The sequence below is a fragment of the Mytilus galloprovincialis genome, chromosome 8 (genome assembly GCF_965363235.1).
Source record: "Mytilus galloprovincialis chromosome 8, xbMytGall1.hap1.1, whole genome shotgun sequence".
Classification (NCBI taxonomy): domain Eukaryota; kingdom Metazoa; phylum Mollusca; class Bivalvia; order Mytilida; family Mytilidae; genus Mytilus; species Mytilus galloprovincialis.
In genome coordinates this window covers 90,184,594-90,256,682 of record NC_134845.1, presented here as the reverse complement: position 1 = coordinate 90,256,682, position 72,089 = coordinate 90,184,594, and the positions used below count along the sequence as shown (strand labels likewise).

At 31.3% G+C, this 72,089-nt stretch overlaps 1 protein-coding gene across 1 annotated transcript; it reads right to left on the bottom strand.

Moving 5' to 3' along the window:
* Positions 1-31,892: 31,892 nt before the first annotated feature.
* LOC143042817 (glutamate decarboxylase 1-like) lies at positions 31,893-63,098 on the bottom strand. Its single transcript, XM_076215282.1, has 13 exons — positions 62,927-63,098; positions 59,462-59,698; positions 59,067-59,157; positions 58,527-58,633; positions 57,987-58,102; positions 53,865-53,944; positions 52,777-52,948; positions 50,480-50,544; positions 42,099-42,177; positions 40,711-40,860; positions 38,432-38,536; positions 33,777-33,866; positions 31,893-32,761 (listed from the first exon to the last, which is right to left on the bottom strand). The coding sequence occupies exons 1-13, from the start codon at positions 63,096-63,098 to the stop codon at positions 32,588-32,590; spliced, it is 1,638 nt and encodes a 545-aa protein (XP_076071397.1). The 3' UTR covers positions 31,893-32,587.
* Positions 63,099-72,089: the final 8,991 nt, after the last annotated feature.

The window sequence follows — 72,089 nt, the reverse complement described above, 5'->3', positions numbered from 1 at the left end:
CTTTCTCGTTTTGTGGACTGCAATTGAGGAAATGGTTAGATGCATTTCCATAAACTGCAAAAGAATTATGATTTGATTTCAATCTTTATCAAGCATAATCTAATATGCAACAACCATATTACAGCAACAACTTTCATAATTTTGTCATTCGAATTAAAATTGGAATAAACAGTCCTTTTTTTTAACACATATACATTTAAAAAACCAAACCAAGACACTTTCTAAAATATGCAATTAAACAAACAGTAAACAATCAGTATTTATTGCTTATTAATCGGACAAACAGTCAGTATGATATGTGATAAAAATTTGAGATTAAACTAGAAATTGAATTAAAATAGTCATACTGCATACATTCTAAGGCATGGAGTGTGTAAATTCATGTGTATTCATGGTAACATTGTATTAGAATAAAGAAACAGTTGGAATTTTAGATAATTACGCATATAATCAGAAAAATGAGCCCTTGTATGTTATTTCATATTTCTAAATTAAGTACAAAATATGTGGGCAGATACATTTGTCATATACATTTCTGTTAGTGTGTTTTGTAGACATTTTGCATGCATGATTACCTGTAGCGTGTATTATCCAGTCGCCTTCAGAATTATAGCTGTTTAAAACGCCAATACTCTTAACCGGAAACGGGTTTGGATCTATCCATTCACCAATAACATCATCACCAATCGCGGTTCCCCGTCCATGTTTGACAATTCCTCTATCCCAGCTCACCCAGAAATCTCTGAACTCCGAACTATTTAGACAATGACGATCGATTACTGTATCCCAAGACTTTTTAAATGGTGTGGTTAATAAGTTATCTTTGCGGCGTATCAGCAGTGTTTTGGTATTAGCATGTGCACCAAAGTTTACATCGTAAAATGGCATTGCGCTATCCATAGAGGGAGAGCTGGATAAATAAACATTTGCATCTCTGCTAGCCTTCACTTTAAATTTCAAAGAAGTGATTTTTGAACCCTCGATGCCATATTTATCCAAATGCTCGGAATAATCTAATATATCTAGTGTTGAACGAGAATCAACTTTTCTTCCATTATCGGTGGTTGTCAGTGAAAAATCAACCATAAAACCTAAAAAAAATATGTTTTTTTTTTACTTTCACTTTTTTAGTTTAGTAGACATTGAAGAAAAGTTCACCGTAGACTCTCGGATCTGTCAATTTGTGTAAAACTATTCACCCTAAAGGACAAAAAATAGAATTCTCATGATATCTTATTAAAATTAAAGCATGTTGTTAATAGACAAAATAAACACATGTACAATAAACAAATACAAAATCGACCTAAGGAAAAAAGGAAAAAGAAGAAAAAAAAAAAAGAAAACTCCAAGGCTACACCATTTTAATTCGTTGTTGTACGAACCCGTTCGCACATACCTCTTCCTGCAAAACGTGTCTATTTCCCACACCGTTTCTTGTAAATATTAAACAGATATATTTACATTGGTTTCTTCCCCCCCTTAATAGAATAATATCAACTTTAAATACATTATCAGGTTAGGAATAAACCTCCAAATAAATATTCCCCCAGACAAGGGTTCGTTTTATTGTAAAAAAGAGACACGCTTAGGTTTTTTAACTTAAAGGGGGAATTCATCATAATTTTTTGGAACAATTTTTCTAAATAAGGGGTCCACTTATTTTCCATAATTAAAAAGATACATATAAGACAAGGACTATTATAAAATTCTTGGACACGTTTTGAACATATAATACCAGACATATGTAGAGTTCCTTGAGAAAATGTTTCTCCAGCAATTTAAATATGTGCCCTTTTATAGATGTTTTACAAAAAAATACTTTATATCAGATTGAGGGGTAAAACACCATTTTAGAGGCTGTTCCCAACCTGATTTGACTTGAAAGGAGAAATGTCTCTTTGGCACTCATACCACATCTAATATAAAAAAGAAGATGTGGTATGATTGCCAATGAGACAACTATCCACAAAAGACCAAAATGACACAGACATTAACAACTATAGGTCACCGTACGGCCTTCAACAATGAGCAAAGCCCATACCGCATAGTCAGCTATAAAAGGCCCCGATAAGACAATGTAAAACAATTCAAACGAGAAAACTAACGGCCTTATTTTTGTAAAAAAATGAACGAAAAACAATATGTAACATATAAACAAACGACAACCACTGAATTGCAGGCTCCTGACTTGGGACAGGTACATACATTAATAATGTGGCGGGGTTAAACATGTTAGCGTGATCCCAACCCTCCCCTAACCTGGGACAGTGGTATAACAGTACAACATAAGAACGCACTATAAAAATCAGTTGAAAAAGGCTTAACTCATCAGATAATAAACAACAAAAATGCAAGTGGACGTGGCCCGGTACTTAATGTTTATATAGTGCCAAACAGACAAATAACTAAAATGAATGCCACAAAAACTACAGAGACACAGACATAAATCTAAGACACAAAACAATGAATGTACAAGCATAAAAGAACAGGATGAACCCCAAATGTCTCGAGGTGAACACAGGTGTTCTGGGAAGATGAGCAGTTCCTTGCAAGAAAGTCGCCATTTATCGTGAAGGAGGAAAGACATCTATGACAATTCAATGGAGATCGTTTAAAGCAATTGAACTAATTATTCAATTATTTCTTGGTGAACAGCAAAACAAGAACACTTCACATCAAAGTGCATAAGGTAAATTAAGTTTTATACTAATTTATTTTGATAAATATTGTCAAAACCTATTATTTTATGTTACCAAAAAAGTTATAATTACTCGCCTTTACTTTACAAGCGTTGCCTCAAAATATTTGCAATTTTTTTTATTAGAATTTTCAAATCGCTCGCTCGCCCCAATTCTTTTTAATCGAACAATCCGTTTAACAAGAAATTTTATTGGTGTGGCCAAAATACTGAAAAGACAAATACAAATCATGCACATGGATATTTGTCAATATATATAACATAAACTATAGAAACGGATTTGTTTCATGTGGTTTCTTTTTGTGTATGTTAAGATCTTTGATACTTGATTTCACATTTGTTGTTCGATACTTATCCTGTTCAATTCCTTAGCATTTTGGTAATAAATCAATTTATAAAAAAACCTTTTCAAACGAAGAAGAAAATTAGACTGCAAAAATTAAACAGAAAGTATAAAAACCGAAAACAAACACACACGATCTTAGTAAATTTTCTGTATACTCTGAACAAATTATGCTTCTTCTAAATACATGTATGTACTACGGAAAATGTAAAGTCTTATTTATACTACTTACCAGAAGATGTTTTCAAGAAAGAAAACAGATACAACAAACTGATTTTGAAATACATATCCATAAAACTGTTTTACTAATATGACAGCTGAATAAAACGACTCCTACAAAATGTTCTTTTTTTTTAATCTAGTTCTTAGCATGATCTTAAAGTCATTTTGTTCTTAGGTAACTGCACAATTTCAAATATTGATTATTAGCTGAATGCGTCTATCTTCAATTCTATAATGGTATTAAATATGAGAATTACATATTTGAATTTTTAAAAAGGATGAAAATAATTATTGATGTATTTCAAAAGTTGAAATTTCGTTTCATTGGTTCTTTACACAAGTTAAGTTCATTTTCATTAAACGTGAATAATTATAGAAATACGAAATCAAATTGTTTATTCGAGGTCTGATTTTGATTGAGGGCTGTTTATACATCTAATATTAAAATTGACACTGTATTATCTTTTAATGATATGTTTTAGTACGTGAAAAAATTAACACAACTCAATATATTGATCCTTTAAAGTGATTTTCAAGTAAAAGTTAAAATATTTCTATCATATATTTAAGCAGTGTTGGTTCTTTAAATATTGGTTGAATTGATTTACAACGTACAAAACATACTTGGTGTCCTTTATGCAAATGTATTCCTCTCTATTGTTACTTCTATTTGTACTGTCTTTTTTAACTTTAGAAAAAAGGTTAGAAATCAGAATCTTGCTTGTGCAATGCCAAGAAACTAAAATTCGTGGTAAAATGTCAATGTGAAGGTAAGTATAGGGTTTGTGTGTCAAAATTAAGATCCAGAGCAGTTCTGCATTTATCTGATTTCTTTGAGCAGACACATCAATTTTCATTCTGAAATGAAAAAAAAAACCGCTTTAACATGGATTTCCTTACCTATCCTAACTATGCTACTCATCATATATGTTAAAATAAAAATACAGTACAATATCCCATTTTTGCTAGTGTTTTTCTATTCTTCCATGTCTCTAATACTACTGCTGACTGACATAGCTTTATCTGATACCATGCATTGTATGTAGACACATTGTAACCGTTTCAAAACGTATAAATTCACACCAAAACTATGTATAAAATACTTAATGTATGGAAAGCAACCACAATGAATATCACATATGAAACAGGATTCAAAAGAAGAAGTTTGGTGTTTATCAAAGAAAGAAGATGTTTGTTTTTTAATGAAGAAGTCGATTGTTTGTTCAATGTTAAAACATTTGTTTATCCAAGGAAAACAAATACTTGTTTGTCAAATGGTGAAGTTAATTGGTTATCCGTGGAAGAAGGTAAAGGTTTATCCTAGGCATTTTTACATTGTAAAATTAATCAAGTAAAGTTAAATTTCATGCATCAAATAATTGGAAAACAATTTCGCGAACTAAATTTCTTTTATTGAATAGTTTTGGTATATTTGCTAGAAGTCGTATAATGATAAAACCTAACTTCTCCGCTTTCTCTTTCAATCTATTTTTGCCGTCATACATTTTTTATGGAAAATTGTCATTGAACACAGATTAACATCTATCATGGTCACTAATTAATAAATGCAAAACTAATATTCTATCTTCAGGAATACGTTTGTTGATAAATTCTAATGTAATGCAGAATTTATAACTCAACAATGTCTGAGGTAATTCAACATATTCAATTGTTATTTTTTCGTGTTTTTTTATAAATTGTTTTACATCAGTTTTATCGATATTGTACAGTTGTATGTGTTTGTACATATGTTTTCAAGTCATATTTAAAATAATGATTTCCCATAAACATAAATCTTTATATGATGCACGTTGTTAACATATTTACTTAACAATGCTAAACATGAAATAGATTTATTTAGTGTATGAATACACTTTTTACAATTCATGGCGATTCATTTGCTCCGGTTTTTTTTATAAAACTAATGTTAAATGTAGGATATTTAATCGTTATGGTCTTACTTGGTTATACTATTCAAAGTGTGTTATTTTTCATCAACTTTTGTTTAATTGATAAAGGAACAAGAGTAGGTTTATTTCCAAGTTCAGTGTTCCTTGCTACATGCACTCGTATATCATAGATCAGGCAAACACCTAACACTCTTTATTAGGTTTGTGATATATACATCTTTTTGAGTAGTACCGCTTATATTTAATGCGTTTCCCTCGGTTTTGGTTTGTTACCCCGATTTTGTTTTTTGTCCATGGATTTATGAGTTTTGAACAGCAGTATACTACTGTTGCCTTTTATTTACACTCTTTATTAGGTTTGTGATATATACATCTTTTTGAGTAGCGGGAAACATATAGATTTCTTCTCTGCTATATCACCAAATTATCAGCAGGCATATTATGATGTCCGGTTGTGGCGGACAGAAAACAATGAAGGTGTATCGTTTCATTGAAAAAAAGCTGATGATATTGAAAGTTGATATCTAATCTCATTGCATATTCATACTTTTTTCATTTAAATTACTCTTTTTAAGTTTAAGACATGAGATTAAACAAAAGGATGTATATATACAATAGAAAATATAGAACAACGAGATATTGTACTTAATCAAATCTGAATTTACATAAGTTTAACATTTTTTCTAATCCGATCGTTTTATAACTGCTTGTGTTGTGCCATCCGTGAAAGTAATAATCTAATTAAATTACTTGTCAATAAGATAATTCATGCTTTGATTTGTGTATAACTACATAAGATATCAATTACTTTTAAGATGGCTGTCTTGTTTCTGTACGAGCCTTTATCTTTTACGTAAATGGATCGTTTAAATTGTTAAAAAATATTTTGTTCCTATATATATATAATGTATTTGTTTTAAGTTAACTCCTTTTATTCAAAAATACAAGTTCAGAAAGGAAAAACATGACTCAAGTAATCTTTTGTAAGAAGTCTAGGTATAGGTGCAATCATAGAATATTTTATCTTGAATTTCAGCCTTGTAAAAAAATAGTCGAAAGATAAAAAAAAAATAGCATTCAAACTCAGACCATCAACGCCATGTAAAAATGGAAAAACACAAAAACTCTAAGCAAAATTCAAAACTGAAAGTCTCTAATCAAGAGGCAAAATTAAAAGTTCAAACACACCAAACGAAAGGAAAACAACTGTCATATTCCTGACTTGGTACAGGCATTTTCCTATGTACACAAATATTGGACAAAACCTTGTTATAAAGCTAGCTAAACCTCTCACTTGTATAAAATCGAATCACATCAAAACTATGTATAAAATACTAAATGTATGAAAATTAACCACAATGATTATCCATATGAAACAGGATTCAAAAGAAGAAGTTTGGTGTTTATCAAAGAAAGAAGATGTTTGTTTAATGTTAAAAACGTTTGTTTATCCAAGGAAAACAAATACTTGTTTGTCAAATGATGAAGTTAATTGGTTATCCATGGAAGAAGGTAAAGGTTTATCCTAGACAATTTTACATTGTAAAATTAATCAAGTAAAGTTAAATTTAATCAAATGATTGTTCACATTGAAAAAAAAAAATTGCCAAATATTTTTGTTTTATTGAATAGTTTTGGTATTTTTGCTAGAAGTCATATAATGATAAAACCAAACTTCTCCGCTTTCTCTTTCAATCTATTTTTGCAGTCATACATTCTTTATGGAAAATTGTCATTGAACACAGATTAAAATCTTTCATGGTTACTAATTGATAAATGCAAAATTAATATTTTATCTTCAGGAATAAGTTCGTTGATAAATTATAATGTAATGCCGAATTTAAAATTCAACAATGTCTGAGGTAATTCAACATGTTCAATTGTTTGTTTTTTGTGTTTTTTTTATAAATTATTTTACATCAGTCTTATCGATATTGTAAAGTTGTATGTGTTTGTGCATATGTTTTTCAAATCATATTCAGAATAATGATTTTCCATAACCATAAATCTTTATATGATGCACGTTGTTAACATATTTACTTAACATGAAATAGATTTATTTAGTGTATGAATACACTTTTTACAATTCATGGCGGTTCATTTTCGCCTTTTTTTTTTATATAAAACTAATGTTAAATGTAGGTTATTTAATCGTAATGGTCTTACTTGGTTATACTATTCGAAGTATGTTATTGTTTATCAACTTTTGTTTAATTGATAAAGGCACAATAGTAGTTTTTTTTCCTAGTTCAGTGTCTCTTGCAACATGCACTCGTATATCACATACCAGGCAAACACTTACACGAGCATCACTGAAGAGACATGTATTGTCGAAATGCGCATCTGGTGCAAGAAAATTGGTACCGTTAATTTTACTTACACTCTTTATTAGGTTTGTGATATATACATCTTTTTGAGTAGCGGAAAACATATAGATTTCTTCTCTGCTATATTACCAAATTATCAGCAAGCATATTATGATGTCCGGTTGTGGCGGACAGAAAACAATGAAGGTGTATCGTTTCATTGAAACAAAAGCTTATGATATTGTAAGTTGATATCTAATCTCATTGCATATTCATACTTTTTTTTTATTTAAATTACTCTTTTTAAGTTTAAGACATGAGATTAAACAAAAGGATGTATATATACAATAGAAAATATAGAACAACGAGATATTGTACTTAATGAAATCTGAATTTACATAAGTTTAACATTTTTTTTACTAATCCGATCGTTTTATAACTGCTTGTGTTATACCATTCGTGAAAGTAATAATCTAATTAAATTATTTGTCAATAAGATAATTCATGCTTTGATTTGTGTACAACTATTTAAGATATCAATTACTTTTTAGAAGGCTGTCTTGTTTCGGTATCAGCCTTTATCTTTTACGTAAATGGATCATTTAAATTGTTAAAAATATTTTGTTCCTATATATCTATAATGCAGGGTTTCCGCTAAAATATAACTATTGTGGCGATAAAAACTCGTCATTTGCGAAAGAATTTGGCGAAAGAAAGATATATAACGAATTCTTTTTCTCCATCTTGCTTATTTACAGAATATAAATAATCAGCTGATTGCATTGTATAGCTATCGACAACAAAGGACTAATTGATAAAGGTGTTGATTGAATTGTTTGACAAAATGATATGATAAATGGCTTCCGCTAAATGTCACATACAGAATTTATTTACCACTTTGCGATGCACCTGTTTGAAGCAAACTTTTGACATCTCTCCTTTTAAAGATAGTTTAGAAAAACAAGCTGTTGTTGTGACGAAAATGTTCAAAAGCAAGAAAAATCTCCGATTTAAAACTTTAATTATCCTTTGACTTTAATATAGGTAATTGATTAGAGAGACTACTTTAAATACGTTTGAGTGACACACGTATTTCAAGCATAGTTTTATGTCTCAAATTTTTTATTTACGATGGTCAAGAAAGGAAAACTGTCGATGAAGAAATCTATCCAAAAGGTTGGGAACAACCCCTGGGATGAGAGTAACCCTTCAATGTAATTGACTACACATGAAATGAGGGATCAGTTGCATGTGATAAAAGCTTTTGTTTTGTTGTAAAAACCACTTCTTAATTAGTACAAAAGGTCACATCAGTATTTTTCTTTTAAAGAAACTTTCCCTACGAACTATACTGGTATTATATGATCAAAACATGTCCATTAATTTTGTTATGATTTAAGACTGATATCTTCTTTATTATTAAAAGTATAGTGGCCCCCTCATTTAGAACAATTGTTTAAAATACAATGATTTTTTTCCCTTTTAAGTTAAAAAAAGATCTGTTGTTTTAAAGTAAATGTTTAGTGTTTATTCTTTAAAATGTAGACTCTAAAATAAGTCTGAGAGAATAATCATAGACACAATGGGGCAAAATCATCTTATTTAAGGGAAAAAAAGGGGGGTATGTTACTTGGCGAAAAAAATAATGAAGTGGCGTAAAATATATTGTTTTGGCAAAAGAGGTGGCGAAAAAAATAATTGACCCAGGGAAAATCCTGATAATGTATTTGTTTTAAGTTAACTCCTTTTATACAAAAATACAAGTTCAGAAAGGACAAACATGACTCAAGTAATCTTTTGAAAGAATTCTAGGTAGAGGTACAATCATAGAATATTTTATCTTGAATTTCAGCCTTGTAAAAAAAGAGTCGAAAGATAAAAAAAAAATAGCATTCAAACTCAGACCATCAACGCCATGTAAAAATGAAAAATCACAAAAACTCTAAGCAAAATCAAAACTGATAGTCTCTAATCAAGAGGCAAAATCAAAAGCCCAAACACACTAAACAAAAGGATAACAACTGTCATATTCCTGACTTGGTATAGGCATTTTCCTTTGTACACAAATATTGGATTAAACCTGGTTATTAAGCTAACTAAACCTCTCACTTGTATCAAATTCTAATGCGAAATTATAGCATGTATTAAAAGTGTGTATTACCGTGTTCACATTAAAAGCCATGTACAGTAAACATGTTTACAAAAAGTTTAATGCACTGGTTTGACATTAAATTTGTTCACATCTAATTTAAATTAAATACAGTTATGGTATGATACATCTGTTTTTAAAAATAAATTTCACAATATCTTTTAAAAAAAATACGAAAGTAGATGTCCTGGGGGTAATCCCCGTATGTACCCAAATTAACCATAAATGTACAACGGAATGGCAGGTAAATATTATTGAATAACACTATTTTCTCTTAAATTAATGTGCTTAAATTATTTCATATTTATATATGATATTCTTTAATCAATTGAACGACACAAAATGATCTTTAATAGGCAGTTCAAGCTTGATATTGACATTTCAACTGTTTGCCGTCCCATATATTTCCGTAGTAAATGTCTTTGATTTGCGTATGTTTAGTTTGTCGTATCCGCAGTGTATTTGTAATGCTATATCTGATATGAAATGTTGAAATGAACTCTGTTCATCAACCAGAGAGTAGATAGGTTGATATTTGTTTGGTCTAAAACTTTATTTCCCGTCAAGTGATACTTTTAAAACCTTTACACTTGCTTTAGATACATTAAAAAACATAAAAGTAAAATTATTTGATTACGATTTAACCCAAAAAAGAAACACGTGGAGTCATATTTCAATACAACATATCATTTCATCGAGGTGTCATTTCTATAATTCCCAATAGGTCAACCACAAAACAATGAAATAACACATATACAAAGGAAACTACAATGTATTTTGAAATTGAAAGAAACAAGTCATAGTGGGTGAATCGTTTTTGTTTCATTTACATATCAACATTTGTTTCCCAAATTAAAATCTCATGTTTTCGTTTGGGTTAACAGACAGAATAAAATATGATTGAACTTTTCTTACATGTTGCGCAAGCTATATTCAGGCTCTTTACTAGCTCCGCTGTATTTTGATATTTTCAAAAGAAGTCTAAATGAATCAGATCGATCTTAACAATAAAGTACTATCAATATTATCGAACATCAACCGTATACTTAAAAATGGGGAAGTTTAAAATTCGTGAAATATTCAAACATTCGACCTTATGCATAGTTTTGTTCATTCGTTCAGTGTCCGACTTTTTCAAGTTCTCCAACAGTCTGCATTTGATATTAAATATATGCAAACCCATTTTCCTTTCATTATAACACGATAACGAATTTATATCTTATGAAGCTTTTCTTTGCTTAATTATAAAACGGGGTGTAAATTATTTTTAAAGAACTGAGTGGACATTTTTGTAAAAACCATACTGCTGCATATGGTACTCGTTTTAATATTTTGTCTGTAGGATATATTACTTTTAAGACATTTTAGCAATTTTGTTTTTATTTTAACTAATGTTTAAATGTTAGAGAATTTTACACTTTAGGGAAATAACTAGACTTGTATATATACCAGATATATGTTAATACTGAATCATATTGGCCTTAAGGTGGTACCCAACACTTTCACCAAAATTAATTTGGCTCGTTTAATTTTCATAAAATTTTGTCAAATTATTTACTTTGACCTTTAACAAAAACATAAAAATTTCAAAAATTTTGAGACAACCGTTTGGCAGAAAAATTACACTGGTTATATAGCAGTTTGACAAACACCAATTTTGATCATTGAGAAGCTTAATATTCCGTTTACAACACAACATTATTAAAACGTTTGGCTGACTTTACAGAGTCATCTCCCTGTAGTGTACCACCTTAAATAGAATTAAGGAGGTAGACCTTGGTTCAGGGAGATAACTCTTTAAATCAGTTATGCGTGTGTAAAAGTCCAGTTTCGTCAATGAATTTTAAGCATTTACCTGAAACAGATTGGAAATAATCTATGTATCCAAGAAGCTTAGAACATATTTATGAAAACGGCTGACACAAACGTACTGATGATTATACAAGTTATTTCCCTTAACCTAGGTCTACCTCCGTAAGTAAATTTTATTATTTGATTGATTGTATGTTGATTGGTTTATGCCAAATTAAAGTTTCATGAGTTTAAAACTATTAGATTGTTATTTTGCTGGGGACATTTACATGATTGGTACCTTTTGAGTGAGAACCAAACAATACTTGCTTTAAATTCAAAGCTTGCGTGCTAAATTTCATGATTGTCATTAAGAATATCTGTAGGAACTAATATGTAATTTGTCGATGAACTGACAGCCATACAATATATTGACATAGGATTACAGAACCACATCCCTTAAACAGCCAAAACATTTCACGCTTATATTCAACCAGTAAAACAGAATCAAAATAAAAAAAAGAAAACAATACTTATAACGCATCTTATATCTTTTGTAACCAGTTTGAAACATATGTAACTATATCTAACACATCTCTAATGAAAAGATAAAAAACTTGTATATATTTCTTCGGTCATACGATTAAAGTAAAATTTTGATTTTACTGGACAGTGATTACTAACGTTTGTATCTAGTCTGATTCACATTATAATTTATTATTTTGGCGTGATTATGCCTTATCGTTTAAACGGTACTTATCTTTTATATGTAGGTAAAATGTGATACAACTACTTAGAAAACTTTCTAGAAAATAATATTTTCAACGTTAAATCAGACATATGATGCAAGATTAAATATTTTTCATGACGTATAAAACACCTTACGTTGTCAAGATAGCATAAGAAAAAAACATCCTAACTATTGTTTTCCTCTATCAATCCTAACACCCCTCGGCTTTTTATACGGTAAAAAAACTCATGCTTTATCTATAAGATTTCATGTCTTTCAGTGACATATCTTAAGGTGTAATTTACGCACTAACTGTTTTAATACTATTTATTTTTACAGGAACATCAACACAAGATGCATCAATAGCACTATATCAACACATGAAATCAGCAAAGCAAGCATTTATGAAATCTGTAGAACTATTTTCAGATCCTGATTTTAATAGTGTTTTCCGTAGATTGCTTTGATAGTAACTGTATTGTCAACGGTCAAATAATTTAATTGAAACTTTTAATGATTATTGTATTTTGCATTATTGCTATATTTCCTATTTTGTGTTTTGTCTTTAGAACATGAATATTTAAAGAAATGATGTGCATGATGTGATAGTTAAATTAAAAAAAAAAAACACAAAAATCATGATTTTTTAATTGTAAAAACGTTGTGAGCTTTTAAATACCTTTATTTCAATTTTGTTCTTTATGTGATTTGCCACAATAGTGACCAATATATACTAAATTAAAACATTAAGTTATGATTAAATTGGTATGGGAGTATAAATTAGAAATGATAGAGTTTGTTTATACTTGTTATATATTGATATATATTCAAAAATATAATAAAAATGATAGATCACGGCGCATTTTCTTTAGCTGCTGTATCTAACAAAATGACACATTTTGTTTTGATTATTCAGAAAAACATCACTATGCGATAAGATGCTAAATTAAATGATATCATTCTAAAATAAAAAGAAAAAATAGGGTCATCGTACGTTTTTTTTCGAATAAAAATGCAATATTCCATATAGACTCCTTCCGAAAAAGCACTATACACTATATCAGAGTTACACCCCTTAAAATGTCAAATTAAAAATATAAAGCATCAAGCAAAAATCATTGAAACTTGTAAAAATATTAATATTTATATTTTTAAAATTTTAAAATTTGTTTTTTTTAAATGAAAATTCACATTAATAATCTGAATTTCTGCATAAATTTTTGCTAACTTAATGAAAAATCTGGACCTTAGGTTCACTTTTTTTTCAATCCAACATGGCAAAAGACACTCATACCAACTTAATGATAATATAGAATCACTAAAATCAATAGTGATTATATATACCTTTGATAACTATTTACACCACTGGGTCGATGCCACTGCTGGTGGACGTTTCGTCCCCGAGGGTATCACCAGCCCAGTAGTCAACACTTCGGTGTTGACATGAATATCAATAATGTGGTCATTTTAATAAATTTCCTGTTACAAAACTTTGAATTTTACGAAAAACTAAGGATTTTCTTATCCCAGGCATAGATTACCTTAGCCGTATTTTGCACAACTTTTTGGAATTTTGGATCCTCAATGCTCTTCAACTTTGTACTTGTTTGGCTTTATAAATATTTTGATATGAGCGTCACTGATGAGTCTTATGTAGACGAAACGCACGTCTGGCGTACTAAATTATAATCCTGGTACCTTTGATAACTATTTACACCACTGGGTCGATGCCACTGCTGGTGGACGTTTCGTTCCCAAGGGTATCACCAGCCCAGTAGTCAAAACTTCGGTGTTGACATGAATATCAATAATGTGGTCATTTTAATAAATTTCCTGTTACAAAACTTAGAATTTTACGAAAAACTAAGGATTTTCTTATCCCAGGCATAGATTACCTTAGCCGTATTTGGCACAACTTTTTGGAATTTTGGATCCTCAATGCTCTTCAACTTTGTACTTGTTTGGCTTTATAAATATTTTGATATGAGCGTCACTGATGAGTCTTATGTAGACGAAACGCGCGTCTGGCGTACTAAACTATAATCCTGGTACCTTTGATAACTATATATAGTCCCTGAAAATGACAAGCGAGTATATAAAATAACTGATATAAAAAGAAGATGTGGTAGGATTGCAAATAGACAACTCTCCACAAGAAACAAAATGACATAGAAATTAACAACTAAATGTCACCATACAGCCTTCGACAATGCACAAATCCCACACAGCATAGTCAGCAATAAAAGACCCCGAAATGAAAAATTGAAAAAACGATTCAAACGAGTGAACTGACGGTCTAATTTATGTACAATAAATGAATAAAAAACAAATTTGTAACACATTAACAAATGACAGCCACTCAATAACAGGCTCCTGACTTTGAAAATGCACATACATACAAAATGTGGCGGGGTTCAATATGCTAGTGGAACACCAACCCTACCCTAACCTTGTACAGTGGTGTAACAGTATAACATAAGAACGAACTATAATAGCCAGTTGAAAAAGGCTTAACTCATCAGAAGGAAGAAGGATACAACTACATCTAACAACACACAGAAGTGACGTGGTCGGGTACTTGTATATCCCAACAACAAAAAGACACTACATACAGATTTGTGAGTAGCCGCAGTTACTGAAACTAGCTATATATATAGTGCAAAGCCAATGACAACTAAAAAAATCATGCATCTAAGAATAAATAATCAATCAGTTCACATCCAAAATCCAAAATCCTATAGGTTTAGTGTAAAGACGACCTAAACAGTCAGAAAAAAACATGACCTTGTCATTTTTGTGCAATGTCTAGATACAGGTATCAACAAATGTACTGATAACAAAATTAATCTTAAAACCAATAAAAACAATATTTAAAGATTTAATTACAGTGTTGAATTAGTAATTTTTTAGAATGATTTGTTTTGAAAGGATCGATAAGGTTACCCGGATCATTTTACTATTATTTATTTACCAATTCCCTTATATAATTTCAGGGGTTATCAATATCAAAAAAGGTCAAATATAGACAAACTATTAAAAGTTCATATACACAGTTTGATCAACTATGTATACTAGGTAAATCTCAAGTGAGCAGTTTTTCAGTGATATTTTATTTAACTGTTGAACCACAATATTTCACTAGTTTAAAAAAGTGTAAATGCTGATATACAATATACGACAATTATATGGAAGCTTGATAATGGTTTTAAAAATTTGCCTCCAGGAATTAAATTTGATAAAAAAAATTGTCAAGAGATTCAAGAGAGTAAAATATATATACGTTTTATTGCTAAATATACCTATCAAGCCAAAAACAATAGACATATGATAGATGGAAACTTAATATAAATAGGCAACTACATACAACTGTTCCTTTTTAAAATATAACGTTGACGTCACCTTTAGTAATCACTTGTAGTTATACTTCCGGCAAGAAATAAAAATGATTTTCTATCCTTGATATTAGCTATTCATCATTTATTTGTTTCAATGTATATAGTGCTTATTTGATTGCCTGAGAAAAACGTTCAGCATCTTCCTTGTTTGAAAAATTCAAACCATATACCTGTCTTTGATCTTTCCATTGGTGGAATGTAGGGGTAGCCTGTTGGTAATAAAGAGTTCTTGGTATAGAACAGTTTAGCACTACCTACAATACAAATAGTTTTTCTTTAATAATTTTTAAATTATCCTAAACCTTTTCTATGCTTTACCTCAACCATCCTCTAAAATTTTCTACAATATTTTCAACTTGATTTGATTTATTTGATCTGAAATCAAAAAGTATTTTTAAACATATTCAAAAATGAAAGAAAGGCCATTTGTACCAAAGAGACATTCAAATTTGAAAATAAACTGAAAACACCATGGCAAAAAAGAAAAAAAAGACTAAAATACAAACAACAGTTTACAAAGCACAGAATAGAAAACTAAAGACGGAGCAACACGAACCCCATGATTTTTTATGCTTCTGAAGGTAGACAGATCCTGTTTCAATCGTGGCATCAGTTGCTTACTCATCATGTAAGTAAAACCAAGTGATCATCTTAATTCAGAAGGCTACATTCAGGGAAAAGAAGGAATGATTTATGGTTACGACGATTGGAACATATCCTTCGTCATTTTTGAAAAAGATATAACATAACAGTCAACCAACTTTTGATTGCGTCAGTCATTTTTATTAAAGAAATAAATTCCACCTTGAACTTTTGATTTAAAAGTTTTCTTGCGTGAAACAACCCTATTTCAAGGCAATATCGACGGGAAAAGCTAGCTCCGGACTATCGTATCAATTAGTAGATACATACTCTATAAGAAATAAGGCCAGATATTTTTTAATTATCTGTTGAACGAGATCCGCCGACTCCACCTTTCCATTTGCCGATTTCAGAATAAAAATAAAAGGAGTGCCTCGTGCTTTTATTTTTATTTTTCCCGCCCACCGTTACGAAATCCTCAGAAAAAATGAAATTTGTTGTTTACGATATAACGATTTTCAATAGTAATATTATTCTTTTACCAAGTCAATAAAACAGCAATATTTAGAATCAACACAAATGCGGACACTTTTATTTTGAACGGAAACCTTCTAAAATTTAACTAAAATGCAAAAATTGTGACGATTTTAGTAATTTAGCAGACTTAATAATGCCGGTTCCCGATATATGCATTTTTTTGTCAAAACAGCCCATATTTATGTAGCAGAAGCATTCTACTTCCCAATAAATAATTCAAAGTTTACATTTTAACAATTTTGTAAAACTGTTATATTTTGGGGCAAAAAGGGGTCTAACTGGACTAACTCTTTTGGTGTCTACTCTATATATATATATGTTGAATGCATCGATCCTTTCTAACTTTAAATGAAAGATACAACAGATACAGCTACAGTCTGTCGTATGTTTTTACTTACAGCTAGGCAATAATAATGAGGGTAGGTTGATAATAAAACTTTACAAAAGTGATGATTTTAGTATACCAGTTGTGAATTTTTTATTTATATGTTACAACATACCAGCAGCGCCGTAAGGCCAGACTTTTTTTTATCTGTTTAACCGTATAATAAACTTGCACTTGTAAAATGAGAACTACACTATAGAACCCAAGATCACATATTGATTCCTGAAAAAAATGGAGTGGCACATGTAAAACGAGTATTAATTAACCGTATAATGGTTGCTCCATAAGCGTTTCCAAGCTCACCTGAGTCCGTATCTGCTATTTGCGATGATACTCCAGAAGTTCGAACATGAAAATAATTCGCAATTTAAACATTAGAATATCAGATTTCGTGTCAAACTCATGATAAAGACTGGTAGCAAGAATCCAGTCAAAACAGTCATGTTGGTGTGATCAAGTCTGAACTGACAGAATTTACAGCTTTTAGTACCCTGTTCAGATATGTCGTGTTTAGTCCGTTCAACAATGTCAAGATAAACAAGACAGGAGACTCAAGCTCAAGGCATGTTTAGACGAATTCAGACCAAACATGAAAAGTGACGTTCAAAAAATATATTTTAGATAATTTAAAATCAAATTATTGGTAACCTTTTTATTTCTTTTGGTATTTTGTAAAGAGATTAGAGAATTACTGTATATATATATGTATAAACTTGTGTTTATTTGTTTTGTTGAGGAAATATATTACTCGCCAATAAGTGTTATGATTTTCTTTTCTTTTTTCTTTTCTGATATTAATTCGTATTGATGCGTATTCTGTAAAAAGAAGTAATTGCAAATTCTAAACATAACAGAACAAAAGCCTGAATACCTTATAGATATAATGCGTGTGAAACACGATTTTGGATTTAAATTATCAGGAACGATCAATGCAAAATACAAATATGTTTATGTCAGATAATTTATATCGTTTTTTTCGTTATTTTCTTTTTGATATATTTCATAGTTGGCATGCTCGGTGGCTGCTTCTCACCTTCTTCCTCTATCTCGGATTTGATATGTTTCAATTGTGTCAAAAGAGTAGTAGCATTAACAACTTTCTGGCTTTCGGTAAAGACAGTTTCACATTTCTTGATCTTTTCTAAATCATTTTGAAAATCAGTTCTTACTGATTGTAAGGCCTTCAGGTTATTTGTCTCCTGTTCTTTCAATGATGTTATGAGGGTTTATATTTTCATGTAAGGATTGATTGTATAAGAAAATAGGTAGCAATATTTGAATATTATGACTAAAAAATTTTGTTCGCATCAATTTAGGTTGCCAGCATGTCCCTTTTTTATTCAAAATATTGAATCATAAACCAAATTCAGTAGTTTTCATACCTCAGACTGACTCATATAATAAAATTATTTGTCCGCAACAACCAAAACTGACCATATAAGCATTTTATTATGTAAATCTATATAGCCTCATAGTAAATGAGTTATATTTTCATGTAAGGATTGATTGTATAATAAAATAGGTAGCAATATTTGAATATTATGACTAAAAAATTTTGTTCGCATCAATTTAGAGGGTTAGCATGTCCTTTTTTTATTCAAAATATTGAATCATAAACAAAATTCAGTAGTTTTCATACCTTTGACTGACTCATATAATAAAATTATTTGTCCGCAACAACAAAAACTGACCATATAAGCATTCTATTATGTAAATCTATCTAGCCGCATAGTAAATGAGTTATATTTTTATGTAAGGATTGATTGTATAAGAAAATAGGTAGCAATATTTGAATATTATGACTAACAAATTTTGTTCGCATCAATTTAGAGTGCCAGCATGTACTTTTTTATTCAAAATATTGAATCATAAAAAAATTCAGTAGTTTTCATACCTCAGACTGACACATATAATAAGATTATTTTTTCGCAACAACCAAAACTGACCATATAAGCATTCTATTATGTAAATCTATATAGCTGCATAGTACATGAGTTATATTTTCATGTAAGGATTGATTGTATAATGAAAAAGGTAGCAATATTTGAATATTATGACTAACAAATTTTGTTTGCATCAATTTAGAGTGCCAGCATGTACTTTTTTTATTCAAAATATTGAATATTGAAACAAATTTCAGTAGTTTTCTAACCTCAGACTGACTCGAATTTTAACCAAAACAGACCATATTAGCACTATATATAGCTGCATAGTAAATTAGTTGATTATATCCATGTAAAGATAGCAATATTTGAACATTTAAATTGACGAGATGACCGGTACAAATGTAAATACTTATATTACCCTTTATCGATATCCCTTTCAATACACTGTACAATTTACGTCTTTTTTTTATCATTTGTCAAAACAGAATCTTATCATATAAATCCAAGGCAAACAAGGTGAATTTCGATTAAAAATCATGTATTAAATATCCCGAGTTATAGTAGGAATTCGAAGAGACAATTATGAATGGGGAACGAAACAATATAAACCATGATGTTTATATCCCATCATATTAAAATATTCTCCCGATGTCTCGGATAACCTTTCTTTTCGTATCGATTTTTGCACATGTAACTTTTGGAAGAAAAATATAGAAAATCTGCCAATCAGTAAAGTTAATGGACTTAATGAAAGTGATTTTGTGTAATTTAATATTTCGAATTAAAAGAGTTTTTGAATTGTTCTGGTTTGAAACACATATACGTAAAATATTAAGACTAAAGGTCGTTTTTATAAAATAAATGTGCAAATGAACTTGAAGTTTATTTCTAAATTTGCCCAATCAGTTAACGCGAAAAGTAAACGTGCGTTTACTTTCAAGTGCACGTAAAAATGTACTTGTAAAATCTGTACTAAACGCCCGTTTACTTTTAAGTGCAAGTAAACATAAATTTGAAGAATTCTGAAGTAAACGCCCGTTTACTACTGACTAAACGGACACATAGTAAACGCCCGTTTACTAAGGTAGACATTAGAAATTTCCATTTCAGCCACGTTAACGTAATTATAGTAAACGTGCGTTTACTAGTAAACGGGAGATTTGAAGTTAACTAACGAAATATGTGCACGCGGCGTTAACTTGCGTTTACTTTATGTAATGCTTGGTCTGCACCCAACTGTAATTTGATTGGATGAAGTTGTTATTAGTTTACCTTCAAACTTGTTTATGTTTTTCATACATGAATATTTATTAATAAGAACGTGCATGAATGTATACGGTTACTAAATTGACCTGCAGACTGGACACTGGACGAGACAATACTATATCTTATCAATGAAAATTAAGGTATGAAAGGTAAAAATTGCTACTTCTTCTATTTTCACAAAATTTGACGGATACAAAGTTGAAAGATTATTTTTTAAAAGCCCATTGTGGAGATAAAAGAAACGCGTTTACAATTGAGACGTTTTGTTCCATTCAAAAGTATGCCGATATACATTTTACGCAAGGCTACGACAGGTGAAATTATTATTTATCCTAACAAAAAACAAAACATTTTTCAGTCTCATTCGAATATGTTAATAACAACTGATCCCAAACTTAAGTAGTAAGTAAAAAAAAGTCAAAATATGTCCAATCTGCCTATTTCTGGACATCAAAAGTCAATACTATCGTTTTTAAGTCAATTTCGTCTACCTCACACAATCCTGTTAGGCACTATAATTACAAATTAAAGGCTATTATTTCCTGTTTAAATGTTTGTATATGTCCTAAATTTGGCTTTGCCATTTACATTAAAAAGTGCGCATTCTCATTTATTGATGATAATATGAAAGTAATTTCCAAATTATGGTGTTTTAAATGATAAATTGACTCTGGGTTATATATAAATTCTAAATAATACATTTTTTTTGTCTATATTGATTAGAATATTATTGCACAATTATATATAAAAAAGATTAAAGTAATGTTTTGCCTTTTGCCCACCTAAATACATGAAATTACATTTTGAGTAATAGCCATTATTATTATTGTGTTTGATGATGTTTAAACACATGGACATATTCACTGCTCACTCTGTGAAGTCATTGTAAAAACTGTAATATTAATTATAACATAGTTGCATCCTTAAACTTATCATGGTGAAAAAGTTTCTGATACTTACTTAGAAACACCTACATTCCCATATTATTGTACATGTACATTGTGTTTGCTAGTTATTTTCTAAATCAGTAAAAGAAAACAAATGCATTTTTTGGAGTTTTGGCCTTTTATATAGTTAAAAAAAATATGACGATATCATTGACATTTAATATTTATGTTTGTTAACAAATCTTTGTAGCATATCACACCAATATTTTAGTAAAGTGTCATTTAATCTTTCTGGTATTAGACTGCTGTATCATTGTATTCATCGTAATTGTTAGATTACACTTAAGACACTCAGTTAAAGTCAAAATCCAATTTCACTAAAAGACGGACGAAGAAGCTTACGTCCAACTTTGATCGTAAACTTAGGAGTGCCTCTTACCAACACTTAGTGTCCTAGAAAAACGTACGGCCATTCTTACGATTACATGTATGTTAAGTATTTACAAAATGATTGCTGCGTAACAAGTAAAAATGAGAATGGAAATGGGTAATGTGTCAATGCGACAACAACCCGATCATAGATTAGAAATCAGCCGAAGGCCACAAATGGGTCTTCAATGTAGCAAAGACACTCCCGCATCCGAAGGCGTCCTTCAGCTGACCCCTAAATATTCTAATTGTTCTTATTGAGACACCACTTTGATACAGAAAGAATATGTAGAGACCGTACGAACCCACTAGATATGTAAATATACAGATGCCGAGATGATAAAACGCTATTGTTTTCGAGAGAGACCAGGTGTTGGAACGGATAGAATGTGTTTCCCGATTTGCTACGTATCAGGTACGGTTGGTACGTAACGCAACCGTTGGTTTAGTTTTGGAGATATCATTTAATGCGTGAGAGTATTGTTTTCGTCATGATGAAATTAAAGAAATCGAAATGCATTTCAACGATAAAAACCTTAATATTTTATTTATTTATATTTGCACAAGTTATGAAACACTTTGTGCGTGATTTTATATGGCAATATTTATTTTGTACACACGAGAATGAATCAAACAGTCCTCACTGGAACTGAGTTTCCTCGACCTTTAGATTCTAAATATAAATTTGCGTTTCTGTTTGTTTGATTTTGTTTTTCTTTTGAGTATATAAACAATATATTCTAATACTTTCAGATAATAGAATTTGGAACAGCTCGAAATTATTTATTATAACTTTCGTAGTCATATCTTACTGATGTCGTTATAACTAGTGAAGCAAACTTGTCTTCAATGTTGCTTTGACTTCTCATCAAACTAAATAGTTGTCAATGCGATCATAGCAGTTACATTATTGTATTTTACACAACACACATGGTAAAAATATCGATCTAGATTTTTACTTATATTTTGTTGATTTTTATGAATGAATATAAATTTTATAACACTGATGAAAAACATTTATTGAGTCTCGAAATATTTATCAGCACGATATAACTTCATCTTGTTCGTTTATTATTATGTAATTAAATATTGATATTACATTAATATTGGTAAATATTGTCGCAAGGAGATTAGTGTCAGGGGCGGATCCAGCCATTTTAAAAGGGGTTCCAACCACACGTCCCCATTCAAATGCCTTGATCGTAAAAAAAAGGGGGGTTCCAACCCCCGGACCCCTCCCTTGATTCGCCAATGAGTGTACTACACGAGCTTGTCAGTACTATGATATATATAAACTACGAGGGATAATGTGAACCAATATTCATCCATTAATCCTTTTGTCGTACAGCAATGCTTGAAAAACTGGACTCAAAATTAAAGATAATTTTCTTCGGATGGTAGGTGTTAAAAAATGAATAATTTTCCAAAAAACAAGGATGCCAAGTGAAAACGATATCAGTTATAGTTCTATGAATAATTGTTAAAAGGCAAGTATTTCTTTGCTTTCATATATCGAAATAAAAAAATGACTACAATGTATGTAAAGGCTTTAAACTAAGAACATAATTCATCTTTAAAATCTCTTTTTGTTGGTCATTTTTCTTTTCAATTTTTCTCTTATATTTTTGGCGTTCTCTTTAACACAGAACATATGCTGACAATGCCATCTATACCTATTTTAGTAGATCCTGTAATATTGATCAATTTGCCATTTATTGTTATTATCAATCTAGAGCAATAACTACTATAACAAGTCGACCAGAAGTCGACTGATGAATGATTTAGGATTGCTGATAATTTTTTCCTTTGAAGTAATTCTCGGTCTCTTAACGTTTTCAAGATAGCAAGCAAATTTAAGAAGAATTGTTAAAAATCGTCATTGATAAAGGACAATAACTATAATAGAAGTCGTTCTATTGTTTTGACACAAATATACAGATGTTAGTCCTCAACCTTTTGAACAGCTCCGTCGTTGTCAGATTGTCTTTAGCAGTCTTCAAGATAAAACTTGTATGTAGCTTAATATTTTCTATTTTCAGCCATGTAAGCTTGTCAGTTGGCAGGTGTAGTCATCCGACATTTTTCTAGATAACACAATGGTGTGTATGGCTAACTTTGCTTTAATCAAAGAAGTATATTTTTGCAAACATTGCAGGACTACGGGCACAAATATCAGCAAAAAACTCACTTGTCAGGCAAGATGAGCAGAAAAGATAAAACAGAGAAACTCAAAAACAAAATAAAACAAACTTAACTAAAACAGAATCTACAAAATAAATGGTAGAAACAGAACAAAGGAACAAAACTAACACGATGTATACTCATTTAAACAAAGACAGTTCATTAGGTCAACAGTTAGACTCTGTTTAGATCAATATATTCCTTAATTTTTATCAATATGATCGGGAATAAAGTATATAGACATCTATATTTATTTGTCTCTGGTGGATAGTTGTCTCTTTGGCGATCATACCGCATTGTCTTATTGTCATATAGTAACCAGTTAGATTTAGCCACTTTGAATAAGCTCTATGTAGTAATTATACATATATACAGTTTTAATTAACTGTGTTACCACAAAAGGATTTGGAAGTGCTTCATTCTGTTTCTTCAACTGTTTTCTGTAACATTTCTTCACTTGATAAACGACGGTTGCCATGCAGAAAACATTTTTTTAAAACTCTTTGATTGAGAGTAAAACAGTAATTTTGTTTTTCTAGAAATAATGTTGATCGATAAATATACAGGCGAAAAACTGTAAAAACACAATATTATAAGATATCTTCTAGTTTATAAAAAAAGGTACAACAAAAGTTATCGCGTGTCAAATCTCACCAGAAATCTGATTATCACCGAAACAACTAAAATTCAAAACAAAAACATACATAGAAAATAATTTGTCCATACATTTGTCCATTGTTCTCTCGAAATCTTTCCCCGACGATGCCCTTTCTAGGTACACTTCATACGTTTCACGTGCCAGCTCATTAGTGGTCTTCTTTTTTTTCGGTGGCACCGGTACCGGATCTTCTATGTCATCTCGCTCATCGGGTTGTTCATCAACATCATCTATTGGTAAAGCATTATATCTTCTATCCGGTTTGCTTCGGAGGCCGGCTCTTCTGCAGTACGTTTCTTTGCCCTAACAGGAGGTGAAATAATTTGTTCATCTCGCCCCTCCATTGCTTTATCTGGCTGAACAGGAGGTGGCATAATTTGTTCATTTTGTTCCTCCATTGGTTCAGCTGTCACTGCAACCTTTTCAAGGTGATATAACTCATTAACCAAATAAGATTAAGACCTATGGTCTTTTGATTTGAGGTCCTTGGTTTTCAAAGTCACAGATTTATTCGACGTTCTAAATTTTTACCCTTGCTTTTATCTCATATGTATACATGATAAAGCCACGAGACTTTTGGCAATAGGTATCAAACCATTTAACCTTGAAAAAAACGGAAGTGACCTTGTGTAAACAAGAAGTAGCTATTTTTTGTACTTTATGAATATAAAAGTTATAGAACCAGATATTTTTGGAATAAGTGTCAAGTAAATATTCAAATATTACCGGAAGTAACATTTTTCAAACCGGAAGTAACAAATGATCTCCCTTCTTTAATAACTATTGTATAGAAACCAGATATTTTTGGAAACAGCATACAATAAAGCTATCATTTGACGGTTGAAATGACATTTTTGAAAACCTAATTTTACTACTTTCATATTAAAATACATTGTTTTTGGTGGAAAGACCTTCAATTAGTCTCTGAACAGTTGGTTTTTAATTGTTTCTTGTTTTTATACAGTATTTCCTATTTTAATTGTTTAACATTACTAATTATGTGGTCCTCTTTAGCTTGCTGTTTGGTGTGAGCCCAGCATCCATGTTAAAAAAAGGTCTACTTTAACTTTTATCACATCGTCTAATTTCTATGATATCTTTTAAATTTGCTATAATGTTTTAGGTTAATAAATACCTTATTGATCCACTAAAAGTTTCGTGTTGCAATTGAATATTTGTTATAAGCAGGTAAAATCTTATTACTAATTTAATCATAGTTGTGCTTGTACATCACGATTGACATGACAGGTTTAGATACAATGAAAAACTATGAATTTATTGAAACATACGAAAATAATCTGTTAGTAAAATAGCATTGTCATGAGACATACATACCGTACGAAATATGATGAACGATAATCAAACAAACTCAGCAAAGAAAAGCAACGGGAAAGGAAAACAAAGGAGCTAAAGATAAATAAATGAAAGACAAGGCGATGTAAATATAAAAGACACCTACCTATACAGGTTTTGCAGATGCTATAATATATCATTAGTTTGTTAAAAGAAAAATTAAAGTAAAATATTGTATTCACACCATATTTCATCACATAAATAATGTTTAATAGAGTTTGACCAAGAAGATATACATATTTATATTTGTTCACTGAAAGAATCAATTTCTATCGTAACTTTTGGAAATCTAACTCTTCTAAACGTTCTTATGATGCAACATATCAAGACTTTTATTATGAAATTAAATTGTATATAGAAAGTATATAGCTAAACTAGTTTCGAATCCTCTGCATATTATTTACGTGGTTTTTTTTCTATGTAAAATCATATCATCTTCATTCTTGATCAAATCTTAAAAATTAAAAAAAAAGGAATTCAAAATTCAGTTCTAAACTGTGTCTATAATGAAATAAACTGAACATGTCAAAATGTACTATTGCATTGTTTATGGTATTTCTCTGTCTCTGTTCTTGTGTTTATCCGTACTGTAGTCTTGTCATGTAATGTTGTAATGTTAGTGTTATATTTAACATTCTCATAGAAGCGCGAGGTTTGGCTAACCACAACAACGGTCTTCGATCGGTTATTTTCTTCTATCTGTCTGAACGTGGAATTGATGCCTTTCTAAATAATGTATAAATGATTTTTTGTTAGGTTATTGCCCAGATGTATCATCTCATGATTCTGACTCCTTTCTTTAGTAAGTTTGTCTTGTGCAGTGTGTCGTCCCAACGTTTACACCAAACCAGGTTCAACCCACATTTTATTAAAAAAAAGTCATGTACCAAGTAAGGAAAATGGCTATTTTTTTTATAGTTATTTTACATTTTCTTTTTGTTTCTTGCATTGTCTTTTTTATTGTTGCACTTAAGTGTTTTTGTTGTTTTTGTGTTTCCCTTGGTTTTATATTGTAACCCCGATTAGTTTTCTCTCAATTGATTTACGACTTTCGAACAATGGTATACTACTGCTGCCTTTATTCATAAGCTTTTTTTGTTGCCTTGTCATTATTTGAATTTAGAGGTCAAGGTTGATTGACATAAAATTAAAAGTTTGTGCTGAATTTGATTGTTTACTGGGTACGGTACATTGTATTGGAAAATACTTTCGTAGAATGTATAATTATTAACTTACAAAAATTGTCCATGTATTGGCCAACTGTAAAATCCAACATGACTATGATAAAAATATTCTTGGAATAAATGTACATGTTTAAAAGGTATTATTTTGGAGGAATAAATTAGGAATGATATTATCTTAGTGGTACTGTATGTGGCATGGGTTGTAATCTTACTTTCTCTGAGATTGTACCTGTGCGGATACTCACAACTCCAATAGTTATTTACTAGGATTGTAAGGTTTCCTATCAAAGATCAGTAGCTTTCTCCGTGCACTCCGGCTTCCTCCACCAATAGTGATATAAACCAAAACTGGCACTTCACACCAACAATCAATTAATTAGTCTTTATTTGTAGAAGAGTTATCCTTTTTTTAAATGATTATTCGAAAATAATTTGAACGTTTTTCTTTTTCTTTTTTTTGTTGTTTTTTACGTTGTGTACGGGTTTTCAACTGGCTTCTGAACAGAAAGTGCAGAAGAGAATGGTTACATTAATGTTCAGTTTTATGTACAAACTGACAAAGTAATGTTCAAATTACACTGTATGTATGTGTCGTTGTTATCTTACGTATGATTTGTTTGAAGTTTAAGTATAAAAATAACACAAATACTAACATCAACATACAGTCTTCTACAATATATTGAATCGCATACTTTGTCAAGTTCTTAGATGGTAAATCTAAAATCGCAAAAAGACACTCACAGCACGCTCAAATCTCTCTCTCTCTCTCTCTCTCTCTCTCTCTCTCTCTCTCTCTCTCTCTCTCTCTCTCTCTCTCTCTCTCTCTCTCTTATACACGATATCTTCATATCACTTATGACAATGGAGAGTTATATATAAATATACAGACAAAACGCTAATGTTAACATCGGAACTGAAGGTTGTAAGAATATAATAGGTTTTAAATACTGACTTATGAATTGAAAGTAATAGAATGTATACTCACCTTGCAGGGGCGGATCCAGGATTTTGGAAAGGGGCGAAGTTTATAAAGATCCCCGAGCGGAGCGAGATACACAATTTTTGGGACCTTTTTGGGGATAAAGACATAAAATAAGTGTAATATGCACTTTTTCAACGGTTCCTGGCGCCGGGCATATATATTTTGTAGTTGCTGTTAAGTGTAAGGGTTGGACATTTTCGATGCTATATTCTCTCTATTAATTGTCTATCATAAAATGATAGTATGGATCCAAAGCTATGTACTAATAGATTTGATGTTTTGTTGTACTAAGCTAAGTTATTATAACCTCACAGATTTCTTGTTGTAAACAAGATATACGCCGGGCTATTCAATAAAATTTACAATAAGACCGACACCAGTTAAAAAAAGACAAACAAGCAATTTTTATCCAAATGTTTGATTGATCTGTTTCACCCAACAAAATTAAGGGGAGTGAGGGTTTCCAAATCAACCAAAAGCTACGAATGAGTCTGAAATGACAACGAATTTATGAATGACGGTCGACAAATGGAGACATAAAGGCCACACCCAGCTCGCAGGTACGTTGCAGTCTGTTCTTGAAAAAACTATTTAATATATCAGTTCGGCGAAACAGACATTCCGGTCAGACATGCAAACCCCTACCACAAAAAAAAATCGTTTTTAATACGACAAGGTTATTGTTTTCAATCCCGTTACGGCCAAAATTTTTGTTTAAGGCTAAAATCAGAGTATTTTTTTTTTCTCAGAAATATCTCAGACTGTTTCCTCACATCAAATGATTCGTACCTTAGACTTTAATTATATCTAGAGCTTATACTGACTGGGGACCATTATTCAGCTATGTTATTTCAAAATAGGCTGGGGCGTTTGGGGTTAAATGTTTTCGTACTTAAATAATATTGTCGTGTAACTTATTTTCATGAGAGTGTAATAGTCTATAGAGTTACTTTCTGTTTGGTGGAATAGTGAAATAGAAGTCAATATTTTCTTGCTTAATCCTCTGTCGCTTTGAAGGTGTCGTGATTGTCATCCTCAGCCTAAGCAATCAGGTGCTACTGTAATTTAAATTCCAAAATGACTGAGCGATGTTTTTTCGACGCACTAATCAACTCCACCATAGCGAATCACATGACTATGACAATTAGTAAATTCCAGCGAAAAATATTTTTACAAGTCTAGTAACCATATAAAAAAGAAGATGTGATATGATTGCCAATGAGAAAACTGTGCACAAGATATCAAAATGACACAGACATTAACATATATAGGTCACCGTACGGCTTCAACAATGAGCAAACCCATACCGCATAGAAAGCTATAAAAGGCCCCGATCTGACAATGTAAAACGATTCAAAGGAGAAAACTAGTGACCTTATTTATATCAAAAAAATTGAACGAAAAACAAATATGTAACCTTTACACAAACGACAACCACTGAATTACAGGTTCCTGACTTGGGACAGGCACATACATGAATAATGTGGCAGGGTTAAACATGTTAGCGGGATCCCAACCCTATGTATTAATCCATACACATTCAACATCAAATGGATGCGAGTACTCTCAGACCAGTTCCCAGTGTCTTTGTATTGTCGGGATGTATAAGATGTATTATACTAATCACTAACTGTATACATCAGAATTATACTTAATTAAAGTATTTTCATTGTTCTGTAATAAGAGAAAAAAAGTTAAACCTGTAAATTATTTGAAATAACTACGATATGGATATGTTTATGAACACAGCCGTGGAACACTGACATTTTTTATCATTGTCATGTTCAATGTTTTGCTATTGAAAAGTGTTTAAATGTGTAAACATATGTATGTATAAATTCATTTGATGAAAGTTCATTGTCTGGACTTTATTTCAAAAAAAAATTACTCACTTACTCACTTATATTCATACTAATAGCTAGAACATTTATGGGCGTTTTTCAATAAAAGTGTGAATTTCAGACCTAAAAAAATTGAAAATCAACTTGTCTAAAATCTGATCTCAAGATTTTTTTTGAATACATCTATTATAGACTTGTTCGTAATTAAAAAATAAAAAATGCAATCTTAAATACTCGTTAAAATGATATTATTTATACATTTATGTACAGTAACTGTTTAGTAGGAGACATTTGTCAACTTCCAAACTGCTTCTAAACGCACATCTGATGGCATTTTAGGTTCCGCTATTGTTTGTTTATCATGTATATACTTTAGGGCTTTTTGGATCCCTTGAGCGGTCTGCAGGATCCCCTGTTTTCTCAACATTATATCTACTATAGGACGTTCTATAGGATCCCCTGTTGTTTGTTTTTCATGTATATACTATAGGGCGCTCTACAGGATTGACTGTTGTTTGTTTTTCATGTATATATTACAGAACGTCCTATAGTAGATATATAATGTTGAGAAAACAGGGGATCCTGCAGACCGCCCAAGGGATCCCATAGAAAGCCATATAGTATATATTACATGATAAACAAACAACAGCGGAACCTAAAGAAGGTCCTATCCTAGATGAATTATTTTCAAACAACAGGGGATCCTGTAGAACGCCCTTTAGTATATATACATGAAAAACAAACAACAGGAATCCTATAGAACGACCTATAGTAGATATATAATGTTCAGACAACAGGGGATCTTGTAAAACGTTCTATAGTATATACATGATAAACAATCAAAAAGGGATCCTGTAGAACGCCCTAATAGTAGCTTCATCATAAACAATTAACAAGGGCTCCTATAGAACACCTTATAGTAGAATGTTCAGACAACAGGGGGTCGTGTACACGGCCCATGGGATCCTTTGAACGTCCTTTAGTAGACGTTTTATATCGAGACAGATTTATTTTTTATTCAAATGCAAACCTTTTTTTCAATCAATCCAAAGCCAGAATTTATTATTCAACATCATACATGCTTATTGAAGATGAATTCAGAACTGTCTTTGAGCAACTGTATACTAGGCCTGATTTTTTAAATTATCAAAATGAAGGTCAGATTAATTCGTTTCTGTAAACGCAGACCCCCCCCCCCCCCCCAACCACCACCCCCTCACACTCCCGTAAAGGAAATTTATCGTGCCTTAGTACGTGTAAGCTACATTTTTTTCAATTTGCCTACATCAAAGTACTCTTTTAAGCGGATAATAAAAATATTATTAACTCCATAGTATATTCAAAGCCATGGGACCACGTGCATGGGTCTTTACAACATAATTAAGGCACCACTACTGTTTGTCATATATATATGAAATATCATGTATTTTAAAAAGGAATCTGTATTTGCTTAAAGAGGGCACAATGATATATGCTACTGTAATAGCTATATTGCACGAATGTTAGTTTATCTGCATTTTATGTTTGCTTTATATGCTTTTATTGTGCTTATTATTAATTGCTGTGCTTGATAACATTATTTATTTTGCATGCTGTCATTTATGTTTTATGTGTTTTATGTATTGTGCTTGTCATATATGTATGTCGGATAAAAGCTCTAGTATTTTCAGAATCGTTTATAAATAGCCTATAAATAGAATATGGATAATTCATGAATCGTGAAGTAGGGCGGTCTACGGGATCCCTTCTTCCACTTACCGTTTTAAAATCACACATAATTTTCATAACTACATGGGGACAGGACAATTATTTTCGCGTTTTTCTGTAAACTATGATCATACATATACTTTAAATAAAGAATATTTGCTATTACATGTAACTATATCAATTCCAAGTTTGCTATCCTCGGCGGTCACTGATATATTACATCGGAGATCTCGACATATGTATATATGTCTCTGATTATATAGAGACTAATTCCAAGTTTACTATCAACGGCTGTCACTGATATATATTATATAGAGAGTCTCTATATGATATATCAGTGCCTCCGTGGATAGTACACTTGGAATTGATAGTAAAATAGCAAATACACTGTATTTATAGAATATAAATGGTGAACTATTCATAGTATACTGAAAAACATAAAACAAAAAATAACGGACTTTGGAAAAAAAGGGGAGGGCTAAAAGAAAGTGTCCTGTCACCAAGTACCTAATATGACTTATTACAATCTCCAAATGTTGTGCATCAGATGTCCCCATTCCGATCGAACCTCTGTCAGCTGAGGTCTTACTGCTGGACAGAAGAAGTCCCAGTCGACCAAATTACTGTATCCTAGAGAACACTGGGATTAAGATTTATATTTTTGAGATGCGTGATTTTTGAAAAGAAAAGGAATAGCAGATGTATGAGAAGAATTGTAGAATAACTAAACTTTTAGACAAACTGCAGCAATCACCGATTTCATGACTGAAATTGACAACTTTTGCAATAAGTGCATTTTTATAGAATGCCATTTTCACTAAGACGTCAGGGATATAAATGTTACTAAAACTGTGACATTTTAACAGGGGTAATTCATAATACAGAATGCAAGGCGTATTGGTAAACTGGAATCCTCTTGTATGTAACGCTTCGCTAAAACTATGAACAAAGATTTAGTCAGCCGAGAACCAGCTTATGTAATTTGGAAAGTCAGTAAATATTTCAGTTCATACATTAAATAAAAAAGTGAAAAGATGCTAAACAAACATTTCAGATTACAAGTTTCGTAGTCCTTATAATCTAAACACTGCATTGCATGATGACAACAATCTGTCTGCCAACACTAAGTGACAGTATCAATATTCGCAATTCTATTATGCACATTTTATAAACATTTAGCTAGTTCTTCAATTTCATTTAAAACAAAATCGAGGTCTTCTTTCTGTATTGCTGGGTTTGAGATGGCTATGCGGAAGAAGTTTGGTAGATCTCCGAGAGGCTGATAAGTGACCATAATGGTACCCTTTTCCAACATAAGGGCTTTCAAACTCGGTGCAACCTATAAAAAAAAAAATAGTAAAAAAAACTAAAAAAACAAAACAGTCACGAATAAAAAGAAAAATGTTTTTAAACAATTGGTAGAAAGACATATAATCATGATAATTTAAAAGTATGAAGTTTGTGAACTTTGAATTTTTGTTATCCTTAAACAACATTCCACCACCACATCTCCTTCTATGCGATTCGTCTTTTCCCAATTTTCTTGCAGTGGGTTTTATCCTTCTGCATTAGGGAACATTGCATTGGCCTCATATTAATTGTAAAAACGTTGATATTGGACAGGTATATGTTCTCATGTAATTTATCTTTTATGGGAACGTTGGCATCACAGAGTTGCATTTAGAGAAGCAGAACCCCGAGTGAATGATTATTTTTCAACGATTTTTACTTTTAGTTGAGAAGAATCGTTGGTTTCAAAAGCTACTAGGTTTATGACTGGTGAACTCTTAAAAGCAAAACAAATATTGTGAAAGTCGTACCAGAACCAAAGAATCGTTTAATGAGTGGACGATATTGGTGGGCCAAAATGCATATATAGAAAATCGCGTTACAAAAGAAATGTAAAATTTTAATATTTTTTCTCTTTTACGAAACCCCGTCCCAACGCCCACCACCGCCCAAAAACCACACAAACACCCAAACCCGAACACAAATCTGATATAGATATATTATATCAAAGAAAACGTAATATACAAAGTTAAAAAATACTGCGTGTGGCATCTCTATCTGTTATTGACTTTCCCACTTACCCTGAAAAGTCATAACGGATTTGGCATTCAATTTCAAGTAGACTTTGGCTAAACTTCCAAAACGGAATAAGTAGCAAAAGCGTTCATGTGCTTACAAGTCGAAAAGAGAGACTTAATCAAAAACACAATTTGTTTATTAACACTTTGATTAACATGTGATAAGTTTTTGAAAAGGCATGTTCAACAAGAGAGAAAAGTTTAGATGATAACAAAATAGGGGAAAGAGATAGTTACACAATATGTAAATACAGTTTAACTAATGACCTTGTTCAGGTGTGTTTTCCCTTTATCGTGTTCGTCTGTTATGACAATACTCGAAGGTATATACCAGAAACATATATTTGGCCCTTCTATCTGAAAATTAAAAATAAAATAAAATATTCTTACAAAAAAAAAAACCTACAGGTTAAAGATTATAGAATCTGGTCTAGGATTACTTACAAATTGCGTTTAGTACATCAGTCATGATCGTGTATTCTCACACTTACAGAAAATTATTAGTCCAAATATCGTAAAAAACTTTCCTTATCGTTATCAAAATACAAATTACATTAAATAGAAAATAAATTAAAGAAAAACAAACTGAACCATGGTGATGTACAGTAGTTGTCGTTTGTTTATGTAATTTATACGTGTTTCTCGTTTCTCGTTTTTTTATATAGATTAGACCGTTGGTTTTCCCGTTTGAATGGTTTTACACTAGTAATTTGGGGGCCCTTTATAGCTGGTTGTTCGGTGTGAGCCAAGGCTCCGTGTTGAAGGCCGTACATTGACCTATAATGGTTTACTTTTTTAAATTGTTATTTGGATGGAGAGTTGTCTCATTGGCACTCACACCACATCATCCTATATCTACTTAGAATCGTTGAGATGTGTGAAATGCATAATTATATAACATGCTACAACGAAGCAATTTATTTTTCAGCAATGTGATGACGATTCTGAAAGAATAATTAAATGTTTGGGCGTGAGGTCTATGATGCCGGATATTATGCTTATGCAATAGCAGTGGTAAAATACTAATAAAAGGTCAGAGATAACATAACGAATGTCTTTAAAGAGACTGGGTAATGATAGATACAGTCAGAGATAAGATAAAGAATTTTTTTTATAGTAATTAAGGCTCTACATTTGATCAAGATATAACTAAAGAAACAAAAGCAATAATAAAAGACAACTCGATGACACCAGGCAGTCAGTTTTCTCGTATGAATTGTATTGCATTTGTCATTTCGCGGCCTTTTATAGCTGACTGTAGGGTATGTGTTTTGCTCATATTCGAAGGCCGTACTGTAATACATAGTTGTTAACGTTAGTTCTACGTCATTTGGTCTCTGCTGGAGAAATGTCTGGTTGTAAATCATACCACAATTTTCTTTTGTTTATGTAAAGAAACCATATGATAGTTAATCTTATTTAAAAATGCTTGAACCCTGGAAAGGAGAAGGTCCGGTAAGACCCCTTTTTGGCCCCAAAATATAACAGTTTTACAAAATTGTTTAAATGTAAACTTTTAGTTATTTATTGGACAGTTGAATGCTTCTGCTACATAAATATGGGCTGTTTTTGACCATACAATGCACATATATCGGGTTGTAGCACCATTAAGTCATGCTAAATTACTGAAATCTTCAAAATTCTAGCATTTTAGGTAAATTTTAGACGGTTTCCGTCTAAAACGAAAGTGGCCGCATTCGTGTTCATCCTTAATATTGAAATGTAAGTTGTATTTTATGATAATGCATAACATATATAAAGGTTGTGGATGAACACGGATGCGGCCACTTTCAGTTTTGACAAAAACCATCTGTAAAGTGACAATTTTCAGCATATTTGGTAGATTTTTCATATTTGAGCTTGAATCGGATCGTTTTTGATGACTAAATCAGTTAAAATCTTTCACATTAACTAATTGAATCAAGTGAAATAGACACTTAAGTGTTTAAAAAGTGGTCAAAATCTTTCGTCAGATGAAACTGAAATTTGAGGCCAAAATGAGTCCTTACCGGACCTACTCCTTTGAAAGGCACTATTTGGGTGTGTTAAATGCAGAAATTATATGTTATACAGCACTTCAGAATGGAAAATAAAGTGGTTGCCTTCTACTTATCATGATGTAATTTTATCTATCGGAAGAGAGAGGGAAGGGAGAGAGATAAAATATTTATTTAACAAGAAAATTAGCATGTTATGCCCATCATTGAACAGCAGTTTTTATATAACAATTATCTGATCTTTTACATACAGGCACTTAGGTTCACGATTGAATTTCTTTTTTTTTTAAAGAAAGTAACTTGTAAGATTTGTCTAAAAAGAAAAGTTGTCGAAACACTTTCTCTTTTATTGACAAACCTTATACATTAATCGTGCATGCGTGTACTCTGTCGTCTCCTTTCTTATATTTGCATTTGATCTGAAAGTTACTGTTCCTTAAGTAAAACAAGACCAGATACCCCCCCCCCCCCCCAAAAAAAAAAAAAAACAAAAAAAAAACAAAAACAAAAACACAAAAACAAAAAAACAAAAAAAAACACAAAAACAAAAAAAAAAAAACAAAGAAAACAAACGAAAAAAAAATCGTTGTTGCTACGTGTCAATTGTGTTAAAAGTGAAGAACGGGAAGTAACTCAAAATGTTCATGTCAGACATTTTTTTTAATTGAGTTATCTTTTAATTTAATCTTAACTGATTCGATTTGCTCTAAATAAAATAATGACAAATAAAAAGGACAAAACAACATTTTGCATTTAGTTGATGAAAGGAAGTCAACATATGAGTTTGAAAAGGTCAAAAAGCAAAACCAAATTTAAAAATGGGATCTTTATTCGCGGACACCATGTTCATTTAGGTCTCAATGTGTTAATTAAAGTTTCCAATCACGCACAAATAGGAGAATTATAAGTATCAATATTTCTTAACCTTAAAAAAAACAAGAATTGTGTACAGTGACTGACTTACTGACGGTCTCATGTCATTGTGACCGATATAATCATTGTCTGTTCGGCTTACTGTAAACCAAATAATGTTCGTTAACAATTTATTGATATAACAAAAATATACGCTTTATTTATATAACAAAAATATACGCTTTATTTATATCGTCAATATGCAAAACAGGAAACATCGATTTAATGCATAGATACATGAGCAAAGTGAGAAAGCTGCGATGATAATAAATTGCTGCAAATTCGGATAGAAAACGATAAAAGTATCCACGAAAATTACTTAGTTTACAGTATTTGATGATTTACTTTTCCATGTGACTTATATAAGACAATATCTGAAAAAGTCTAATTTTCATGTCCCGCACTTCACCAGCAATTATTTTTTTATTCAACCATCTTTTTTGAAAATTTTAAGTTTCAGTATAAACTAAATTATATAATGCACCATGTCCTGCCAATTAAACACTCATTCTTATATTTCTTCCAATAAAATATTGCAATTTAAATGTTCAACCCCCCTAAAATCATGTTGTCCCCTGTGTTTTTTTTAAAACTAAATCATTCAAATAATATCCAAATTAATTAAACTTGCCCCTAATTTGTCTTTTTATATTATAACCAAAGCATGTAATAAAATTTTGCAAACTTTAAGAGAAAAAAAATGTGTCCCCAAGGGTGATTTCCCTCCTGTTACCACTGGTTTTTTTTTTACCTGTGGAAACGTTTACAAGACCAAGAGTTATTTTCCCATTATGTATTGTGAAGAGCATCATTTCCTGAATGCATTAGTACAAAGAAATAGTTGGAAAGGCGGCCAGGTTTGAAAATTCAAGCCCATCCAAGGTAAGAATTTATAGAAAAATACTTATTGGTGTTCTATCCTGTTACAGCCTTTTCTTACACTTTCTGAGAATATTTTTAAGTGTGCACCACAGCATTAAGTGTGTTTTTATATCATCTTTTTAAAAGTTATATGTCACAGGAAATACACTTATATTTAATGTGATAAAAAGGACAAAAACTATCGCGTAATTCCTTTCTGTTACGTTCTGTCATGTTACCTGATAAAAAGTAACAGCATAACCATCATCAGTAACAGGAAGGATGTTCAAGACAATTTCACTGAAGAATCGAAAAGTTAATCTACTATATGCCAACCATTTTTTTTAATATAAGTTATCACCACCATATTAAATAAATTTCTAAATAATATACAGTATATTTAATAAAAAAAAATAGGTTTTTTGCTTTTGATAACAGCAGAGAACATTGTACAATTCTAGTTTAGTAGATAGTAACAGAAAGGAATTTATTTTAGAATTTTTCCTTACCTAGGCAGATTTTTCATCTTGCAAATACAGTTTCAAAGGATAAATGACATTGTTTGCTGTTATCTTCCAATTGTGACCAATTTAAATGTTGTATTTTTCTTAAACTTTAAAATAAAGCAGAAAAATCCTTTCTGTAACCAACTCTGTCCTGTTACCGTTGTGCTGTTACTCAGGATTCTTTCATGTTACCGACATATCTGACTATATTTAAGTATATTTCTAAACCTTTTGTATTGCAAATGCTAAAATCTATAATTGGCATTTGATAAACTACTGCAGGATATACTAGTAAACCACAAATATTGTCTTAAACTTATTCCTTATTCCCATTAGAAACTTTTTAAAATTGATTCACTTTGGTAACAGGAAAGAACTGGATTTGTTTTGTACCATTTTTAAAGTTATTAAACAATTGTTTGAATTACAGACAACAGTTCCTAGATCCCCAATGTGTGTTCTTCGATTTGTGCTATTAAAATACAGCGTCTATTTCCAAAAATTAGACTTTTTCAGATATTGTCTCACATACCAATTTTCCATGCAAATTATTAACTGACGATCTATGTGTCTATATCACTTACGTGTCTGTCTGCCGAACTAATGGAATCTTCTATTTTGTACACAATCGCGATTAATGTCTTACCTCTTCTAAAACAAGCTGGAAACGTGGTCTCTTCTTTATCTCACTGACAAGATATTTTGACAACGTGAAACATAAATCAATTTGATCTTCAAAACCATTATCACCCTAAATTAAAATATTGATTGAAACGAATATAATAAAAATGCAAACATCAAGGTAAAAAAAACCAGCCCAAACGTTAATTTTAGCCAATATTTCAGAGAATATTTACACATAAAACTTAAATTTGAACAATACACGCACACAAAGAGGGACTGATGTCTGAAGAAACAATTTGTGTGAAACAACGGCAAATTCTGACAGAAATAACTGGATATTACTATTGATACCAAATTCGGATAATATCGCATTGAAATTGAGTTTGGAGGTACAATGTAGGTGTTTCATTTTCTATGTCTTGCATTATTCAAACATTTTATTGATTTCAGTAAGTTACGACATGTCACCCGTGGATTTGACGTTAAAATACAATTATCATATGACGTTTTTCATTCGCTTTGGAAACAAAGCCATATGTTCTAATTGCAATAGAACATGGCCTGAACGTGATTGGCCATATCAAGAAATCAACACCACTTTGCTTTTTTGAATATTATATTAAAAAAATTGGATACGGGTCACGGAAATTATATTAAAATGATAGGGATTTTTTTTAAAATGTCTGTTTTAATTTTAATTTAAGTGATAAACAGGTTGCCGGGGCAGAAAATAAATATACACAACAATATACACCATTTAGACCACAGGGACTCGGTTAGCAGATTAAAATTGTGTAAATCAATGTTTTTAATTTATTTTTTATTATTTCCTGTCTATTTGCATTACTTTATTAACGTATTTAACGTTGCCATCACTATTTTTTTGTTTTCTGGCAATGTGCAGTTTACTATCCATATCTGTATACTGAAAAAACCTAAAGGGATCTAAGTCGCCATCTTGAATTGCCTTCCCTACTTTAGATAAAAAAAAAAATATTAATAAATTACTGTATACCTAACAACAGCCCTCATTTTCTTCCGAAATTATTCTTCTATCAAATGCATATTTTGATTTGTGGATTATAACTTTCTATTTTACTTGCATAATAATTTAAGAATTATCATAATCTGCGATGCGTAATTTAAACGTCTATAGTGTTCTAGAAGTTTCCCTTCTACAGATTTCTAGAGGTTTCCCTTCTTCAGTGTTCTAGTGCTAACTATATATACCGACACAAAAATTAAACTTATTCGGAAATATAATTATATTCTTATGCAGAAGATCTTTGGAGTTGTTGGATTACATGTAACACCTTTATATACAATAACAACATCATACTAGTTTGGGAACTTAATGGACATACTATTCCGTTTTGGATTCCGCAACAGGTAAGAGAAGAATTCTGGATAAAGAAAAGACCTTAGAATCGGACATTCAGATATTTTAACAGTTAAGTTGACCTTTCTATTTGTATGATATTTCTTGTAAAATTGTATAATATACATCATGTTCAATTTATATTTGATTTTTGTTTTCTGTTGGCTACAATTTAAAGGTGATTTCTGGCCGCAACAGTACACAAACTGGCCCAAAATTGAGATAATGATGTGGCACACATAATAGAATTATCTCAAGAATAAATACACCATAGCTTTAAAAATACAGAAGATCATACTATCAAGCACGGGGAATGGTCTTCGGCCTCCACACAGCACGAGACAAAGTCCGTTAATATAAAGCGCATATCGCCTGCATTTTTAGGTTCGTTTGATGTACTTTTAAAACAGTCTATGACAAATCATAACTGAAAGGGTTATTAAGAATATATTAATTGCTTTTCTTTCACTCAAGAATATGCTAAAATCGACTCTCTGTATATAATGTCTAATTATTTGTTCTTTCTTGTGAATCATTCAAGAAAATTTGGTGGTTATTTGAACTCACTGATAATAGGGTTTAATTAATCAAAGAACTGTTTTTTTTTAAAGACGTCTTAACAAGATTTTGAATAAAAGACACAATGGGTAAATAGGTTCGTAGTATCTTTTTAACAAACCAACGCTTATCCATTGTATCTACATTATATATCTGTTTAGAGATGCGTCGGGTGTTAGTGATTTTTGTGGTCTGTTGTACAATGTGGTGTTTTCTTTTGACGATTTGTGATATATCTCTTCATAGGATGAAATCAATACAAAAGTTGATTATTTTGTAAATAGGGACAGCCACTGAAAAAAATAGCATTATGATTAAGTTCCGTAGAGGATGGCAAAATTTGCTTCCGCATTTGCAATATTTACCTTTGATCTCCACATTAACCATAATTTGAAGACATCATTATGACGGCCACATTGTATAGACTTGTCACCAGTGTCAAAGCTTGTATCATAATGTTTGTCTTTGTGATATAGGTATGTTGCACCAGTTTGGTTGACATCCAGTAAAACACCCTAAAATGATTTTTAACCAAACAATAACATATATCACACTTTGGGAATTAGGAAAATTGGTTTTAGTTTTCTCTTTACTAAATATTTGCAGTTACCATTATTAAAGTTTAGGCTGTCATAACACTGACTTTGATAAACTTTCACATTTCAAGCCTGGGGTAAGGTTATCTCTAAACTCTTTAACAACCGTTGAATATTTAATCTGTGGTCAAATCTTATATGAATCAACTGGATTTACAATGGATAACCACTGAGGTTTTAGCAACACAGTCCAAATGGTTAACATAAAATAAACTCTGTTTCGTAAAATGAACGAACTTTTTAATTAATAGGGGTATTCATATAGACAGAAAGTTGACATTTTCAAATAATCATTGTTCAAATAAAGAAAATAAGGAGTTTCGTGATATTTTCATCAAAAAGGGTTATTGCTTTATAACTGCATTTTAACCGGATTTCCAAGAGAAAATATCGGTTATTAATTTGGTGATGTATGGTGGGTTGGCAGCTGATAAACAGTGTCTGTGCAATAACTTGAAAACGCTTAGACGAGATCTTTTCAAATTTAGATATGTTGTTTCCTGTGCCTAAATGAAGGTCAAGTTCGATTTTTAAGATTCTAGCTTTCATCGTTGCTGAGTTTAAGTTGCGAAAAATGAAACTTAGATTGATTTTGGTCGTTCCATTTCTGAATCCTAAAACAAATCATTTATTTTGTTTATTTTGATCATGTTTTGGGTTCCAGATTTTTTTTCATGCAGGAAAATCCGGTTGGCTTTCAATCCAACAAATCTCTTGTCTGTGTTTAAATTTACTCCGTTTATAAAATTACCATCGAAAGTTAAAAGTCTGGTCAAATATACTATTAGATCATCATAATGTTACTTAAGGGCTTTTCTCGATCCTCGTCCTCGAGTTAAGATTGTAGTTTATATTGTGCGTAATTGATGAGCAGATACTCCGAATAAAATCATACTCTATAAAGCAGCTGTCAAACAGTATGAACAATGAAAAATGTTAAAACAAGTGTCGAAAGTGCATGCGCTGACTTAATTTTCAATGATATTTTGAAAAGCAGCGTAAGCACTGTAATTTTAATAAGACATTTTATATCTCATACCTATAACTGGCTAGTAATATATGAAATATGATATAGAGAAGATACATACAAATAAATAACTAACTAAGAGTTCGAGTATACTCAATTGAAATGTTAAATTAGCTGGTACATGTATTACCTTTTCCTTCAACAAAATAGCTGAACATTGCAAAGGCGTGCCCATCATCTTGTGTGGATTCCATGTCATAGAATCAGCCCTTCAGATAAAAATATTCGATCTTAACAATAATATTAATATGCCGGATGTTCAATTTCATTACAGTATCAAAATTTTTCAACTCGACCTGCTTTAATTTATGTATTAAGTATTTATACTCATAAAAAACTGCATTTGTTGTTGTCTTTGTGTATAAGAAGGTGTTACATACATATTTAGTGAACGCTTGTGTAATTCTTCACGAATCATTATAGAGAAACATCTGCATATTTTTAAGCTTTAGCTCAGTTTCAAATTAATCAGGGTATAGTTCTTGTTGTTTTATCTATAAATAAGAAGATGTGGTATGAGTGCCAATGAGACAACTATCCATCCAAGTCACAATGTGTAAAAAGTAAACAATTATAGGTCAAAATACGGCCTTCAACACGGAGCATTGGCTCACACCAAACAGCAAGCTATACAGGGCCTCGAAAAGACTAAGTTTAAAACAATTAAAACAGGAAAACCAACTGTCTAATCTATATAAAAAACGAGAAACGAGAAACACTTATGAACCACAGCAACAAACGACACACACTGAACAACAGGCTCCTGGCTTAGGACAGGTGCATAAAAATGCATAAAAAAGTTTTAACAGGCGCCAACCTTCACCCTTACCTGAAAAAGTGGTACAACATTACAACATTAACATTCTTCCGCAGAAAAGATGAGTTTGTATTGAAAAACACAGAAGAAACATATTAAAGCTATACAGCAGAACAAAATTGAATTTATACGTCAAGAAATATCTTAGTAGAGATTTCTAATAAAATGACAAACGTACGTAACTCGACGTACGGACCTAATGGGACTGGTTATTGCCAACCATTGCATTTGGTTAAATACGTCGCTCAAGTTTAAATGCAAGTATGCAAAGACTCTTAAAATCATACTCTGGAATTTTCGTCCATATTAAATAATTTTAACATGATGAAAAATGAGAGAAATCATGCATTTTCATTTATCACGTTATTCTCTTAGTACTAGAGGTTTCCCAATTTGCTACCGTACCAACCGAAGTACGAACTGGGAGCCGTCATTGAACTTTTGAAATTAATTCATATATATATGCTATTAATGTCAATGTATGTTTAATGAATCTTTATATACATTATTTATATGATTTTTATCTACGACTTGGTATAACTTTCATGTAAATATGTTACCTATTTATAACAAACGATATTTTGTGTAGTCGATTATATCTTCAACAAACCGTTGCAAGCAACCGTTACAACGAACGGTTAGTAATTAAGATTTATTTCCCCTGAAATTGCACTGGCAAATTCATAGTTTATTTAAAGTTTGCCTGATATATCTTCATATACGTAAAGCATAGATAAGTTGGCATTTCTTAGGGGTAGGCTTTTAGAAAACATAGTAGAATAAGAACTATTTTAACATATAAAATTTACCTCATTGAAACGGTATAATGTTAAAGTTAAATACAAAACCTGTTCCACTTTATAGAGAAGATAAAGATAAAAAAAACTTGATAGAGAAGAAATTTGAAATTCAAAAGAATAAGTTAATATATAATAATTAAAGTCACATGAAACGAGCTACTGGTGAAAAATAATATTTATCCAATTCTTGAACCAATAAAATTGATAATGGAAATGGGGAATGTGTTAAAGAGACAGCAACCCGACCATAGAACAGACAACAACAGAAAGTCACCAATAGGTCTTCAATGCCGCGAGAAACTCCCGCATCCGGAGGCGTCATCCAGCTGGCCCCTAAACAAATATATATACTAGTTCAGTGATAATGAACGTCATACTAAACTCCAAATTATACACAAGAAACTAAAATTGAAAATCATACTAAACTAACAAAGGCTCCTGACTTGGGACAGGCGAAAAACTGCGGCGGGGTTAAACATGTTTTTTGAGATATCAACCCTCCTCCTATACCTCTAGCCAATGTAGAAAAGTTCAAGAGCAATGCATGTTTATATCAAAAACTAAGTCTTGTGTGCACGATTTTATCATTTTTTACGCAAACATATCGTATAATCGTCATTGTTTTCCCTCTCTGTCTGTTATGATGTGGAAATATGGAATCTACTTATTTGTCGTGTTAAGCAATTAAAACAAAGTAAACTTCTTTTCAATGTGGACAAATTAAAGAATTTTGTACAGAAAAAAGTATATGTACATAAGTTTTATAATGAAAACTATCCGTTTAGTTATAAAAAAACCAATGCATCATTTTTTTTTTATTTGAGGGTTCATATGACTTCAAAAAACAATACGAAATAATATCAGTAATCTACTTACTTTTGTTTAAATAATTAGTAAAAGGAATTATTTCCATTCTGTAGGAATTTCATATTATAGGTTATTTTAGTTATTCAATTCATTATTTCTTATATTTTTCTGCATTTTGGCAATTTTACGAATAACGGATCAAATAAAGGATACACTTATAAAATATTCAATAAACACAAGTGTCAGTACATTTTTATTTGATATAATTGCATGACAATTATTCTAGTCAATTAAAATCAGGAAAAAAGTGAATACTGATTTTCAATATTTTTTAATCTACTTTTTAGAAAGCATTTCTATAAAAAAAAATATCGAATAATTCCCTTTTCTCACTGAAATGAAATATCAGCTCCCTCATCCTGTCAGAAAAAAAATTCTTCTACTGCAATGATTGAAGTAGATTCCTTGAATGATAAAACTAGTTTCAAAATTATGCATGAACTAATTATAATACGAACATTACGCAACTTTGACACGTTAACAAATATAACGTACCCCATTATCTTGTGTATTAGAAAGTAGTTCATAGTTATTAATTTAATTATTCCAAAGTCTGTTAGAAAACAAACTTTTTTTTCTATAAATACACGAAATATAAACAATACCTATAACAAACAGAAATGCAAATCTATATTTGGAATATGAAGGCCGTGTCAACTGAGTTCGTTTAAGGTCTGTTTGATTCATGCACTTGTTCATAACTTAAGTTATCGCCTGAAAAATCCTAAACAATGTGTTCAAGAAACGTGGAGATCGTTATCCAGTTTTGGGGTAATTTACATTTCAAATCTTTTAATTTTATCATGATGCAGAAATTTATTTCATGCATTAAATGATACCTCCAAAACAGCACCAACGGTTGTGTTACGTACCAACCGTACATGATACGTAGCAAATCGGGAAATCTCTAATTCCCGCCTTAATTGTCACAGACATTAGATCACGTATAAACACACGTATCTCTTACCTATCATACAATCGATTTGAGTTTTCTTTCATGGTTTCGATTATGCAAAGTACTTTTGAATATACTTTGCTCCATTATTCTATATTTTACATGCTTATTTATGTCGAAATCCGATGTTCTTTCTTTCTTTCTTCATCGATCTATTTATTCATATTTTGAAAAGGGGTGAGTGACAATTATTATAAGATGAATTTTCTGACTATTTCAGAAATGTCAAAATCAGTATTTGTCAGAATATTCCTGTTAATTTCTAAATGAAAGTATTTTCCATTCATCATTAAACGTATAGATAAAAAAATCCCTAAATAAGTTGTATTTTGAAAGGTGTGCTCGATTCAGGATTGTTCTGTGTTGTTTTGTTTAAAACGGAAATGATACTTGAGTCCAAACACAAAAGACATTTCCAAGCAAAATATTTTATATTCCTTGAAGTACATTTACTTATACAATGTATATAGTATTTTATCCATTTCATTGATAAACAATTTATAGGGGGTCACCGAATTTGTTTTTACTATAAAGATCATTGAAGTGTATTTGTAAGGTAAGAAACATAGACAAACATTTGATAAGACTTCAATAAAAGATGCCAATCCAGGATTTTGAAAAAGGGTGTCCCAAACTAGGCAACATTAGGAGTGGAACATGTAAAAGTTCTATGCATTAACCACATATGTAGCTACATAAGGGGGTTGTCGAACCAAGGACTACCCGCACTCGAGCAGTGGCGTAGATTCCATTGAGGCAATGACGTTACCGCCTCACCACATTTTTGACTATTGAAAAAAAATAAAATAAAGAGACAATAAATACCGTGTATTTCATAGTAAACAGTACAGAGTGACGACGGCTTCAAACGTTTACATCCTTTACACATGATTAACTTAACAAAATAATAAGTAAAACTTTCTTTTAATTTAATCAAATGAACAAGGTAGATACAACTATCTTTTTCAAGACAGACACAGAATATCTTGTAAAAAAATCATTCAAACAAGAGGTTATAGCTGTGAACCTGATATGATGCTTGATTTTTTTCTGGACAACGAACTTATTACTTTAGGTGGACGTCATTTTCAACAGATACTTGGCATTCCTATGGGACAAACTGCGATCCACTTTTTTTTGACATGTAAATTGATTAATAAAAGTCATACTTCATAGTTCACCCAGTTATCATAAGCCATGCATTTTGTCAAAAGCCCCATAACGTACAAAGTTAAAAGACATAAGGGATCGTAAACTTGAATATCACCAAATCTGTACAAAAACATTTTGGTCATACATATGAATTTTATTTAAACAAGAGGTCATACATTTTGCAACCGTCAATCTGACATGATGCTTGATTTGTTTTTCTTGACAATGAACTTATTACTTTAGGTGGACGTCATTTTCAATAGATACTTGTTATTCCTATGGGACAAACTGCGGTCGACTTCTTACTGACATGTAACTTGATTAATATAAGTCATACTTCATAGTTCACCCAGTTATTATAAGACATGCATTTTGTCAAAAGCCCCTAAACGTACAAAGTTAAAAAACATAGTTGATCACAAACTTAAATATCACCAAATCTGTACAAAAACATTTTGGTCATACATATGATTTTTATTTAAATAAGAGGTCATACATTTTGTAACCGTGAACCTGACATGATCTTTTTTTTTCTTGACAACGAACTTATTACTTTAGGTGGACGTCATTTTCAACAGATACTTGGCATTCCTATGGGACAAACTGCGATCCACTTCTTTCTGACATGTAACTTGATTAATATAAGTCATACTTCATAGTTCACCCAGTTATTATAAGCCATGCATTTTGTCAAAAGCCCCTAAACGTATAAAGTTAAAAGACATAATGGATCGTAAACTTTGATATCACCAAATCTGTACAAAAACATTTTGGTCATACATATGATTCTGTCAGTTATTTTTGTTTTGATCAGAAACTGAGAATTAAACTTTTAACTAACAGTTTCATTTTTAATGCGCACTGGAAAATATAATTATTTCATGATAAAAATCCACAAATCCGCGGGATGTACCAGTATGTATTGTATACAAGACCCTACTAAAAAGTGCAAATGAAGGCAACAGTAGTATACCGCTGTTCAAAACTCATAAATCCATGGACAAAAAACAAAATCGGGGTAACAAACTAAAACCGAGGGAAACGCATTAAATATAAGAGGAGAACAACGACATAACACTAAAATGTAACACACATAGACAAAATCCCACGAGAATAACAAATATAACATATATATATATAACCCATGCTTAAAACGGTGGTGCGTCTGGTTATCTTGGATGTATAAATACACTGCCACATCCAGTCAGAATGGGGACGTTCAATCAAATGTAGGTAAAGTGCAATTATCAGAAATACATGCTGTCATCCGTGTCGACCGAGCCTACATATTTTTGAATTATTTTGTTTTATTTGTCCTGAATATGCATGCAGTTTTTGTCAACAATCAATCAAACTTGTTTGAAATTCGATTTTTTTTTTTGCATTAATTTTGTGAATGCTGAAAACTATTTGTCTATTCTGATTTGCATTAACCGTCCACTTCCTATTTACATTGCGGTCTTTTAACCAAATTGAGGCTTTGACTGCCAAGATTTAAATCGTTTGTCGTATTAGAAATAAAGTTCAAGCTACTGTCGATGCGAGCGCGCTACTACTAGACCAAAAAGGCGGTTATGAATATGAATGATACACATATACATGTATATGTACATTCAAAACATTTGAATTAAGAATGTGTGGCCTTAAGACACCGCGTCCTCTCACATTATCACATTTCCATGTTCAGTGAACCACTGAATCCGGGTCAAACTCTATTTTGGTATATAGTTTTAAAAGTTTCATAATATGCCAAAAATCGTCCGGAAGCTAGTTTTGAAATATAATGTTATGTGACATGTAACTGGAAGGCTACCATGTAGGTACTCTGTGTACACCATCAAAAGTGCAAATATTTGATTCTATTTTTAGAAATTAGCAATTCTATTTTTAGAACACATCCAAGCATTGGCACAAGCATTTTCTTATGAAAAAAATGGCCATCTTTGTAATTGTTTTTTTTGTCATTTTTATAGAAAATGTAGTTATTTTCTTTGACAGAATGTAAGTTAAACATGTTTTCAACTGCATAAAACGGTTTTTACCGTCAAATGTTATGAATTGGCATCATGCCAACTTTTGAAAAATGATTGGTACAAAAGGTTGATGCTGCCTACTGTTTTCAAAAGTTAATAATTTGCAAGATAACAGCTGAATTTTGTTTCTGTTGTAGTTTTTATGTTTCATAAGGTTGATATCTTCAGAATCTGTAAGCTTTTGCTTTGCAAATAAGTTTTAATGACATTTTGAGCATGTCAAAAAATCTAAAATTTTAACGAAAAAAAGAAGAATTTCAGGCAGAATTTACTATTTACTTGTAAACAAACTCCTCAATTTTATCTAAAAATTTCAATCAAATACTAGTATTCCACGCATGTCCGTTTTTCGTACGTATTTATATGAGTTAAACGGCAAACATTTCATAAAAACAATTTGTGAGCAATGACGTTAAATGTTCAGACTCTTCCTAGAACACATTCATCATTGTAATTAAAGACAGAGTGAAAAAATAACTGATTCAATTTAGTAAAGAGTAATTTTTTTTTCTTCTTGAAGATACATCCTCATTAAATCCATTTGATAAAGAAAATATTCTAAGAAAAGATGAAAAATTACTATGTACTAGATGCATCAGTGATCTTAATTTCTACCTCTGACAAAAGTATCTTTAAAAACATTATAGAAGTATGCTTGAAAAAAGTAAGTCTTGTACATTTTTTATATTCCGGCAGGCGTGTTAGAAACTCCTGTTTAACATGTTTAAACCTTGTCACTTATGAATAAAAAATGAGACTATCATCTCACTTCGGATTTCATTATTCTCTAATGTTTTACAAACTTAATTTTGATTTAGCAGTTTTAAGAACTCACCCTTTTGATAAATAAATATATGGGTAGAGTGAAATGACGAAATAATGATCGCTGCATTTGATTACCGGTAACAGGATTAATTATTCCCTAACAAGTTGTTATCTTCTGATACCGGCTGCTACCATCGGCTTGCTTTACACTAGTGATTTGTAACGTCAAACAAAATTTAACCGACATTGTCTAGTTTGTTTGAATGGACTGCACGGTTGACAGAAAATGTTTTGAATCTAGAAAAACACTAAATTACAACGTATAGCAATATCTGTTTTCTATGAATTTAGATGTTGTGAAACATTATTCAATTAACAAAAAATGAACTGCTTGGCTCATTAAAATTACATATAATAAAAATAGCATAATTGAGTTTTTAAAAGCATCCATTCCAACAAAGTATGTGTATTCAACAAGCCAAAAAAATCAGACTGTCTATGCTTCCCTCCGCCATGCTTTAATGTAATAGGCCGAGATACGTTCAGATAGGTTGGTTATGTCGAGCAATGTCATTTTATTGGAATCTTTAGTAAACGATATGTGATAGCATCATTTCAACGAACGCAGGCTATCTCGTAAATATTATGTCAAGCTCGTCTCACAAACATGAATGTTGACAAACTTCTGATACCGGCTGCTACCACCGGTTTGCTTTACACTAGTGATTTGTAACGTCAAACAAAATTTGACCGACATTGTCTAGTTTGTTTGAATGGACAGCATGGTTGACAGAAAATGTTTTGAATCTAGAAAAACACTAAATTACAACGTATAGCAATATCTTTTTTCTATGAATTTAGATGCTGTGAAACATTAGTCAATTAACAAAAAATGAACTGCTTGGCTCGTTCGACAAGAATGCTTCATACTAATTTTTACAGAATCTACAGCAGAACCTGATATATTATATACGACATTCTTTAATAAATTTAAATTAAGGCTCATTTACATTTTTTTAAATGGTCCTTTCTTGACGAGATAACATTTAATTTCTTAAAAATTAATTTTATCAATAAAAAAAAGTTCGAGGGAATATAAAAGATAATAAATGCAAATTTTACCTATTGATTCCTTTCAACAAGTAGCGGTGTTTGTCAGACAATAAAGCACCACCTCCCCAAGCTCCCTGTAATAAAAATTGAATTTGAACAGAAACAAATGCAATTTCGAATATTTAAACAACTTGTTTACATTCTTTATAAAGATAATTGCAAAAATGATCAGCGACACAAAGAGTAATTATAATTGGTCCTAACTAGCAATCTGACGATTTTTTTTCACCAGGTGAGCGATACAGGTACAGGTGTGCCTCTTGTTTACTTCACTTCTTTTCTGTTTTTCACGAACAAATATGTATTTGTATTTTCTATTTACTTTTGCTTTGTTTAATTTTAGGTAGCCCCCTATTGTTTTTTTTAGATAACATCAATAACTGCAGAAACAAAAACAGTAGAAATTTATATTTAAGGGTCAACAACTCCAAAACAGATTGTCAAAAAAATCATAGTAGATAGATAAAGAAAGGCAACAGTAGTATACCGCTGTTCAAACTCATAAATCAATGGACAAAAAACAAAATCGGGGTAACAAACTAAAACTGAGGGAAACGCATAAATATAAGAGGAGAACAACGACACAACACTACAATGTAACTAACACACACAGAAACGGACCAAGCATCAGACAAAATCCCACGAGAATAACAAATATAACATCAAAACCAAATACATGAATTTGGGATAGACAAGTACCGTGACACGTCTTATCGCAATGTCAATTTACACTCAAAAATAAGAGAAAACAAACGACGCAACGTTAAATTGTAACACACACAGAAACGAACTATAATATAACAATGGCCATATTCCTGACTTGGTACCTTGTCATACTGAGTATGTTTGCAGTTTACACTTTTAACCTAGCTCCTATTATAGTTCTCAAAATAACAGCAAAAAATGCTAAAATTGGATAAATGTATATTTCAGTGTTAATAGAAATTGACGTGCTGATCATTTTTGCAATTTACACTAGCTCCTGTATTTTTCACGATAACAGCCAAGCACGTAATACAATATTTCCATGGTAATAACTCCCAAAAAGTAGACATATCTTTCTGGAATTTTCAGGGTAGATACATCTTGTTGTGCTGGACCTTTTTGCTATTAACCCTTTTAACCTAGCTCTTACAATTTCCACGATAACAGCCAACAAATGCTCAAAATTGGAATCAAGATATATTTCAGTCTAGCTCCTATAGTTTTCACAATAACGTCCAACAACTGCTAAAAATTGAGAAACAAAATCAACACAAAGGGTAATAACTGAGGCAGACAGATTTTTCAACCTTTTTTTTTTTTGGTAGATGGAAACTGTTGTGATGGCCATTTTGTATCCGGTCAGTTTGTCGTTAACTGTTTCAGTTTTAGAGATATCAGCTAAAACTGCAGTTTGACCCCTATGTTCTATTTCAAGACATGATGGACATGTTGATTGATGAACCTTGACAACAATTACAAGCTTAAAAGTATAAAGACGACGACAATATGTTCCCCTCTATCCATTGATCAGTATCAGAGAAGGAAAAAATTACTGACGACAGACAACAGGCGATTGACGAAGGATGACGGACACACGGACAACGGATTACAGAAAACAAAAAAAAGACGACGGATGACAAACGGATGGACGACGGACGAGTAACTGACGGACGAAGGACGGACGACGGAAAAAGATGGCAAAAGCTCACATGACATTTCAAGTCAGATGTGCTATCAAAAGATTTTGAAAATAAATGGTTTCAATTTAATAAATCACTTGAATATTTGAACCAGAGACATCAGGACATATAATATAATATTTTGGTAACTAGGTGAAATTTTGTGGTATCACGTAGTATTCGTGATTTCATTGAATATGTGCGAATTAACATCTTATTTCTAAATATTCACAAAAATATTTAAATTGCTTCCTCCAAAAAACATTTAGTTTTCCATGTTTTATAACATCATATATATTTACTATCAACAACAAAATAAGGTGTACAAACAATACCAACAGTCACAGTTGAACACCATGCACCCATCTATCTGTGATTTCGTTGCATTTTCAATATCTTAAAATCAATTTTTATTATTTACTTTCAATGTTTATAAAATCTTATTTTTGTTTGAAAAGATACGTTTTTCAAACCTTTCAAACCATACATTCTTAAAAATTTAAGAGACAAAAAAAGAGAAGGGATCATCTGTACGTGAAAAAGAAGTTTGAAAAATAATGAAAAATAAAAACGTATAATATATTCAATAGATTAACATGGAGTTGATGATTGTTTGCATTGCATGTCTCTGTTTGTACGTACGTCTACATGTAGCCACATCCCAAACTCTTCACATACATCGGCAATTTTTTCCAGCGGGTCGAAAGCTCCCAGAATTGTTGTTCCACATGTCGCATTTACCATCAAAGGAATTTTTTGGTTTGCAATTGAGTGTTTTATTTTTGTACGCAAGACATCTACCTTCATTTTCCCACTTCAAATACAAATATACTTTATTCATATCATAAGGATATTATAGTTTATCAAAATAAACTGTTGTAAGCTATTACTTGTGATTTTGTTTAAAACTTCCTTTAAATTATTTTAATGTTTTAATTCAACGAAAATTTACACAATCAAATATAAAAAAGACACCAGAGTAAAATATATATGTTTGGTTAGTGTTCATCATCTTTGTAGTCAGCTACAAAGCTAAAACTTTATTGCTTCCATTCGAATCTCGGATTATTCTGCTAATGTTTTGTTGAGGTTCGGATTTTTGTGCTTGTCCTGATTTATGTGTATTGTCACTTAAGTATTATCTTTGTTTAGCCTAAATTGGTATTAAGCATAAATGTATATGGTAACAATAGTTTCATAATTATTTTTTTTTTGCGTTTCAAGTTTAAGCCGGTATAACCTCTTTATTTATGAATCTATACTGTCTAGTGAGATTTTGAGCCACAGATATCATCAGTCAAGTTCTCGACATATTCGCAGTTTCATTCATGTCTTGTAATTAATTTACGATAACCATACGGTTCATCCTTAGCCTCTATAAGGTTTTGTGTTTAGGTCCGATTTTTTGTTTTTCATGCATGAATTTTTGGCTCCGGCCGTACATGATGAGAATTATTGAAGACCGTGACTTGTTGTGTTCGTTTATTGCTATATCATACATGGCGTTTAGGAAGGTTGGCGGAATAGTATATATATCTTAAAAATCAGGGGAATTACACACTCGAGGTACTGTAAAGAATTTTGTTAACATTCCGAAGGAACATATTTTTTTTAAATTTCATTCTACTTTAACAATGTTTAACATGTTTACAGTTTATTCATTTCGGTCCTTTTAATTCGTTTATTCTAATGGAAGTAATTGCTTGCAAGTAGAGGTGATGAATTCTTACTTTGAATCACAGTCTACTGCAATTACGTTGTCCAGACCAATTCCAAGCAACATGGCAGCTTTATTGATAGAAAAATGACTCTGAAAAATACTGATTAATAAACTAACAACGAAATAATCAATGATGATTAAAGTTCCCAAAGTCTATTTTTGAGGGGGGGGGGGGGGGGGTTATGACAAGAAAAACTAAAAAGAGTGTCTGAACACACTTTACTTTTTAACATCATTCTAGTTTACTTCATTCCCCAAATATTTCACGACATTTTCTGCCTAATTTTAAGCCATTCTTATTCTACTTATACTTTGTTTTAAATGTTTCATGAGTAAATACAGTTACCATATGATTTTGATCTAGTTGGTTTTTCTGATGTTTTAGTTGTGAACATAAGACTAAGAACTGCAATCAAAATACAACAGTTTTTGGCTTCGTTTCCAGCCTAAAGATTGATGTTAAGCGCCAGTACGAGTGACCGGGAAATGCTGTCTGATGAGAAATTCATGTGACAAAGATTTGTTTTCGGCAGTATAAACCACTTCAAACTTTTCTAAAACTTTGTATTTAGAACTTGTGTCCACTTTTCTTTCTGATTGGCGAAACTAAACGTTCAACTTCAATCTGCGGAACCCAATCGTAGATGTCAGGTCAAAGATACAGGCTCCTTGTATTTCTTATCTTATCTTTCCACGGTGGCGTATCTTTCATGGTAAACATACGTTTGTCTAAAATGCATTACAGTTTTATCCTTCCACAAATTGTATTGAGATGGAAAATTGTTTTTTTTTTTTTTTTTCATTAAAACTAAGTTTTATTAACATATTTACATTTGTTAATATATACATCAAATACCGGTACCTTATCCCGGCCTCGTTAACATTAGTATAATACATCTAAAATTATGGTTAATTATGTTAGTACACAAATTTTCTTAAATCCGGATATAATTCTTGTCTTTGCCAGAATGATTTTCTAAACTAGTATCTTTGTTTACAAAGAAGGTAGATAACACGTGCAGTGCATATATATATGGAATATAAACTAATAAGTGCTTTTTATTCAAGGAAATGTTTCCAAAATATTTGTTTTGAAAGGATTATTAATATGCCGTTATCTTTTTCTGTTGTGAATATTCGATTGATATGCAAATGCATTTTGCCAATATGACTACAGTAAAATCGGATGCTATTTTATCAATTGAAGGTAATTGTCATTTATGTCAGATTATAGATTGTAACGTTATGTCTTGGATAACGTTAAACTTGTGGGGGGATATGAGTGGACAACAACAAAAAGAGACGAATAATACATAGTACAAGTAATAACCATGAAAACATAACAAATACATATAAAACAACAGCTGACTGTTGTGTGAAAATACAGTCAAATCTAAACTCACAATTTATAAACACTATAATTTGCATGCACATACATAACCAGGTAGTTATGCATGTGCTGTGCTTGAAGAAAAATTACAGTATAATCTCAATATTTCAAATCAAATATTTACATGTATATACATAAACATAAACAGGTAATTATACCTTTGTCTTGTTTGAAGAAAATTACAGTATAATCTCTGTATTTGGGTGAATGAGTCAGACATTCAGTTCATTAAATTGCTTTAATAGTCTGTCAATTTTATATCCTAAAAAGTTTCTTATTTCAATAAAAGTTCTGATCTCTTGTCTTAATATTTTGAGTGGTTGTATAACTTTTATTTTTTTGTCAGACATATAGTATACTTTATATATTGTGTAATAATAGTTAAAAGTAAATTGAGTCCATAGTACTCTTTATCATGTATTTTATATCCAAAAGCTATGCTTTTTAGATTGATAACATGTCTTCCAATATTTAGTTTCTTAAGAATTTGTTGTACTTTTTCCCAGAATAATTCAAAATATGAACATTTGAGGAAGAAGTGTTCATAATTCTCTATTTGTTTACAGTGTAAGCAGGTGTCTGTTTCTACTATATGCCATTGTTTTAATAGTTGATTACAGGGAAGTATATGATGAAGTAGTTTCCATCTAAATATTTTATATCTATTATCATCTAAAAATGTAAAGATAAATTTTAATGTTTCATATGCTAGATTAGTATTTTCTAGTGTAAAGTATGATTTCCATTTTAAAAAGCCAATAGGTGTTTGTATTTCCTTTGTTTCTAGTAAGAAGTTATAAATATCATGGTTATTTAGGGTTTGAATAGGCTTTTTGTTTATGATGTTCAGATTTTCTTTTATATTTATATTGACTTGTGTATGTTTAGAAGGTGAATTTTTGATGATATTGGTCCACTGTTTTGGAATAGCTTTCTTCAGTTTTGTGAGCTCAGCTATCCAGTTTTCCTTATTTTTTAGTTTACTTAGTATGATATCTGAGGATATATTTCCATCTTTATCTAATAAGTCATTTATAACCAGAATGTTGCTTTGTATCCAGTTTTTAAACAGTAAACATTTATTGTTGATGTTAATATATTTATTGCCCCATATTATTTGTTTCCTTATTTCCCAAAACAATGTAGGCTTTTGTATAGTTTTTTCTTTTACTTTTATCCAGGTCTTTATTAACTGCATATAAAACTCTGGGATTTGTTTTATAATATTTTTTCCAATAATATTTATATTGGCTATATTCATCTTGAATATTAAAAAATTATCTCCTAACTTATTCAAAAAATATTTTGGAATTATCTTCCAATGTTGCTCATCATTTTCTTCAAACAATAATTGTTTTATCCATTTTAGTTGAATTGTTGAAATATAGGTATCTATACAAATCATTTTTAATCCCCCTTCCGTATAATTTTGCGACAAATTATCTCTTTTAATCATATCTCTTTTCCCATTCCATACATAGTTATATATCATAGTTTTGATGTTTTGTATAAAATCTTTTGGTAATATCATGTTGCTTGCTATATATGTTATATTTGGCAGTATTAGAGACTTGACTACAGTTATTCTCCCTAGCATACTTAGCTTTCTTTTTGACCACATGTTTATAATTTTTTCAATTTTATCAGCTTGTTTTTGACAATTAAGTTTTTTACAGTTTTCTTTATTATAGCCAAAATAAATGCCCAAACTTTTTATAGGTTCTTTCGTCCAATTGATTCTTTCGAATTTATCTTTAGTATGTTTAAGTCTGCCTAGCCAAATTCCTTCTGTTTTAGTTCTATTTAATTTTAATCCTGAGAACGAGCCAAATGTTTCTATTAAGTTCATGACTAAAGATATTTCCTTTTTGGATTTTAAAAATAAGGTTGTGTCGTCAGCCAGTTGACATATTTTTATACTACAGTCTTTTCCATTTAATTTAATTTGAGATGGAAAATTGTAATGGTAATGTAAGTTAAAATAAAATATATGTCGTCGATAGAAAGACATGGTATGAAACTAAACTCTTAACAGGAGGGATTGTGCTTGATTTTCATATGATGAAGACATAATCTTTCAATCAGTTTAATTGAGGTCTGGAGATGGCAGTATTCCTTTGTTAATTTATGTATCATTGTCGTTTTGCTTAGTTTCTATTGTTACCTAATCTGACATCGAACTCAGACTGAGTTTTACTGTGCGTATTGATGTGTGTTTGTTTATTCTACATTGGCTAGAGGTAGAGGGGGAGGGTAGAGATCTCACAAAACATGTTTAACCCCGCCGCATTTTTGCGCCTGTCCCAAGTCGGGAGCCTCTGGCCTTTGAAAGTCTTTTATATTTTTTTTAATTTTAGTTCATGTATATGTTTTTGAGTTTAGTGTGACGTCAATTTTCATTGAACTAGTACACATTTTTGTTTAGGGGCCTCCGGGTGACACATTCCCCATTTCCATTCTCAATTTTATTAACACTGGACTGATAATTCACACTTGTGTGCTTTGAAATATAAATAAATTACTTGTTGTCTTTAATCCATTCGACGCATTGAAAATGTTCAATACTTTTAATCCTTATTCTAATTAAAAAAAAATATGTTTTAAAAAATCGCCTCGGACGCACGAAATGTATAATTTTATTTCTTTTTACAATGAAATATTAAATTTCAGCAGTAACAGTGTGAGTAGAATAAAGACGTACAGTTGTATTCCTTACTTATTTCTTGCGAAACCTATTTTTACCTGTTCAGATGTGTAAACAACTATATCTCCTTTACTTGACATCCCTGAATATTTTACACTTGGAAATCGTTTGTGTCGAGCTGACAACATGCCATATAGGTTAGAGATAGATCCTCCTAAAATATGTTAACCATAAGAAAACATTAAAGACGTATCGTGGAACAAATTATTTATCGAAGAAGAAGGTTCATTGCACTTTATCCCTTTTGCAAAACCATAAAAAGGCAAGAGAAAAAAGCGTTTTTACTGATTCTATTGAGTCATAATCAGATGTGTAGTTAGTGGAATCTTAGAAATTTTTCTGATATAACAGGAATTATTTTACTATTACATGTATTAATTGCTTGTTATCAAAATGGTTTTAATTTTAATCGTGTAATCGGTAGTTCTTTGTGTAATGTTGTTTAATCTTTCTTTTCTGAGTTTTATTTTCTGCAATATTTGTTTTCTTGTGATAATTGAATCGTCTGTCCCATTTTTACAAATAATTTATAGTGCCCTCATTCTAACTTGTTAAACTGATATCACTGATTCACTTACCTGGAGCAAACATTCCTTCCCCATCATACCAACCAATGTATCCTAACATTTTAGTAAGAACAATATCCTCTATAAGGGTAAATACAGGAGCGACTTCGTATGTGAACCTTAGTAAAAGACAGTAGTTGTAACGAAAATAAAGTTTTATAGATTTGTGCTTTTTGTGAACACGTAGAACCATCTTTTGAAAAGACCAGACAGTCGCATAATAAAACGATCGAAAATATGTAAACATATATGATAAAATATACTTAACAATAATTTACTTTCTTTCAAGGTTTTGATTGTTAGATGAATGATTTCAGTAAAGTGCAAAGGAATATCCTAGAAATTATTTCATAATTCCAGAAGGTTATCTATATGTGTCCTTGGCGTAGCCGACCATCTCGTGTATCCACTTCGAAATGTAGTGTTTGTTTCAATAACAACTCAAACAACAACAATAATAATGATTATGGTAACAAAAACGATAATGAATGAATGAATAACTCAATGTATTTGCTTTTTTAAAACTCATATAAGGTTTTATATTCAACATACATGTTCGTGTCAGCCACCGACGTTAACATCTCTCCAGCTATACCAACAATATCTAATCCAGTAGACAGCTGGTTAAGAAACCGAGGATGCCCTGTAATGTAATATTGTACCTGCTAAAAGACTATTTATCTCTCACGTAATAAAATACTGACAAAAATATCTCCTTTATATGCGATTTTACATCCATGGCAATGCGTATTAAACTGAATGAATAATAATAAAGATTAGAAATTCAAGGAAAAAAAGGGCTTTAACATTGTGTTTAGAAGTTAACAGTATTGCATAAAGAAAAGGTACTGGATAAACCAAACATTGATACCCAACGCCGTAAGTGAAATCATTCATAGCAACATAACTACTATCACTAATAATAACAATTTAAAATGATTATGAACCCGTTTTAACACAGTATTTAAGAGTTTCTCTACAGTCGCTGAGTACTTCCTCCAAACTCTTTGGGTCCTTGTTAATTTTCAAACAATGCTCCATTATCTCTTTCAATTGATGTGGATGATGAAAGTCGAGTACTTTTGAAGTACGTTTGTGTTCCGACTGTAAGTAATTATTTAACAACCTGACCAATTCATTTAGGAATCGATTACGTAACTCTCCAGTTGTATCTGCATGCATATCTAAAACAAAAAAAAAAGGGTCCGATTGTAGACAAACATTCGAAAACGTTTATTATATTACATATACCATTCTTTTTGTTGGAATCTGAATATTTTATTTTCGCTAATTATGTGACCCTTTCACATACGTTACTCATGTCCATATACTGTAAATATTAACCCCCCCCCCTTAAAAAGTAAAAAAAAAAAACACACAAAAAAAACAAACAAGCAAGCAAAACAAGATAAGCAACAATTACAAATGAGTTAGATTGATGGAAAATCAGTTCTCTTCTAAGATATTGATAAACAGGACAATGAATAATTGAGCTGTTACACTTGTTGCAATGTCCACTGAGCTGTCAACGCTGTTGAGAAAACAGTTATTTCGTAGTGCATTTCTTTAAATGAAATTTAAAAAATCCTACCTGCGCTTTCTCAATAATATTTTTTACAGTGAAGTGTACTACTTTTGGGGCAGATTATAGAAAAATTATAGAAAAATTCATCGGCTCTAATTCAAAATATGGATAATTTTATGTTAATTTGACTTGAATTCTCTTGACACTTTCAGAAATACTAATTTTTAACCTTATTTAGCTGGATCAAATCACTACTTAACTTTAATTTACTTTAAAATTCATGACCCAAATGTTTTTACAGTGTAATTTCATCCCCCCCCCCACTTGCAATTTTAGGCATAAAATACGAAGAAATAAATTCGGAAGGGGTATGCAAAATAATTGCTAGTAATACACTGTCCACACTGCAGAGTATATATGTAGACAACGAATATCAAAGGACAATAACTGTGTTCCCGGACCTAAAGAAATATGGTAACTTTGACTTTTCTACATTAATGATAATAGTCTTTTATCTAAAAAAAAAAACTCATCATAGACACCAGGATTTAAATTGTGTACGTCAGACGCGCGTTTCGTCTACAAGTATTTTATACACATTGAGGGCGTTAGACAAAATGGGTGTATATAAATTACACCAAGATATTATTGTTAATACATAATGATAGTTTGCGATAATTTAGGAGGTGGTCTTTCAGCGATTTGGACATATGTTATTGAAAAGCATGATAAATGCAGAGTATCCAATTTCATTCAACGACACGTGTTCTTGGTGTAAAAGACAATACAGTTTAAAGAATTAACGTTATTATATATATAATAGCATCGATGAGTATATACAAATGTTGTTATAATTACAAACAAAATTGAATCATCAGCAAAGAATGACAACTCGTTATATAAATACTGAAATGTGAATATTACAAAATGAATAACGATTTTCATCCGCTAAATTTCTAATTTCTTTGGTGTTATAACCAGACAGTATAATTGTTTTCTCTATTTCTTTGCCAATTAAACCCTTTCCAAAACCCATTGTATAAACAAATTTCTCTTATGATTGTGGTCTGTTATCTATTTCTTGCATGAATAGATATTTCAAGTCTCACACTACACGGAAAGTGATACGAAAAAAGGATAAGAAAACTGCGTTAATTTTGATTGGCTTATCCAGCACAAGGAGACGATATTACGACGTTTCTGTTGGATTCGTTAGGTCATTAATAACTTTCAAAGGTTAAGGCGATAACATTTCGCCCATGGCAACGAACATATGTGATTTCTTCAATAATATACAAACCACACACACTTTTCACTTCGGAATCTTCCTTGAATAAAATTTTATTACATTCTGAAACGTACAAAAATATTTAAAATGTCTGATTTTAAACTATGACGTCATACAGGTACGTTCAAAGGACGAGATCAAGGATTCGCGGATTTTGTTTTTTTAATTTAACATAATGAGAGTGTTGATCATACGAGAAATAGGTTTAACAACACGTGACAATTGGATATTGCTTGATATTTAATATTAATAATAAACTCGCCGAATTCTCGTGTATTATTATATTGAAATTAAATAACTCGAGTCGATATGAAGCGATACCCAATTCTCACTCGTTTAGAAACCTATAATTAATCGACTTGTGGTTGCCGATGATCTCAAAAGATGATTGAATGAATTTAAAGGTCATTACCTTTATCAGCTCACTGGATGATTCAAAATGTGCAAAACAGGTGTTTATGAAAACGATAACTTCGTGAAATGTGGATGGCAATCGAAGGGGATTTTCGTTTATCAAAAAATGAAAATTTATTTGATTATCATTAGAGAAACAGATTCTTACATAGCTACTCGTGAATTATCGGATTTATCCAATCTCGATAGTTAAATTATCAATTTTAATGTCCTCGCCGAGGCTCGGACTTTAAAATTCGATTATTTGACTATCTCGATTAGATAAATCCGATAATCCACTAGTACCAATGTAAGAATCTATATATAACAAGAAAGTAGTTTCCAATAACATGGTTTTATAATTTCATGATAATGAAGGGTGTCCATTTTGCTGTCCGGAATGTGTTTATATGCAGCCACTTCTAGTTCCAATAAGGCCGTTAAGCTGATTCCCCAAGTAGGGAGAATGCCAATGATACTTTCAAAACCTTTATATTAGATTTATAGTTATTTTTCTTGTCCTGAATGTGCATAACATTTTGCCATTGGACGTTACCAAAGCAGCAATCAATTAATCAAAGCAGATATTACATATTGTCTTAAAATAGGTAGGTATGCAGTAGTGAAACACCTGCGGAATTATATTGCTTTATACAAGTTTGCTTACATGTACTTCTTGTGATAGAGCATGTGGAAAAATCAAGGGTATTTAATCTTTAAAGCAAAACATATTTGAAATTTTTCATGATACAAATTTTATAACTTAACTCGTATTGGGTTTGGATATTAATTGTAGATTTTTTTTCATATCCATATTGACTGTTTTTCAATTGCTGAAATAACAACTTATGCCGTTAATTTTCCCTATCGGAACAGGAACTTCAATTAATGCTGATGGGTTTTCATTTGTATTACTCTATTTCGAGTTTACAGGCATAATTTGTTTCTTTTCTGTCTGCATACATTTTTGTTGTTTCATATATTTTAAATTCTATAGCCTTAGTGTTTCACTGAGCCCTATATATAAAAAAAAACATTTCAAGCGAATTTGGTATCGTACGTTATTAAACCACCAGTTTAATACTTATAATGATGGTCGTCCTATTTTACATAGGTGTAAGAAATAAATTTCTTAACCAGTCATGAATATCGAGCCAAATGTGTTGATGTTTAGTTATTTATACATTGTTTTTTAAGTAACAATACCTTTTGCAAAGTATTTTTCAAAATATGTCCAGTCTTCACTTTGTTCCAAACTCTTTGAACTGTTCAATCTGTTCCGACTTTCTTTTAACGGGACCCAATTCTCTGCTTCTGTGTTTTCCATATCTGTATAACAAAATCTTGTTTTTAGTTTTTCCCATAAATCTGAGGCCATATTCCTGCAAAAAGAATTTATTTATAGGGGGTCTCCATTCACACATATTTTGTTGATACCTTTGATATTCTAAAGATACTTTTACAAAAGCCAAAGCAAATAGCAACTAATAAAAACATGTATCTAAGACTAAAATTTTAATCAGTACACATCCATCTTCTAATGGATATATATGGAATGCCAACACTGTCTTGTTATGACCTTTTTCATTATATGATGTGCATTTACCTTTATATGATGTGCAATTGTCATTATATTATACGCAAATATCCTTATATGATGTGAAAACATCCTTATATGATTTACACACATCATTATGTGATGTGCAAACATCATTATATGATGTGAAAACATCATTTTATGATGTGAAAACATCATTTTATGATGTGCAAACATCATTATATGATGTGCATATCTACTTATATGATGTGCATATATACTTATATGATGTGCATATATACTTATATGATGTGCAAATATACTTATATGATGTGCATATGTACTTTTATGATGTGCGAACGTACTTATATGATGTTCAAACATTCTTATATAATGTGCAAATGTACTTATATTATGTACAAAGATCCTTATATGATGTGCACATATACTTATATCATGTGCAAATATACTTATATGAAGTGTACATATCATTGTATGATGTGTAGTAACCATTATATTATGTGCAAATATCTTTATATGATGTGGTTGTGTCATTATATTATGTGCTTGTAATCTTATATTATGTAGTTTGGTTTACTTCATTATATGATGTCGTAACGTCATTATATGATGTGCTTTTATCGTCCTTATGGTCAATGAACATGATTACGATTATAATGATTACTGTCTACGTCATAACTGATTCCGATCTGCTTCTGTAAACTATAAACCTGGCTCAAAAATGTGTCTATCGCTAGCGAGAGTGCAGTTAATAGGGAAAATTAAAAAATGCAATTTAACAAAATCAACGTTTCAAACATTTCGGAGGGAGATTAAGATCAATTTATACAGGAGCTAATTGGAGAAATTTGCGGCTGTGGCGAAAATATGATAAAACAAATGTTGAGGCTCTTTATAGGTTGCTTTTTGGGTTTAGCAAAGGCTACGTGTTGCAGGTCGTACTTTGACCTATGAGTGTTTACTCTTACAAATTATGACTTGTATGGAGAGTTTTCTCATGTGCTCTCATACCACATCTTCTTATATCTATTCATTGCAAAATACATCATTGAACTCACAGTCAGTTTTAAAAATATTTCACAACAATAGCTATAAAATTATCTATTCATGAATAATATGGCGAGATGGTTTGTTTTATAAAAGAGGGACGAAAGATACCAAAGGGACAGTCAAACTCATAAATCTAAAACAAACTGACAACGCCATGGCTAAAATTGAAAAAGACAAACAGAAAAACAATAGTTCACATGACACAACATAGAAAACTAAAGAATAAACAACACGAACCCCACCAAAAACTAGGGGTGATCTCAGATGCTCCGGAAGGGTAAGCAGATCCTGCTCCACATGTGGCACCCGTCATGTTGCTTATGTGATTAGAAATCCGGTAAATAGTCTAATTCGGTAGGTCACATTTATGAGAGGGAAGGGGATTGTAGTTACGAAGTAAGGAGCATATCCGATATCATTTGTGAAACGGTTATTCCATAACGGTCAACCAACTCGTGATGGCGTCCGTAAAATTTACGAAGGAATGATTTCAACTTCACCATTTGGAACTCTTGGTTTAATAGCTTCCTTGTGAGCTGTAACCCTCAATCAAGAAAATCATGATAGGAAATGCAAGCACGGGAATATCGTATCAATTATAAAATGTTATTGAATAATATAAATGGTAAGATGTATAATGTAGTGCTACTTCTCCAAAACCATACAAAGTCGGAAATATTTGTGATATGACGTATATATGTAGTGTTTTGTACTTCCTTAATTGTCTTTGAAACATTTTTTTTTCCCACAGAAAAAGCCAAAATATCCAAATTCGGAGACTGCATACTTAATCCACGTACTGCCCGCGAAATGCAAAACGGTCAGGTTTGGTAATGTTCACATATTTATATATACAGATTGTTTATTTTCAACTTATTTAAATGGAGATTTTTTAAATTGCTAATAAAATTCTGCAACTTGAGTATGTCAACAGATTTGTAGTGGCGTCAACGGTTTCTGAGATACAGAGGGGTTGATTCCTGTTTTGGATTTTATTTTTCATCTGATTAGATGGTATTTTCTTTCATTGTGAACTCATTTTGATCCTTTTGGCAATGTCAAAGGATTTTACGTAGTTCATATGGTTATTTAGTTAAAAGGACAAACAAATAAAAAAAAAACACTGAAAATCACACTTTGCCCCACTTTTTCAATTAATGGATATTTGATAGTTTTATTTTCCAACAAAGATGAATGGGGTGATGCATGTCTTTTGCATTATGTTCCTGGTTTTCGTCTCTTAAAATCCTTACTGTATCCACACTCTTTGTTTCAACACATGCCCAATTGTTCCGCGATTTCGCTAGCATCTTCTAGAAATTAAAATTCGGAATACTTTGCTTGTTTGTGGCAATGGTGTTCGACAAGGAGAAAACTTATCACCTTTTCTATTTTCTTTACTTTTGATTGACTAAAACAAATTCTTAGCGAGTAAAAATATTACATGACTTAACAGAACTATACCAGAAGATCTGGAAAGAGAATTAGGAAAATATCTTAATTTGTTTAATATATTGTGTCGAGTACTCGAAAACCAGTCATGAAGAAGCTTTGTTCATTTATAAAAAAAAACCCAAGTCTTTGGATTTTACCCGGCCGGAGTTCGAACCCGTGACCTCTCCCACTCTATGCAAACATGTTACCACGAAAGCACCACCACATGCAGTAACCCGCAATATAAAAGGTTTTGTGAGAAGCCACTTATTTTTTGGTGAGGGGGGACAACATTTTTGGTAAATGTTTGATTCCAAATTTCTTGAAAGAGATTTTATGTTTTCAGAAGGGAAGTGAAATAGATTGTTTCCATTTAAAATCAGGGAAAAATTAAACAATAATGAAATTAAAAAAAAATAACCATGTTCTTTTTTTTTTTTATTAAAGTCCATCAAGGAAAGGAAATACACGTGCTCCTACCCACACAACAGTCGGTGTCTAACAAATGATTACTATATTTAATATATAATGTACAGATCATCTGTCTAAGCTTTGGTTACAAGGATCTGTCAACACTTTGACGTTAATATTACATCAGCCAATGAAATTTCAGTCTTCATATTTTTGAAGGTGTGGATCAATCCGACAAAACCAGAGAATCCCATTGGTCTTGAATTGAGCGTTTTCAGATCGGCGTAATCAAAGCTTGAACACACAATACCTGTAATATAATCAGATTGATGTTTAAATCAACGTAAACACTGCATTTATGTATTGCTTACTGAGACCTGTTGTTCTCTTACAGAAAGAGAGATGTATTTTGAATTTTTCCAATTAAAGATTTACGGCAGCGGCTTTATATATTTTGCGTTTATCCTGGAAACTATAATAGATTTAAAAAAATAAATAGTGCAATGTGTCTGAGTATACTCTATAGTAAAGGTCCTTTTTGGGCAATTTTGGCTTTTCAGAGTTTTGTAGTTTTATTGGCTATTATATATCTTGATAACTTATTTATAGAGAAACCCGGCCTGGTAAAATCCTAAAACTTTCAAATTGATATTTGTTGATTCCTTGCTAAGCACTCGAAATTACGGAAAAAGAGCAAAAGCTGGTCGACTCAAAATCAGAAAAATTTGTCCGGGCAAGGTGACATGTCTTCCTTCGGAAAGTTACCTTGTGAACTAGCAAATCCGGCTCAGGGTGTCGGTCTAGTAAAAAACAGGGTTAATATTCATATCGCGTTACAGCTATTTTCCTAACGAACGTAGTTTAAAGGTTTGATAGGCTTGATTGCTTTGTTTTTATAACTGTTTGCTTGTATGATGTTGTTGAATGCTTGCACAAACATTTATACAAACAAAGCAAGCAGGCCAACCAAACCTTTTAACTACATACATTAGGAAAATAGCTGTAACATGTTCTAAGACTTGTACGAATATGCATACCAATTTGCCGCTGCACATCAAGCATACATGTACATCCATAACCATCTATGTTGAAGTTGTGAAATATATGCACGAAAACATAATAAAAAGCTGAAAGCAAATGAAATACACCGAGTTGAAGTTTATTCCATATCTCCTTTACACCATTTCGGGTGAAAGAGATGGACGCTCGCTGGTCGAGTGGTAAAAATAGTCGAACTACTGTATCAATAGTCTGCCGACACTTAGGTGTATGAGTTCGAATACCGCATGTGGCAGGTAAGGTCGACTCCTATCTTAATTGAGTTATACAGTTTACAGAAGCAGATCGGAATCAGTTATGACGTAGACAGTAATCATTATAATCGTAATTATGTTCATTGACCATAAGGACGATGAAAGAAACATCATATAATGACGTTTCGACATCATAAAATGAAGTAAACCAAACCACATAATATAAGATTACAAGCACATGATATAATGACACAAACACATCATATAAAAATATTTCCACATAATATAATGGTAACTGTACATTATATAAGGATATAAACACATCATATACGTATATTTGCACATGATATAAGTATATTTGCACATCATATAAGGATCTTTGCACATAATATAAGTACATTTGCACATCATATAAGAATGTTTTCACATCATATAAAAATGTTTGCACATCATGTAAGTATGTTTGCGCATCATATAAGTATATAAGCACATCATATAAGTATATTTGCACATCATATAAGTATATATGCACATCATATAAGTATGTTTGCACATCATATTATGCTGTTTGCACATCATATAATGATGTTTTTAGATCATATAAGGATGTTTGCACATCGTATAGGGATATTTGCACATCATATAAAGGTGTTTTCGCATCATATAATGACAATTGCACATCATATAAAGGTAAATGCACATCATATAATGAAAATGGTCATAACAAGACAGTGTTGGCGTTCCATAGTATGATATAGTATAAAGACGTCATTATCATGCAGTCAGATGAAAACATGACCTTGTACAATACCAAATATTGCTATCATAATCAATATTTATACAGATAAAAATAATATTCAAAGAACTTAAATCAGTGTTGAAATGGTAACCTTTTACAATAATTGTATTTAAAGCATCGATAAGTTTACTCAGATCGAATGTAAATTTATAGGCCCGGTAAACAACTTCACTGTATCTATGGAACTATCTTCTTTAAGTAATTTGTGGTAACGAACTCCTTGACTTAATAATTTACCAGTAATGCATTGATAGATTACGTTCATTGAAATCCAAAACGTCTCGCATACACGGGCATAGCGAACGATTTAGGATATGTAAACACCGTATGATGGTGCCAAATTCTATCTATGTCCGGGGTAGAACAAATACCTTCGTGTTTATTCGTTTTCAGACCTTTATATAATTTTTATATGTGCCTTTTCACCAATTGTTACGTAAAACAACAATTGTATTCCAAATTTATTTAATATTATGACAATCATTTTGTATGTAAGGATAGTTTTTCATATATCTATATCTAATTTGTATCTATAGATTGCGTTCAAAATATTGTATTGACCATTTGGACATTTATAATAATATTAATCTTGTATTACCTACAACAGTTCTCGTGAGTGCAAATAAGAAGCAGATTTTTTTTTCAACGGTAGAATCATCAAAATTGGCAATAATGTACATCTGGGGATAGGTTAAACGAAACAAACTTGTGTTTGGTATAGCTCGCCTGGTTCGGCAATACGAGTGAAAAGAATGACAAAATCCTGTAGGATATTATTTTCTCCCATAGGATAAAGACATACTCCAGTAGGATATTTTGATTGACAATCCCTTAGGAGGATAAAGATATCCTACAGGATATATATTTTTTTTTAAAACTAAGAAAATCCCTTAGGAGAAATAAAAGCCTTTCCTACAGGATATTTTTTATCCTATAGGATATTTCTCTACTAAACTAATCCTGTAGGATAAAATATATCCGATAGGATTAATAAAAATCCGAAGGGATTTCATTACAAATAAAAAGGTCCTGTGGGATAACAAAAATTCTAAGGGATAACAAAAAATCCTAAGATATATATTGATTCTTACATTGGTACCAGTGAAATATCGGATTGATCCAATCGAGATAGTTAAACTATCGAATTTTAAAGTCCGAGCCTCTGCGAACTTTACAATTCGACAATTCAACTATCGAGATTGGATAAATCCGATAATCCACGAGTAAGTATATAACTATTATATACTTAAGAATGTGTTTCTTTAATGATTATCAAATAACTTTTCTTTTTTGATAAACGAAAATCCCCTACGGATGCCTTCCACATTCTTGATACCTACATCATACAAATATAAAGTTGTCAATTTCTCTAACACACATTTCGATTCATCCAGAGAGCTGATAAAGGTTATGACCTTTTAGTATAGCCAAACATCTACTGAGATTATCGGCAACCACAAGTTGATTACATTTTGTTTAAATCAAGGAACAGTAAATGGGCTATGTCACGGATTGGGGTAAACATTTGAATTTAGCGTTGGTTCGTTGAACTATAGCTAAAAATCGAAAAAAAAAAATAATGCATTTATTTTCTGAAATAATACTGATTGGATTCTTTCAATATAGGTGAACATTTGTATAGGAAGCATAAAAAGCAAAAACATTCCTAAAATTAATAAATCTTCAATTTCCAGTCCATTAATATTTTTTTTTTATAAATTGTATGTTCTTGATACTTTAATTTCCGTTTAAATGATGACAAATGGTCATTTGGTATATTAACCAATCTGTTACCCTGATGGTAGTGAAAAACGTTAAAAAAAAATCGACGTTCTACGGCTAAAACGCAATGACATTTATGTTGTATTTTTTCACCTACAACACCACTTTGAATGATGTACAAATGTATATCGTAAAAACGAAGTCAGCGACCCTTTTATTTTTTGACACCATTAAAACGTAAATTTATGTATCAACAATATAACTTTTTTAAGAAAAATCTATGGACTTGAAATTGAAGATTTGATGATTTGAAGCCACATTGATTGCTTCCTATACAAATGTTCACCTATTTTGAAATAATTAAATTAGTTGCATATCAGAAAATAAAGATAAATGCATTATTATTTTTTTTTAATTTTCAGTTATTATGGTTCAACCAGCCAATGTTGCATGCAAAGTTTAACCAACATCTGTGACATAGCCCATTTACTGTAACTTGACCTTAAACAATAGATCCAAAAAGGGTTAAATTAAGAATTAGAGAAGGAGTAGTTGTTGGAGTTACAAGAAGGTCTACAATCCATGTTAAGTTCTTCAGAATCATATATACACAACAGATTTTTAATATTGATAAGACACCAATAGTTATATTCCGTAACTGATGTTTTATAAGAGAGAACGAAAAAGGGATTAACAACAGCAGATGACAAGTTTTGATATCTGGGATTAATTTTGAACTTAAACAGAACATTTGAAAATGCACAAAAGAAACTTGTTAAACGCGGAAAGAAATCGATGTTTGCAATGCTTTCTAATTGCATAAACTGTCACCATACTCTCTTATAGCTTTTTGATATTTACGTTGGTAGTGTTTTAACTTATGCCTGCGAATTCTTTGGATTTTCCAAGGCAGATCAATTGATCATTTTGGTCATGTTGACTTATTTATAGGTCTTACTTTGTTGTACATTATTGCTGTTTACAGTTTATCTCTCTATCTTAAATAATATTCAAGATAATAAAAAAAAGGCAAAATTTCCTTAAAATCACCAATTCAGGGACAGCAATCCAACAACCTATTGTCCGATCCATCTGAAAATATCAGGGCAGATAGATCTGGACCTGATAAACAATTTGACCTCCATGTCAGATTTGCTCTAAATGCTTTGGTTTTTGAGTTATAAGCCAAAAACTGCATTTTACCTCTATGTTCTTTTTTTAGCCATGGCGGCCATCTTGGTTGGTTGGCCGGGTCACCGGACACATTTTTTTAAACTGGATACCCCAATGATAATTGTGGTCAAGTTTGGTTTAATTTGTCTGAGTAGTTTCAGAGGAGAAGATTTTTGTAAACGATTACTAAGATTTACTAAAAATGATTAAAAATTGACTATAAAGGGCAATAACTCCTAAAGGGGTCAACTGACCATTTCAGACATGTTCACTTATTTGTAAATCTTACTTTGCTGAACCTTATGGCTGTTTACAGTTTGTCTCTATCTATAATAATATTCAAGATAATAACCAAAAACAGCAAAATTTCCTTAAAATAACCAATTCAAGGGCAGCAACCCAACAATGGGTTGTCCGATTCATCTGAAAATTTCGGGGCAAGTAGATCTTGACCTGATTAAAACAATTTGACCCCCATGTCAGATTTGCTCTAAATGCTTTGGTGTTTGAGTTATAAGCCAAAAACTGCATTTTACCCATATCTTCTATTTTTAGCCGTGACGGCCATCTTGGTTGGTTGGCCGGGTCACTGACACATTTTTTAAACTAGATACCCCAATGATGATTGTGGCCAAGTTTGGTTTAATTTGGCCCAGTAGTTTCAGAGAAGAAGATTTTTGTAAAAGTTAACGACGACGGACGACGGACGACGGACGAAAAGTGATGAAAAAAGCTCACTTGGCCCACGAAGGGCCAGGTGAGCTAAAAAGGGATTCGAAGGGACACAAGTACCCCGTCCCCAGCTACGAGATCTACAAAAATGGCGGCAACCGCATATACAATTACAACACTATTCACTTTACGATTTGTGGAGCATATAGTGCAGCTCATCAGGCATTATATGATCAAGGCATTCATGATTCTCCATAAAGTCCGTCTACAGTACCTATTCAAATGCAGGTCCCTCAT

Excerpts from the sequence above, each read along its gene's own strand:
- LOC143042817 (XM_076215282.1), bottom strand. The coding sequence starts at position 63,098 with ATGGCCTCAGATTTATGGGAAAAACTAAAAACAAGATTTTGTTATACA. Across the intron at positions 58,103-58,526 it reads GGAAGGAATGTTTGCTCCAG|GAGGATCTATCTCTAACCTA; the intron begins GTAAGTGAATCA and ends AACATATTTTAG. Across the intron at positions 40,861-42,098 it reads CTATTTTGTTGAAGGAAAAG|GGTGTTTTACTGGATGTCAA; the intron begins GTAATACATGTA and ends AAATCATTTTAG.